Below are 69,696 nucleotides of genomic sequence, written 5' to 3' on the forward strand. Positions count from 1 at the left end.
AGAGCCCCACATTTTATGTTGTCCTGGAGAGCTTGCAGATCACTGCGGAAATGCAGGTAGAGAATTCCCTGCTAGCACCTTCTCTGTGCCTGGGAAACAGAAGTGTTCCCATTGCTTCGCAGAATCGCTTTTGTGCAGAAAACAGTAACACTTGTTTAGAACGAAAGAAAGCACAGAGTCCCAGATTTGCTGTTGTTCTGGAGAGCTTGCAGAGCACTGGGGAAAGGCAGGCAGAGATTTCCTCCTAGCACCTTCTCTGTGCCTGGGAAGCAGAAGTGTTCCCATTGCTTCGCAGAATCGGTTTTGTGCAGAAAACAGTAACACTTGTTCAGAACGAAAGAAAGCACAGAGCCCCAGATTTTATGTTGTCCTGGAGAGCTTGCAGAGTACTGGGGAAATGCAGGTAGAGAATTCCCTGCTAGCACCTTCTCTGTGCCTGGGAAGAAGAAGTGTTCACATTGCTTCGCAGAATCGGATTTGTGCAGAAAACAGTAACACTTGTTCAGAACGAAAGAAAGCACAGAGCCCCAGATTTGCTGTTGTCCTGGAGAGCTTGCAGAGTACTGGGAAAATGCAGGTAGAGAATTCCCTGCTAGCACCTTCTCTGTGCCTGGGAAGCAGAAGTGTTCCCATTGCTTCGCAGAATCGTTTTTGTGCAGAAAACAGTAACACTTGTTCAGAACGAAAGAAAGCACAGAGCCCCACATTTTATGTTGTCCTGGAGAGCTTGCAGAGCACTGGCGAAAGGCAGGTAGAGAATTCCCTGCTAGCACCTTCTCTGTGCCTGGGAAGCAGAAGTGTTCCCATTGCTTCGCAGAATCGCTTTTGTGCAGAAAACAGTAACACTTGTTCAGAACGAAAGAAAGCACAGAGCCCCAGATTTGCTGTTGTCCTGGAGAGCTTGCAGACCACTGGGGAAAGGCAGGTAGAGAATTCCCTGCTAGCACGTTCTCTGTGCCTGGGAAGCAGAAGTGTTCCCATTGCTTCGCAGAATCGCTTTTGTGCAGAAAACAGTAACACTTGTTCAGAACGAAAGAAAGCACAGAGCCCCACATTTTATGTTGTCCTGGAGAGCTTGCAGAGCACTGGGGAAAGGCAGGCAGAGAGTTGCCTGCTAGCACCTTCTCTGTGCCTGGGAAACAGAAGTGTTCCCATTGCTTCGCAGAACCGCTTTTGTGCAGAAAACTGTAACACTTGTTCAGAACGAAAGAAAGCACAGAGCCCCACATTTTATGTTGTCCTGGAGAGCTTGCAGAGCACTGGCGAAAGGTAGGCAGAGAATTCCCTGCTAGCACCTTCTCTGTGCCTGGGAAACAGAAGTGTTCCCATTGCTTCGCAGAATCGCTTTTGTGCAGAAAACAGTAACACTTGTTCAGAACGAAAGAAAGCACAGAGCCCCAGATTTTATGTTGTCCTGGAGAGCTTGCAGAGCACTGGCGAAATGCAGGTAGAGAATTCCCTGCTAGCACCTTCTCTGTGCCTGGGAAACAGAAGTGTTCTCATTGCTTCGCAAGAATCGCTTTTGTGCAGAAAACAGTAACACTTGTTCAGAACGAAAGAAAGCACAGAGCCCCAGATTTTATGTTGTCCTGGAGAGCTTGCAGAGCACTGGGGAAAGGCAGGCAGAGAATTCCCTGCTAGCACCTTCTCTGTGCCTGGGAAGCAGAAGTGTTCCCATTGCTTCGCAGAATCGCTTTTGTGCAGAAAACAGTAACACTTGTTCAGAACGAAAGAAAGCACAGAGCCCCACATTTTATGTTGTCCTGCAGAGCTTGCAGAGCACTGGGGAAATGCAGGTAGAGAATTCCCTGCTAGCACCTTCTCTGTGCCTGGGAAGCAGAAGTGTTCCCATTGCTTCGCAGAATCGCTTTTGTGCAGAAAACAGTAATATTTGTCAGAACGAAAGAAAGCACAGAGCCCCACATTTTATGTTGTCCTGGAGAGCTTGCAGAGCACTGGGGAAAGGCAGGCAGAGAGTTCCCTGCTAGCACCTTCTCTGTGCCTGGGAAGCAGAAGTGTTATCATTGCTTCGCAGAATCGCTTTTGTGCAGAAAACTGTAACACTTGTTCAGAACGAAAGAAAGCACAGAGCCCCACATTTTATGTTGTCCTGGAGAGCTTGCAGAGCACTGGGGAAAGGCAGGCAGAGAATTCCTCCTAGCACTTTCTCTGTGCCTGGGAAACAGAAGTGTTGCCATTGCTTCGCAGAATCGCTTTTGTGCAGAAAACAGTAACACTTGTTCAGAACGAAAGAAAGCACAGAGCCCCACATTTTATGTTGTCCTGGAGAGCTTGCAGATCACTGGGTAAATGCAGGTAGAGAATTCCCTGCTAGCACCTTCTCTGTGCCTGGGAAGCAGAAGTGTTCCCATTGCTTCGCAGAATCGCTTTTGTGCAGAAAACAGTAACACTTGTTCAGAACGAAAGAAAGCACAGAGCCCCACATTTTATGTTGTCCTGGAGAGCTTGCAGAGCACTGGCGAAAGGTAGGCAGAGAATTCCCTGCTAGCACCTTCTCTGTGCCTGGGAAACAGAAGTGTTCCCATTGCTTCGCAGAATCGCTTTTGTGCAGAAAACAGTAACACTTGTTCAGAACGAAAGAAAGCACAGAGCCCCACATTTTATGCTGTCCTGGAGAGCTTGCAGAGCACTGGGGAAAGGCAGGCAGAGAGTTCCCTGCTAGCACCTTCTCTGTGCCTGGGAAGCAGAAGTGTTCTCATTGCTTCGCAGAACCGCTTTTGTGCAGAAAACTGTAACACTTGTTCAGAACGAAAGAAAGCACAGAGCCCCAGATTTTATGTTGTCCTGGAGAGATTGCAGAGCACTGGGGAAATGCAGGTAGAGATTTCCCTGCTAGCACCTTCTCTGTGCCTGGGAAGCAGAAGTGTTCCCATTGCTTCGCAGAATCGCTTTTGTGCAGAAAACAGTAACACTTGTTCAGAACGAAAGAAAGCACAGAGCCCCACATTTTATGTTGTCCTGGAGAGCTTGCGGAGCACTTGGGAAAGGCAGGCAGAGAATTCCCTGCTAGCACCTTCTCTGTGCCTGGGAAACAGAAGTGTTCCCATTGCTTCGCAGAATCGCTTTTGTGCAGAAAACAGTAACACTTGTTCAGAACGAAAGAAAGCACAGAGCCCCAGATTTGCTGTTGTCCTGGAGAGCTTGCAGAGCACTGGGGAAAGGCAGGTAGAGAATTCCCTGCTAGCACCTTCTCTGTGCCTGGGAAACAGAAGTGTTCCCATTGCTTCGCAGAACCGCTTTTGTGCAGAAAACTGTAACACTTGTTCAGAACGAAAGAAAGCACAGAGCCCCAGATTTTATGTTGTCCTGGAGAGCTTGCGGAGCACTGGGGAAAGGCAGGCAGAGAATTCCCTGCTAGCACCTTCTCTGTGCCTGGGAAACAGAAGTGTTCCAATTGCTTCGCAGAATCGCTTTTGTGCAGAAAACAGTAACACTTGTTCAGAACGAAAGAAAGCACAGAGCCCCAGATTTGCTCTTGTCCTGGAGAGCTTGCAGAGCACTGGGGAAAGGCAGGTAGAGAATTCCCTGCTGGCACCTTCTCTGTGCCTGGGAAACAGAAGTGTTCCCATTGCTTCGCAGAATCGCTTTTGTGCAGAAAACAGTAACACTTGTTCAGAACGAAAGAAAGCACAGAGCCCCACATTTTATGTTGTCCTGGAGAGCTTGCAGAGCACTGGCGAAAGGCAGGCAGAGAATTCCCTGCTAGCACCTTCTCTGTGCCTGGGAAACAGAAGTGTTCTCATTGCTTCGCAGAATCGCTTTTGTGCAGAAAACAGTAACACTTGTTCAGAACGAAAGAAAGCACAGAGCCCCAGATTTGCTGTTGTCCTGGAGAGCTTGCAGAGCACTGGGGAAAGGCAGGTAGAGAATTCCCTGCTAGCACCTTCTCTGTGCCTGGGAAACAGAAGTGTTCCCATTGCTTCGCAGAACCGCTTTTGTGCAGAAAACTGTAACACTTGTTCAGAACGAAAGAAAGCACAGAGCCCCAGATTTTATGTTGTCCTGGAGAGCTTGCGGAGCACTGGGGAAAGGCAGGCAGAGAATTCCCTGCTAGCACCTTCTCTGTGCCTGGGAAACAGAAGTGTTCCAATTGCTTCGCAGAATCGCTTTTGTGCAGAAAACAGTAACACTTGTTCAGAACGAAAGAAAGCACAGAGCCCCACATTTTATGTTGTCCTGGAGAGCTTGCAGAGCACTGGGAAAAGGCAGGTAGAGAATTCCCTGCTAGCACCTTCTCTGTGCCTGGGAAACAGAAGTGTTCCCATTGCTTCGCAGAATCGCTTTTGTGCAGAAAACAGTAACACTTGTTCAGAACGAAAGAAAGCACAGAGCCCCACATTTTATGTTGTCCTGGAGAGCTTGCAGAGCACTGGCGAAAGGCAGGTAGAGAATTCCCTGCTAGCACCTTCTCTGTGCCTGGGAAACAGAAGTGTTCCCATTGCTTCGCAGAATCGCTTTTGTGCAGAAAACAGTAACACTTGTTCAGAACGAAAGAAAGCACAGAGCCCCAGATTTGCTGTTGTCCTGGAGAGCTTGCAGAGCACTGGGGAAAGGCAGGCAGAGAGTTCCCTGCTAGCACCTTCTCTGTGCCTGGGAAGCAGAAGTGTTCCCATTGCTTCGCAGAATCGCTTTTGTGCAGAAAACAGTAACACTTGTTCAGAACGAAAGAAAGCACAGAGCCCCAGATTTTATGTTGTCCTGGAGAGCTTGCAGAGCACTGGGGAAAGGCAGGCAGAGAATTCCCTGCTAGCACCTTCTCTGTGCCTGGGAAACAGAAGTGTTCCCATTGCTTCGCAGAATCGCTTTTGTGCAGAAAACAGTAACACTTGTTCAGAACGAAAGAAAGCACAGAGCCCCACATTTTATGTTGTCCTGGAGAGCTTGCAGAGCACTGGGGAAATGCAGGTAGAGAATTCCCTGCTAGCACCTTCTCTGTGCCTGGGAAACAGAAGTGTTCCCATTGCTTCGCAGAATCGCTTTTGTGCAGAAAACAGTAACACTTGTTCAGAACGAAATAAAGCACAGAGCCCCACATTTTATGTTGTCCTGGAGAGCTTGCAGAGCACTGGGGAAAGGCAGGCAGAGAGTTGCCTGCTAGCACCTTCTCTGTGCCTGGGAAGCAGAAGTGTTCCCATTGCTTCGCAGAACCGCTTTTGTGCAGAAAACTGTAACACTTGTTCAGAACGAAAGAAAGCACAGAGCCCCACATTTTATGTTGTCCTGGAGAGCTTGCAGAGCACTGGCGAAAGGTAGGCAGAGAATTCCCTGCTAGCACCTTCTCTGTGCCTGGGAAACAGAAGTGTTCCCATTGCTTCGCAGAATCGCTTTTGTGCAGAAAACAGTAACACTTGTTCAGAACGAAAGAAAGCACAGAGCCCCACATTTTATGCTGTCCTGGAGAGCTTGCAGAGCACTGGGGAAAGGCAGGCAGAGAGTTCCCTGCTAGCACCTTCTCTGTGCCTGGGAAGCAGAAGTGTTCCCATTGCTTCGCAGAACCGCTTTTGTGCAGAAAACTGTAACACTTGTTCAGAACGAAAGAAAGCACAGAGCCCCAGATTTTATGTTGTCCTGGAGAGCTTGCAGAGCACTGGGGAAAGGCAGGCAGAGAATTCCCTGCTAGCACCTTCTCTGTGCCTGGGAAACAGAAGTGTTCCCATTGCTTCGCAGAATCGCTTTTGTGCAGAAAACAGTAACACTTGTTCAGAACGAAAGAAAGCACAGAGCCCCAGATTTGCTGTTGTCCTGGAGAGCTTGCAGAGCACTGGGGAAAGGCAGGTAGAGAATTCCCTGCTAGCACCTTCTCTGTGCCTGGGAAACAGAAGTGTTCCCATTGCTTCGCAGAATCGCTTTTGTGCAGAAAACAGTAACACTTGTTCAGAACGAAAGAAAGCACAGAGCCCCACATTTTATGTTGTCCTGGAGAGCTTGCAGAGCACTGGCGAAAGGCAGGTAGAGAATTCCCTGCTAGCACCTTCTCTGTGCCTGGGAAACAGAAGTGTTCTCATTGCTTCGCAGAATCGCTTTTGTGCAGAAAACAGTAACACTTGTTCAGAACGAAATAAAGCACAGAGCCCCAGATTTGCTGTTGTCCTGGAGAGCTTGCAGAGCACTGGGGAAAGGCAGGCAGAGAGTTCCCTGCTAGCACCTTCTCTGTGCCTGGGAAACAGAAGTGTTCTCACTGCTTCGCAAGAATCGCTTTTGTGCAGAAAACAGTAACACTTGTTCAGAACGAAAGAAAGCACAGAGCCCCAGATTTTATGTTGTCCTGGAGAGCTTGCAGAGCACTGGGGAAAGGCAGGCAGAGAATTCCCTGCTAGCACCTTCTCTGTGCCTGGGAAGCAGAAGTGTTCCCATTGCTTCGCAGAATCGCTTTTGTGCAGAAAACAGTAACACTTGTTCAGAACGAAAGAAAGCACAGAGCCCCACATTTTATGTTGTCCTGGAGAGCTTGCGGAGCACTTGGGAAAGGCAGGCAGAGAATTCCCTGCTAGCACCTTCTCTGTGCCTGGGAAACAGAAGTGTTCCCATTGCTTCGCAGAATCGCTTTTGTGCAGAAAACAGTAACACTTGTTCAGAACGAAAGAAAGCACAGAGCCCCAGATTTGCTGTTGTCCTGGAGAGCTTGCAGAGCACTGGGGAAAGGCAGGTAGAGAATTCCCTGCTAGCACCTTCTCTGTGCCTGGGAAACAGAAGTGTTCCCATTGCTTCGCAGAATCGCTTTTGTGCAGAAAACAGTAACACTTGTTCAGAACGAAAGAAAGCACAGAGCCCCACATTTTATGTTGTCCTGGAGAGCTTGCAGAGCACTGGCGAAATGCAGGTAGAGAATTCCCTGCTAGCACCTTCTCTGTGCCTGGGAAACAGAAGTGTTCTCATTGCTTCGCAAGAATCGCTTTTGTGCAGAAAACAGTAACACTTGTTCAGAACGAAAGAAAGCACAGAGCCCCAGATTTTATGTTGTCCTGGAGAGCTTGCAGAGCACTGGGGAAAGGCAGGCAGAGAATTCCCTGCTAGCACCTTCTCTGTGCCTGGGAAGCAGAAGTGTTCCCATTGCTTCGCAGAATCGCTTTTGTGCAGAAAACAGTAACACTTGTTCAGAACGAAAGAAAGCACAGAGCCCCACATTTTATGTTGTCCTGCAGAGCTTGCAGAGCACTGGGGAAATGCAGGTAGAGAATTCCCTGCTAGCACCTTCTCTGTGCCTGGGAAGCAGAAGTGTTCCCATTGCTTCGCAGAATCGCTTTTGTGCAGAAAACAGTAATATTTGTCAGAACGAAAGAAAGCACAGAGCCCCACATTTTATGTTGTCCTGGAGAGCTTGCAGAGCACTGGGGAAAGGCAGGCAGAGAGTTCCCTGCTAGCACCTTCTCTGTGCCTGGGAAGCAGAAGTGTTATCATTGCTTCGCAGAATCGCTTTTGTGCAGAAAACTGTAACACTTGTTCAGAACGAAAGAAAGCACAGAGCCCCACATTTTATGTTGTCCTGGAGAGCTTGCAGAGCACTGGGGAAAGGCAGGCAGAGAATTCCTCCTAGCACTTTCTCTGTGCCTGGGAAACAGAAGTGTTGCCATTGCTTCGCAGAATCGCTTTTGTGCAGAAAACAGTAACACTTGTTCAGAACGAAAGAAAGCACAGAGCCCCACATTTTATGTTGTCCTGGAGAGCTTGCAGAGCACTGGGTAAATGCAGGTAGAGAATTCCCTGCTAGCACCTTCTCTGTGCCTGGGAAGCAGAAGTGTTCCCATTGCTTCGCAGAATCGCTTTTGTGCAGAAAACAGTAACACTTGTTCAGAACGAAAGAAAGCACAGAGCCCCACATTTTATGTTGTCCTGGAGAGCTTGCAGAGCACTGGCGAAAGGTAGGCAGAGAATTCCCTGCTAGCACCTTCTCTGTGCCTGGGAAACAGAAGTGTTCCCATTGCTTCGCAGAATCGCTTTTGTGCAGAAAACAGTAACACTTGTTCAGAACGAAAGAAAGCACAGAGCCCCACATTTTATGCTGTCCTGGAGAGCTTGCAGAGCACTGGGGAAAGGCAGGCAGAGAGTTCCCTGCTAGCACCTTCTCTGTGCCTGGGAAGCAGAAGTGTTCTCATTGCTTCGCAGAACCGCTTTTGTGCAGAAAACTGTAACACTTGTTCAGAACGAAAGAAAGCACAGAGCCCCAGATTTTATGTTGTCCTGGAGAGATTGCAGAGCACTGGGGAAATGCAGGTAGAGATTTCCCTGCTAGCACCTTCTCTGTGCCTGGGAAGCAGAAGTGTTCCCATTGCTTCGCAGAATCGCTTTTGTGCAGAAAACAGTAACACTTGTTCAGAACGAAAGAAAGCACAGAGCCCCACATTTTATGTTGTCCTGGAGAGCTTGCGGAGCACTTGGGAAAGGCAGGCAGAGAATTCCCTGCTAGCACCTTCTCTGTGCCTGGGAAACAGAAGTGTTCCCATTGCTTCGCAGAATCGCTTTTGTGCAGAAAACAGTAACACTTGTTCAGAACGAAAGAAAGCACAGAGCCCCAGATTTGCTGTTGTCCTGGAGAGCTTGCAGAGCACTGGGGAAAGGCAGGTAGAGAATTCCCTGCTAGCACCTTCTCTGTGCCTGGGAAACAGAAGTGTTCCCATTGCTTCGCAGAACCGCTTTTGTGCAGAAAACTGTAACACTTGTTCAGAACGAAAGAAAGCACAGAGCCCCAGATTTTATGTTGTCCTGGAGAGCTTGCGGAGCACTGGGGAAAGGCAGGCAGAGAATTCCCTGCTAGCACCTTCTCTGTGCCTGGGAAACAGAAGTGTTCCAATTGCTTCGCAGAATCGCTTTTGTGCAGAAAACAGTAACACTTGTTCAGAACGAAAGAAAGCACAGAGCCCCAGATTTGCTCTTGTCCTGGAGAGCTTGCAGAGCACTGGGGAAAGGCAGGTAGAGAATTCCCTGCTAGCACCTTCTCTGTGCCTGGGAAACAGAAGTGTTCCCATTGCTTCGCAGAATCGCTTTTGTGCAGAAAACAGTAACACTTGTTCAGAACGAAAGAAAGCACAGAGCCCCACATTTTATGTTGTCCTGGAGAGCTTGCAGAGCACTGGCGAAAGGCAGGCAGAGAATTCCCTGCTAGCACCTTCTCTGTGCCTGGGAAACAGAAGTGTTCTCATTGCTTCGCAGAATCGCTTTTGTGCAGAAAACAGTAACACTTGTTCAGAACGAAAGAAAGCACAGAGCCCCAGATTTTATGTTGTCCTGGAGAGCTTGCAGAGCACTGGGGAAATGCAGGTAGAGAATTCCCTGCTAGCACCTTCTCTGTGCCTGGGAAACAGAAGTGTTCCCATTGCTTCGCAGAATCGCTTTTGTACAGAAAACAGTAATATTTGTCAGAACGAAAGAAAGCACAGAGCCCCACATTTTATGTTGCCCTGGAGAGCTTGCAGAGCACTGGGGAAAGGCAGGCAGAGAGTTCCATGCTAGCACCTTCTCTGTGCCTGGGAAACAGAAGTGTTCTCATTGCTTCGCAGAATCGCTTTTGTGCAGAAAACAGTAACACTTGTTCAGAACGAAAGAAAGCACAGAGCCCCAGATTTGCTCTTGTCCTGGAGAGCTTGCAGAGCACTGGGGAAATGCAGGTAGAGAATTCCCTGCTAGCACCTTCTCTGTGCCTGGGAAACAGAAGTGTTCCCATTGCTTCGCAGAACCGCTTTTGTGCAGAAAACTGTAACACTTGTTCAGAACGAAAGAAAGCACAGAGCCCCAGATTTGCTCTTGTCCTGGAGAGCTTGCAGAGCACTGGGGAAAGGCAGGTAGAGAATTCCCTGCTAGCACCTTCTCTGTGCCTGGGAAACAGAAGTGTTCCCATTGCTTCGCAGAATCGCTTTTGTGCAGAAAACAGTAACAGTTGTTCAGAACGAAAGAAAGCACAGAGCCCCACATTTTATGTTGTCCTGGAGAGCTTGCAGAGCACTGGCGAAAGGCAGGTAGAGAATTCCCTGCTAGCACCTTCTCTGTGCCTGGGAAACAGAAGTGTTCTCATTGCTTCGCAGAATCGCTTTTGTGCAGAAAACAGTAACACTTGTTCAGAACGAAAGAAAGCACAGAGCCCCAGATTTGCTGTTGTCCTGGAGAGCTTGCAGAGCACTGGGGAAAGGCAGGTAGAGAATTCCCTGCTAGCACCTTCTCTGTGCCTGGGAAACAGAAGTGTTCCCATTGCTTCGCAGAACCGCTTTTGTGCAGAAAACTGTAACACTTGTTCAGAACGAAAGAAAGCACAGAGCCCCAGATTTTATGTTGTCCTGGAGAGCTTGCGGAGCACTGGGGAAAGGCAGGCAGAGAATTCCCTGCTAGCACCTTCTCTGTGCCTGGGAAACAGAAGTGTTCCAATTGCTTCGCAGAATCGCTTTTGTGCAGAAAACAGTAACACTTGTTCAGAACGAAAGAAAGCACAGAGCCCCAGATTTGCTCTTGTCCTGGAGAGCTTGCAGAGCACTGGGGAAAGGCAGGTAGAGAATTCCCTGCTAGCACCTTCTCTGTGCCTGGGAAACAGAAGTGTTCCCATTGCTTCGCAGAATCGCTTTTGTGCAGAAAACAGTAACACTTGTTCAGAACGAAAGAAAGCACAGAGCCCCACATTTTATGTTGTCCTGGAGAGCTTGCAGAGCACTGGCGAAAGGCAGGTAGAGAATTCCCTGCTAGCACCTTCTCTGTGCCTGGGAAACAGAAGTGTTCCCATTGCTTCGCAGAATCGCTTTTGTGCAGAAAACAGTAACACTTGTTCAGAACGAAAGAAAGCACAGAGCCCCAGATTTGCTGTTGTCCTGGAGAGCTTGCAGAGCACTGGGGAAAGGCAGGCAGAGAGTTCCCTGCTAGCACCTTCTCTGTGCCTGGGAAGCAGAAGTGTTCCCATTGCTTCGCAGAATCGCTTTTGTGCAGAAAACAGTAACACTTGTTCAGAACGAAAGAAAGCACAGAGCCCCAGATTTTATGTTGTCCTGGAGAGCTTGCAGAGCACTGGGGAAAGGCAGGCAGAGAATTCCCTGCTAGCACCTTCTCTGTGCCTGGGAAACAGAAGTGTTCCCATTGCTTCGCAGAATCGCTTTTGTGCAGAAAACAGTAACACTTGTTCAGAACGAAAGAAAGCACAGAGCCCCACATTTTATGTTGTCCTGGAGAGCTTGCAGAGCACTGGGGAAATGCAGGTAGAGAATTCCCTGCTAGCACCTTCTCTGTGCCTGGGAAACAGAAGTGTTCCCATTGCTTCGCAGAATCGCTTTTGTGCAGAAAACAGTAACACTTGTTCAGAACGAAATAAAGCACAGAGCCCCACATTTTATGTTGTCCTGGAGAGCTTGCAGAGCACTGGGGAAAGGCAGGCAGAGAGTTGCCTGCTAGCACCTTCTCTGTGCCTGGGAAGCAGAAGTGTTCCCATTGCTTCGCAGAACCGCTTTTGTGCAGAAAACTGTAACACTTGTTCAGAACGAAAGAAAGCACAGAGCCCCAGATTTTATGTTGTCCTGGAGAGCTTGCAGAGCACTGGCGAAAGGTAGGCAGAGAATTCCCTGCTAGCACCTTCTCTGTGCCTGGGAAACAGAAGTGTTCCCATTGCTTCGCAGAATCGCTTTTGTGCAGAAAACAGTAACACTTGTTCAGAACGAAAGAAAGCACAGAGCCCCACATTTTATGCTGTCCTGGAGAGCTTGCAGAGCACTGGGGAAAGGCAGGCAGAGAGTTCCCTGCTAGCACCTTCTCTGTGCCTGGGAAGCAGAAGTGTTCCCATTGCTTCGCAGAACCGCTTTTGTGCAGAAAACTGTAACACTTGTTCAGAACGAAAGAAAGCACAGAGCCCCAGATTTTATGTTGTCCTGGAGAGCTTGCAGAGCACTGGGGAAAGGCAGGCAGAGAATTCCCTGCTAGCACCTTCTCTGTGCCTGGGAAACAGAAGTGTTCCCATTGCTTCGCAGAATCGCTTTTGTGCAGAAAACAGTAACACTTGTTCAGAACGAAAGAAAGCACAGAGCCCCAGATTTACTGTTGTCCTGGAGAGCTTGCAGAGCACTGGGGAAATGCAGGTAGAGAATTCCCTGCTAGCACCTTCTCTGTGCCTGGGAAGCAGAAGTTTTCCCATTGCTTCGCAGAATCGCTTTTGTGCAGAAAACAGTAACACTTGTTCAGAACGAAAGAAAGCACAGAGCCCCACATTTTATGTTGTCCTGCAGAGCTTGCAGAGCACTGGGGAAATGCAGGTAGAGAATTCCCTGCTAGCACCTTCTCTGTGCCTGGGAAGCAGAAGTGTTCCCATTGCTTCGCAGAATCGCTTTTGTGCAGAAAACAGTAACACTTGTTCAGAACGAAAGAAAGCACAGAGCCCCACATTTTATGTTGTCCTGGAGAGCTTGCAGAGCACTGGCGAAAGGCAGGTAGAGAATTCCCTGCTAGCACCTTCTCTGTGCCTGGGAAACAGAAGTGTTCCCATTGCTTCGCAGAATCGCTTTTGTGCAGAAAACAGTAATATTTGTCAGAACGAAAGAAAGCACAGAGCCCCACATTTTATGTTGTCCTGGAGAGCTTGCAGAGCACTGGGGAAAGGCAGGCAGAGAGTTCCCTGCTAGCACCTTCTCTGTGCCTGGGAAGCAGAAGTGTTCTCATTGCTTCGCAGAATCGCTTTTGTGCAGAAAACAGTAACACTTGTTCAGAACGAAAGAAAGCACAGAGCCCCACATTTTATGTTGTCCTGGAGAGCTTGCAGAGCACTGGGAAAAGGCAGGTAGAGAATTCCCTGCTAGCACCTTCTCTGTGCCTGGGAAACAGAAGTGTTCCCATTGCTTCGCAGAATCGCTTTTGTGCAGAAAACAGTAACACTTGTTCAGAACGAAAGAAAGCACAGAGCCCCAGATTTGCTGTTTTCCTGGAGAGCTTGCAGAGCACTGGGGAAAGGCAGGCAGAGATTTCCTCCTAGCACCTTCTCTGTGCCTGGGAAGCAGAAGTGTTCCCATTGCTTCGCAGAATCGCTTTTGTGCAGAAAACAGTAACACTTGTTCAGAACGAAAGAAAGCACAGAGCCCCAGATTTGCTGTTGTCCTGGAGACCTTGCAGAGCACTGGGGAAAGGCAGGCAGAGAATTCCCTGCTAGCACCTTCTCTGTGCCTGGGAAACAGAAGTGTTCCCATTGCTTCGCAGAATCACTTTTGTGCAAAAAACACTAAAACTTGTTCAGAACGAAAGAAAGCACAGAGCCCCACATTTTATGTTGTCCTGGAGAGCTTGCAGATCACTGCGGAAATGCAGGTAGAGAATTCCCTGCTAGCACCTTCTCTGTGCCTGGGAAACAGAAGTGTTCCCATTGCTTCGCAGAATCGCTTTTGTGCAGAAAACAGTAACACTTGTTTAGAACGAAAGAAAGCACAGAGTCCCAGATTTGCTGTTGTTCTGGAGAGCTTGCAGAGCACTGGGGAAAGGCAGGCAGAGATTTCCTCCTAGCACCTTCTCTGTGCCTGGGAAGCAGAAGTGTTCCCATTGCTTCGCAGAATCGGTTTTGTGCAGAAAACAGTAACACTTGTTCAGAACGAAAGAAAGCACAGAGCCCCAGATTTTATGTTGTCCTGGAGAGCTTGCAGAGTACTGGGGAAATGCAGGTAGAGAATTCCCTGCTAGCACCTTCTCTGTGCCTGGGAAGCAGAAGTGTTCCCATTGCTTCGCAGAATCGCTTTTGTGCAGAAAACAGTAACACTTGTTCAGAACGAAAGAAAGCACAGAGCCCCAGATTTGCTGTTGTCCTGGAGAGCTTGCAGAGTACTGGGAAAATGCAGGTAGAGAATTCCCTGCTAGCACCTTCTCTGTGCCTGGGAAGCAGAAGTGTTCCCATTGCTTCGCAGAATCGCTTTTGTGCAGAAAACAGTAACACTTGTTCAGAACGAAAGAAAGCACAGAGCCCCACATTTTATGTTGTCCTGGAGAGCTTGCAGAGCACTGGCGAAAGGCAGGTAGAGAATTCCGTGCTAGCACCTTCTCTGTGCCTGGGAAGCAGAAGTGTTCCCATTGCTTCGCAGAATCGCTTTTGTGCAGAAAACAGTAACACTTGTTCAGAACGAAAGAAAGCACAGAGCCCCAGATTTTATGTTGTCCTGGAGAGCTTGCAGAGCACTGGGGAAAGGCAGGCAGAGAATTCCCTGCTAGCACCTTCTCTGTGCCTGGGAAACAGAAGTGTTCCCATTGCTTCGCAGAATCGCTTTTGTGCAGAAAACAGTAACACTTGTTCAGAACGAAAGAAAGCACAGAGCCCCACATTTTATGTTGTCCTGGAGAGCTTGCAGAGCACTGGGGAAATGCAGGTAGAGAATTCCCTGCTAGCACCTTCTCTGTGCCTGGGAAACAGAAGTGTTCCCATTGCTTCGCAGAATCGCTTTTGTGCAGAAAACAGTAACACTTGTTCAGAACGAAATAAAGCACAGAGCCCCACATTTTATGTTGTCCTGGAGAGCTTGCAGAGCACTGGGGAAAGGCAGGCAGAGAGTTGCCTGCTAGCACCTTCTCTGTGCCTGGGAAGCAGAAGTGTTCCCATTGCTTCGCAGAACCGCTTTTGTGCAGAAAACTGTAACACTTGTTCAGAACGAAAGAAAGCACAGAGCCCCAGATTTTATGTTGTCCTGGAGAGCTTGCAGAGCACTGGCGAAAGGTAGGCAGAGAATTCCCTGCTAGCACCTTCTCTGTGCCTGGGAAACAGAAGTGTTCCCATTGCTTCGCAGAATCGCTTTTGTGCAGAAAACAGTAACACTTGTTCAGAACGAAAGAAAGCACAGAGCCCCACATTTTATGCTGTCCTGGAGAGCTTGCAGAGCACTGGGGAAAGGCAGGCAGAGAGTTCCCTGCTAGCACCTTCTCTGTGCCTGGGAAGCAGAAGTGTTCCCATTGCTTCGCAGAACCGCTTTTGTGCAGAAAACTGTAACACTTGTTCAGAACGAAAGAAAGCACAGAGCCCCAGATTTTATGTTGTCCTGGAGAGCTTGCAGAGCACTGGGGAAAGGCAGGCAGAGAATTCCCTGCTAGCACCTTCTCTGTGCCTGGGAAACAGAAGTGTTCCCATTGCTTCGCAGAATCGCTTTTGTGCAGAAAACAGTAACACTTGTTCAGAACGAAAGAAAGCACAGAGCCCCAGATTTACTGTTGTCCTGGAGAGCTTGCAGAGCACTGGGGAAATGCAGGTAGAGAATTCCCTGCTAGCACCTTCTCTGTGCCTGGGAAGCAGAAGTTTTCCCATTGCTTCGCAGAATCGCTTTTGTGCAGAAAACAGTAACACTTGTTCAGAACGAAAGAAAGCACAGAGCCCCACATTTTATGTTGTCCTGCAGAGCTTGCAGAGCACTGGGGAAATGCAGGTAGAGAATTCCCTGCTAGCACCTTCTCTGTGCCTGGGAAGCAGAAGTGTTCCCATTGCTTCGCAGAATCGCTTTTGTGCAGAAAACAGTAACACTTGTTCAGAACGAAAGAAAGCACAGAGCCCCACATTTTATGTTGTCCTGGAGAGCTTGCAGAGCACTGGCGAAAGGCAGGTAGAGAATTCCCTGCTAGCACCTTCTCTGTGCCTGGGAAACAGAAGTGTTCCCATTGCTTCGCAGAATCGCTTTTGTGCAGAAAACAGTAATATTTGTCAGAACGAAAGAAAGCACAGAGCCCCACATTTTATGTTGTCCTGGAGAGCTTGCAGAGCACTGGGGAAAGGCAGGCAGAGAGTTCCCTGCTAGCACCTTCTCTGTGCCTGGGAAGCAGAAGTGTTCTCATTGCTTCGCAGAATCGCTTTTGTGCAGAAAACAGTAACACTTGTTCAGAACGAAAGAAAGCACAGAGCCCCACATTTTATGTTGTCCTGGAGAGCTTGCAGAGCACTGGGAAAAGGCAGGTAGAGAATTCCCTGCTAGCACCTTCTCTGTGCCTGGGAAACAGAAGTGTTCCCATTGCTTCGCAGAATCGCTTTTGTGCAGAAAACAGTAACACTTGTTCAGAACGAAAGAAAGCACAGAGCCCCAGATTTGCTGTTTTCCTGGAGAGCTTGCAGAGCACTGGGGAAACGCAGGCAGAGATTTCCTCCTAGCACCTTCTCTGTGCCTGGGAAGCAGAAGTGTTCCCATTGCTTCGCAGAATCGCTTTTGTGCAGAAAACAGTAACACTTGTTCAGAACGAAAGAAAGCACAGAGCCCCAGATTTGCTGTTGTCCTGGAGACCTTGCAGAGCACTGGGGAAAGGCAGGCAGAGAATTCCCTGCTAGCACCTTCTCTGTGCCTGGGAAACAGAAGTGTTCCCATTGCTTCGCAGAATCACTTTTGTGCAAAAAACACTAAAACTTGTTCAGAACGAAAGAAAGCACAGAGCCCCACATTTTATGTTGTCCTGGAGAGCTTGCAGATCACTGCGGAAATGCAGGTAGAGAATTCCCTGCTAGCACCTTCTCTGTGCCTGGGAAACAGAAGTGTTCCCATTGCTTCGCAGAATCGCTTTTGTGCAGAAAACAGTAACACTTGTTTAGAACGAAAGAAAGCACAGAGTCCCAGATTTGCTGTTGTTCTGGAGAGCTTGCAGAGCACTGGGGAAAGGCAGGCAGAGATTTCCTCCTAGCACCTTCTCTGTGCCTGGGAAGCAGAAGTGTTCCCATTGCTTCGCAGAATCGGTTTTGTGCAGAAAACAGTAACACTTGTTCAGAACGAAAGAAAGCACAGAGCCCCAGATTTTATGTTGTCCTGGAGAGCTTGCAGAGTACTGGGGAAATGCAGGTAGAGAATTCCCTGCTAGCACCTTCTCTGTGCCTGGGAAGCAGAAGTGTTCCCATTGCTTCGCAGAATCGCTTTTGTGCAGAAAACAGTAACACTTGTTCAGAACGAAAGAAAGCACAGAGCCCCAGATTTGCTGTTGTCCTGGAGAGCTTGCAGAGTACTGGGAAAATGCAGGTAGAGAATTCCCTGCTAGCACCTTCTCTGTGCCTGGGAAGCAGAAGTGTTCCCATTGCTTCGCAGAATCGCTTTTGTGCAGAAAACAGTAACACTTGTTCAGAACGAAAGAAAGCACAGAGCCCCACATTTTATGTTGTCCTGGAGAGCTTGCAGAGCACTGGCGAAAGGCAGGTAGAGAATTCCGTGCTAGCACCTTCTCTGTGCCTGGGAAGCAGAAGTGTTCCCATTGCTTCGCAGAATCGCTTTTGTGCAGAAAACAGTAACACTTGTTCAGAACGAAAGAAAGCACAGAGCCCCACATTTTATGTTGTCCTGGAGAGCTTGCAGAGCACTGGCGAAAGGCAGGCAGAGAATTCCCTGCTAGCACGTTCTCTGTGCCTGGGAAACAGAAGTGTTCCCATTGCTTCGCAGAATCGCTTTTGTGGAGAAAACAGTAACACTTGTTCAGAACGCAAGAAAGCACAGAGCCCCACATTTTATGTTGTCCTGGAGAGCTTGCAGAGCACTGGGGAAAGGCAGGCAGAGAATTCCCTGCTAGCACCTTCTCTGTGCCTGGGAAGCAGAAGTGTTCGCATTGCTTCGCAGAATTGCTTTTGTGCAGAAAACAGTAACACTTGTTCAGAACGAAAGAAAGCACAGAGCCCCAGATTTACTGTTGTCCTGGAGAGCTTGCAGAGCACTGGGGAAATGCAGGTAGAGAATTCCCTGCTAGCACCTTCTCTGTGCCTGGGAAGCAGAAGTTTTCCCATTGCTTCGCAGAATCGGTTTTGTGCAGAAAACTGTAACACTTGTTCAGAACGAAAGAAAGCACAGAGCCCCACATTTTATGTTGTCCTGCAGAGCTTGCAGAGCACTGGGGAAATGCAGGTAGAGAATTCCCTGCTAGCACCTTCTCTGTGCCTGGGAAGCAGAAGTGTTCCCATTGCTTCGCAGAATCGCTTTTGTGCAGAAAACAGTAACACTTGTTCAGAACGAAAGAAAGCACAGAGCCCCACATTTTATGTTGTCCTGGAGAGCTTGCAGAGCACTGGCGAAAGGCAGGTAGAGAATTCCCTGCTAGCACCTTCTCTGTGCCTGGGAAACAGAAGTGTTCCCATTGCTTCGCAGAATCGCTTTTGTGCAGAAAACAGTAACACTTGTTCAGAACGAAAGAAAGCACAGAGCCCCACATTTTATGTTGTCCTGGAGAGCTTGCAGAGCACTGGGGAAAGGCAGGCAGAGAGTTCCCTGCTAGCACCTTCTCTGTGCCTGGGAAGCAGAAGTGTTCTCATTGCTTCGCAGAATCGCTTTTGTGCAGAAAACAGTAACACTTGTTCAGAACGAAAGAAAGCACAGAGCCCCACATTTTATGTTGTCCTGGAGAGCTTGCAGAGCACTGGGAAAAGGCAGGCAGAGAATTCCTCCTAGCACCTTCTCTGTGCCTGGGAAACAGAAGTGTTCCCATTGCTTCGCAGAATCGCTTTTGTGCAGAAAACAGTAACACTTGTTCAGAACGAAAGAAAGCACAGAGCCCCAGATTTGCTGTTTTCCTGGAGAGCTTGCAGAGCACTGGGGAAAGGCAGGCAGAGATTTCCTCCTAGCACCTTCTCTGTGCCTGGGAAGCAGAAGTGTTCCCATTGCTTCGCAGAATCGCTTTTGTGCAGAAAACTGTAACACTTGTTCAGAACGAAAGAAAGCACAGAGCCCCAGATTTGCTGTTGTCCTGGAGAGCTTGCAGAGCACTGGGGAAAGGCAGGCAGAGAATTCCCTGCTAGCACCTTCTCTGTGCCTGGGAAACAGAAGTGTTCCCATTGCTTCGCAGAATCACTTTTGTGCAAAAAACACTAAAACTTGTTCAGAACGAAAGAAAGCACAGAGCCCCACATTTTATGTTGTCCTGGAGAGCTTGCAGATCACTGCGGAAATGCAGGTAGAGAATTCCCTGCTAGCACCTTCTCTGTGCCTGGGAAACAGAAGTGTTCCCATTGCTTCGCAGAATCGCTTTTGTGCAGAAAACAGTAATATTTGTCAGAACGAAAGAAAGCACAGAGCCGCACATTTTATGTTGTCCTGGAGAGCTTGCAGAGCACTGGGGAAAGGCAGGCAGAGAGTTCCCTGCTAGCACCTTCTCTGTGCCTGGGAAGCAGAAGTGTTCTCATTGCTTCGCAGAATCGCTTTTGTGCAGAAAACAGTAACACTTGTTCAGAACGAAAGAAAGCACAGAGCCCCACATTTTATGTTGTCCTGGAGAGCTTGCAGAGCACTGGGAAAAGGCAGGCAGAGAATTCCTCCTAGCACCTTCTCTGTGCCTGGGAAACAGAAGTGTTCCCATTGCTTCGCAGAATCGCTTTTGTGCAGAAAACAGTAACACTTGTTCAGAACGAAAGAAAGCACAGAGCCCCAGATTTGCTGTTTTCCTGGAGAGCTTGCAGAGCACTGGGGAAAGGCAGGCAGAGATTTCCTCCTAGCACCTTCTCTGTGCCTGGGAAGCAGAAGTTTTCCCATTGCTTCGCAGAATCGCTTTTGTGCAGAAAACTGTAACACTTGTTCAGAACGAAAGAAAGCACAGAGCCCCAGATTTGCTGTTGTCCTGGAGAGCTTGCAGAGCACTGGGGAAAGGCAGGCAGAGAATTCCCTGCTAGCACCTTCTCTGTGCCTGGGAAACAGAAGTGTTCCCATTGCTTCGCAGAATCACTTTTGTGCAAAAAACACTAAAACTTGTTCAGAACGAAAGAAAGCACAGAGCCCCACATTTTATGTTGTCCTGGAGAGCTTGCAGATCACTGCGGAAATGCAGGTAGAGAATTCCCTGCTAGCACCTTCTCTGTGCCTGGGAAACAGAAGTGTTCCCATTGCTTCGCAGAATCGCTTTTGTGCAGAAAACAGTAACACTTGTTTAGAACGAAAGAAAGCACAGAGTCCCAGATTTGCTGTTGTTCTGGAGAGCTTGCAGAGCACTGGGGAAAGGCAGGCAGAGAATTCCCTGCTAGCACCTTCTCTGTGCCTGGGAAACAGAAGTGTTCCCATTGCTTCGCAGAATCGCTTTTGTGCAGAAAACAGTAATATTTGTCAGAACGAAAGAAAGCACAGAGCCCCACATTTTATGTTGTCCTGGAGAGCTTGCAGAGCACTGGGGAAAGGCAGGCAGAGAGTTCCCTGCTAGCACCTTCTCTGTGCCTGGGAAGCAGAAGTGTTCTCATTGCTTCGCAGAATCGCTTTTGTGCAGAAAACAGTAACACTTGTTCAGAACGAAAGAAAGCACAGAGCCCCACATTTTATGTTGTCCTGGAGAGCTTGCAGAGCACTGGGAAAAGGCAGGTAGAGAATTCCCTGCTAGCACCTTCTCTGTGCCTGGGAAACAGAAGTGTTCCCATTGCTTCGCAGAATCGCTTTTGTGCAGAAAACAGTAACACTTGTTCAGAACGAAAGAAAGCACAGAGCCCCACATTTTATGTTGTCCTGGAGAGCTTGCAGAGCACTGGCGAAAGGCAGGCAGAGAATTCCCTGCTAGCACGTTCTCTGTGCCTGGGAAACAGAAGTGTTCCCATTGCTTCGCAGAATCGCTTTTGTGGAGAAAACAGTAACACTTGTTCAGAACGCAAGAAAGCACAGAGCCCCACATTTTATGTTGTCCTGGAGAGCTTGCAGAGCACTGGGGAAAGGCAGGCAGAGAATTCCCTGCTAGCACCTTCTCTGTGCCTGGGAAGCAGAAGTGTTCGCATTGCTTCGCAGAATTGCTTTTGTGCAGAAAACAGTAACACTTGTTCAGAACGAAAGAAAGCACAGAGCCCCAGATTTACTGTTGTCCTGGAGAGCTTGCAGAGCACTGGGGAAATGCAGGTAGAGAATTCCCTGCTAGCACCTTCTCTGTGCCTGGGAAGCAGAAGTTTTCCCATTGCTTCGCAGAATCGCTTTTGTGCAGAAAACTGTAACACTTGTTCAGAACGAAAGAAAGCACAGAGCCCCACATTTTATGTTGTCCTGCAGAGCTTGCAGAGCACTGGGGAAATGCAGGTAGAGAATTCCCTGCTAGCACCTTCTCTGTGCCTGGGAAGCAGAAGTGTTCCCATTGCTTCGCAGAATCGCTTTTGTGCAGAAAACAGTAACACTTGTTCAGAACGAAAGAAAGCACAGAGCCCCACATTTTATGTTGTCCTGGAGAGCTTGCAGAGCACTGGCGAAAGGCAGGTAGAGAATTCCCTGCTAGCACCTTCTCTGTGCCTGGGAAACAGAAGTGTTCCCATTGCTTCGCAGAATCGCTTTTGTGCAGAAAACAGTAACACTTGTTCAGAACGAAAGAAAGCACAGAGCCCCACATTTTATGTTGTCCTGGAGAGCTTGCAGAGCACTGGGGAAAGGCAGGCAGAGAGTTCCCTGCTAGCACCTTCTCTGTGCCTGGGAAGCAGAAGTGTTCTCATTGCTTCGCAGAATCGCTTTTGTGCAGAAAACAGTAACACTTGTTCAGAACGAAAGAAAGCACAGAGCCCCACATTTTATGTTGTCCTGGAGAGCTTGCAGAGCACTGGGAAAAGGCAGGCAGAGAATTCCTCCTAGCACCTTCTCTGTGCCTGGGAAACAGAAGTGTTCCCATTGCTTCGCAGAATCGCTTTTGTGCAGAAAACAGTAACACTTGTTCAGAACGAAAGAAAGCACAGAGCCCCAGATTTGCTGTTTTCCTGGAGAGCTTGCAGAGCACTGGGGAAAGGCAGGCAGAGATTTCCTCCTAGCACCTTCTCTGTGCCTGGGAAGCAGAAGTGTTCCCATTGCTTCGCAGAATCGCTTTTGTGCAGAAAACTGTAACACTTGTTCAGAACGAAAGAAAGCACAGAGCCCCAGATTTGCTGTTGTCCTGGAGAGCTTGCAGAGCACTGGGGAAAGGCAGGCAGAGAATTCCCTGCTAGCACCTTCTCTGTGCCTGGGAAACAGAAGTGTTCCCATTGCTTCGCAGAATCACTTTTGTGCAAAAAACACTAAAACTTGTTCAGAACGAAAGAAAGCACAGAGCCCCACATTTTATGTTGTCCTGGAGAGCTTGCAGATCACTGCGGAAATGCAGGTAGAGAATTCCCTGCTAGCACCTTCTCTGTGCCTGGGAAACAGAAGTGTTCCCATTGCTTCGCAGAATCGCTTTTGTGCAGAAAACAGTAATATTTGTCAGAACGAAAGAAAGCACAGAGCCGCACATTTTATGTTGTCCTGGAGAGCTTGCAGAGCACTGGGGAAAGGCAGGCAGAGAGTTCCCTGCTAGCACCTTCTCTGTGCCTGGGAAGCAGAAGTGTTCTCATTGCTTCGCAGAATCGCTTTTGTGCAGAAAACAGTAACACTTGTTCAGAACGAAAGAAAGCACAGAGCCCCACATTTTATGTTGTCCTGGAGAGCTTGCAGAGCACTGGGAAAAGGCAGGCAGAGAATTCCTCCTAGCACCTTCTCTGTGCCTGGGAAACAGAAGTGTTCCCATTGCTTCGCAGAATCGCTTTTGTGCAGAAAACAGTAACACTTGTTCAGAACGAAAGAAAGCACAGAGCCCCAGATTTGCTGTTTTCCTGGAGAGCTTGCAGAGCACTGGGGAAAGGCAGGCAGAGATTTCCTCCTAGCACCTTCTCTGTGCCTGGGAAGCAGAAGTTTTCCCATTGCTTCGCAGAATCGCTTTTGTGCAGAAAACTGTAACACTTGTTCAGAACGAAAGAAAGCACAGAGCCCCAGATTTGCTGTTGTCCTGGAGAGCTTGCAGAGCACTGGGGAAAGGCAGGCAGAGAATTCCCTGCTAGCACCTTCTCTGTGCCTGGGAAACAGAAGTGTTCCCATTGCTTCGCAGAATCACTTTTGTGCAAAAAACACTAAAACTTGTTCAGAACGAAAGAAAGCACAGAGCCCCACATTTTATGTTGTCCTGGAGAGCTTGCAGATCACTGCGGAAATGCAGGTAGAGAATTCCCTGCTAGCACCTTCTCTGTGCCTGGGAAACAGAAGTGTTCCCATTGCTTCGCAGAATCGCTTTTGTGCAGAAAACAGTAACACTTGTTTAGAACGAAAGAAAGCACAGAGTCCCAGATTTGCTGTTGTTCTGGAGAGCTTGCAGAGCACTGGGGAAAGGCAGGCAGAGAATTCCCTGCTAGCACCTTCTCTGTGCCTGGGAAACAGAAGTGTTCCCATTGCTTCGCAGAATCGCTTTTGTGCAGAAAACAGTAATATTTGTCAGAACGAAAGAAAGCACAGAGCCCCACATTTTATGTTGTCCTGGAGAGCTTGCAGAGCACTGGGGAAAGGCAGGCAGAGAGTTCCCTGCTAGCACCTTCTCTGTGCCTGGGAAGCAGAAGTGTTCTCATTGCTTCGCAGAATCGCTTTTGTGCAGAAAACAGTAACACTTGTTCAGAACGAAAGAAAGCACAGAGCCCCACATTTTATGTTGTCCTGGAGAGCTTGCAGAGCACTGGGAAAAGGCAGGTAGAGAATTCCCTGCTAGCACCTTCTCTGTGCCTGGGAAACAGAAGTGTTCCCATTGCTTCGCAGAATCGCTTTTGTGCAGAAAACAGTAACACTTGTTCAGAACGAAAGAAAGCACAGAGCCCCACATTTGCTGTTTTCCTGGAGAGCTTGCAGAGCACTGGGGAAAGGCAGGCAGAGATTTCCTCCTAGCACCTTCTCTGTGCCTGGGAAGCAGAAGTGTTCCCATTGCTTCGCAGAATCGCTTTTGTGCAGAAAACAGTAACACTTGTTCAGAACGAAAGAAAGCACAGAGCCCCAGATTTGCTGTTGTCCTGGAGAGCTTGCAGAGCACTGGGGAAAGGCAGGCAGAGAATTCCCTGCTAGCACCTTCTCTGTGCCTGGGAAACAGAAGTGTTCCCATTGCTTCGCAGAATCACTTTTGTGCAAAAAACACTAAAACTTGTTCAGAACGAAAGAAAGCACAGAGCCCCACATTTTATGTTGTCCTGGAGAGCTTGCAGATCACTGCGGAAATGCAGGTAGAGAATTCCCTGCTAGCACCTTCTCTGTGCCTGGGAAACAGAAGTGTTCCCATTGCTTCGCAGAATCGCTTTTGTGCAGAAAACAGTAACACTTGTTTAGAACGAAAGAAAGCACAGAGTCCCAGATTTGCTGTTGTTCTGGAGAGCTTGCAGAGCACTGGGGAAAGGCAGGCAGAGATTTCCTCCTAGCACCTTCTCTGTGCCTGGGAAGCAGAAGTGTTCCCATTGCTTCGCAGAATCGGTTTTGTGCAGAAAACAGTAACACTTGTTCAGAACGAAAGAAAGCACAGAGCCCCAGATTTTATGTTGTCCTGGAGAGCTTGCAGAGCACTGGCGAAAGGCAGGTAGAGAATTCCCTGCTAGCACCTTCTCTGTGCCTGGGAAACAGAAGTGTTCTCATTGCTTCGCAGAATCGCTTTTGTGCAGAAAACAGTAACACTTGTTCAGAACGAAAGAAAGCACAGAGCCCCAGATTTTATGTTGTCCTGGAGAGCTTGCAGAGCACTGGGGAAAGGCAGGCAGAGAGTTCCCTGCTAGCACCTTCTCTGTGCCTGGGAAGCAGAAGTGTTCGCATTGCTTCGCAGAATCGCTTTTGTGCAGAAAACAGTAACACTTGTTCAGAACGAAAGAAAGCACAGAGCCCCAGATTTACTGTTGTCCTGGAGAGCTTGCAGAGCACTGGGGAAATGCAGGTAGAGAATTCCCTGCTAGCACCTTCTCTGTGCCTGGGAAGCAGAAGTTTTCCCATTGCTTCGCAGAATCGCTTTTGTGCAGAAAACAGTAACACTTGTTCAGAACGAAAGAAAGCACAGAGCCCCACATTTTATGTTGTCCTGCAGAGCTTGCAGAGCACTGGGGAAATGCAGGTAGAGAATTCCCTGCTAGCACCTTCTCTGTGCCTGGGAAGCAGAAGTGTTCCCATTGCTTCGCAGAATCGCTTTTGTGCAGAAAACAGTAACACTTGTTCAGAACGAAAGAAAGCACAGAGCCCCACATTTTATGTTGTCCTGGAGAGCTTGCAGAGCACTGGCGAAAGGCAGGTAGAGAATTCCCTGCTAGCACCTTCTCTGTGCCTGGGAAACAGAAGTGTTCCCATTGCTTCGCAGAATCGCTTTTGTGCAGAAAACAGTAATATTTGTCAGAACGAAAGAAAGCACAGAGCCCCACATTTTATGTTGTCCTGGAGAGCTTGCAGAGCACTGGGGAAAGGCAGGCAGAGAGTTCCCTGCTAGCACCTTCTCTGTGCCTGGGAAGCAGAAGTGTTCTCATTGCTTCGCAGAATCGCTTTTGTGCAGAAAACAGTAACACTTGTTCAGAACGAAAGAAAGCACAGAGCCCCACATTTTATGTTGTCCTGGAGAGCTTGCAGAGCACTGGGGAAAGGCAGGTAGAGAATTCCCTGCTAGCACCTTCTCTGTGCCTGGGAAACAGAAGTGTTCCCATTGCTTCGCAGAATCGCTTTTGTGCAGAAAACAGTAACACTTGTTCAGAACGAAAGAAAGCACAGAGCCCCAGATTTGCTGTTTTCCTGGAGAGCTTGCAGAGCACTGGGGAAAGGCAGGCAGAGATTTCCTCCTAGCACCTTCTCTGTGCCTGGGAAGCAGAAGTGTTCCCATTGCTTCGCAGAATCGCTTTTGTGCAGAAAACAGTAACACTTGTTCAGAACGAAAGAAAGCACAGAGCCCCAGATTTGCTGTTGTCCTGGAGAGCTTGCAGAGCACTGGGGAAATGCAGGTAGAGAATTCCCTGCTAGCACCTTCTCTGTGCCTGGGAAGCAGAAGTGTTCCCATTGCTTCGCAGAATCGCTTTTGTGCAGAAAACAGTAACACTTGTTCAGAACGAAAGAAAGCACAGAGCCCCACATTTTATGTTGTCCTGGAGAGCTTGCAGAGCACTGGGGAAATGCAGGTAGAGAATTCCCTGCTAGCACCTTCTCTGTGCCTGGGAAACAGAAGTGTTCCCATTGCTTCGCAGAATCGCTTTTGTGCAGAAAACAGTAATATTTGTCAGAACGAAAGAAAGCACAGAGCCCCACATTTTATGTTGTCCTGGAGAGCTTGCAGAGCACTGGGGAAAGGCAGGCAGAGAGTTCCCTGCTAGCACCTTCTCTGTGCCTGGGAAGCAGAAGTGTTCTCATTGCTTCGCAGAATCGCTTTTGTGCAGAAAACTGTAACACTTGTTCAGAACGAAAGAAAGCACAGAGCCCCAGATTTTATGTTGTCCTGGAGAGCTTGCAGAGCACTGGGAAAAGGCAGGCAGAGAATTCCTCCTAGCACCTTCTCTGTGCCTGGGAAACAGAAGTGTTCCCATTGCTTCGCAGAATCGCTTTTGTGCAGAAAACAGTAACACTTGTTCAGAACGAAAGAAAGCACAGAGCCCCAGATTTTATGTTGTCCTGGAGAGCTTGCAGAGCACTGGGGAAATGCAGGTAGAGAATTCCCTGCTAGCACCTTCTCTGTGCCTGGGAAGCAGAAGTGTTCCCATTGCTTCGCAGAATCGCTTTTGTGCAGAAAACAGTAACACTTGTTCAGAACGAAAGAAAGCACAGAGCCCCAGATTTGCTGTTGTCCTGGAGAGCTTGCAGAGCACTGGGGAAAGGCAGGCAGAGAATTCCCTGCTAGCACCTTCTCTGTGCCTGGGAAACAGAAGTGTTCCCATTGCTTCGCAGAATCGCTTTTGTGCAGAAAACAGTAACACTTGTTCAGAACGAAAGAAAGCACAGAGCCCCAGATTCTATGTTGTCCTGGAGAGCTTGCAGAGCACTGGGGAAAGGCAGGCAGAGAGTTCCCTGCTAGCACCTTCTCTGTGCCTGGGAAGCAGAAGTGTTCCCATTGCTTCGCAGAACCGCTTTTGTGCAGAAAACTGTAACACTTGTTCAGAACGAAAGAAAGCACAGAGCCCCAGATTTTATGTTGTCCTGGAGAGCTTGCAGAGCACTGGGGAAATGCAGGTAGAGAATTCCCTGCTAGCACCTTCTCTGTGCCTGGGAAGCAGAAGTGTTCCCATTGCTTCGCAGAATCGCTTTTGTGCAGAAAACAGTAACACTTGTTCAGAACGAAAGAAAGCACAGAGCCCCACATTTTATGTTGTCCTGGAGAGCTTGCGGAGCACTTGGGAAAGGCAGGCAGAGAATTCCCTGCTAGCACCTTCTCTGTGCCTGGGAAACAGAAGTGTTCCCATTGCTTCGCAGAATCGCTTTTGTGCAGAAAACAGTAACACTTGTTCAGAACGAAAGAAAGCACAGAGCCCCAGATTTGCTGTTGTCCTGGAGAGCTTGCAGAGCACTGGGGAAAGGCAGGTAGAGAATTCCCTGCTAGCACCTTCTCTGTGCCTGGGAAACAGAAGTGTTCCCATTGCTTCGCAGAATCGCTTTTGTGCAGAAAACAGTAACACTTGTTCAGAACGAAAGAAAGCACAGAGCCCCAGATTTACTGTTGTCCTGGAGAGCTTGCAGAGCACTGGGGAAATGCAGGTAGAGAATTCCCTGCTAGCACCTTCTCTGTGCCTGGGAAGCAGAAGTTTTCCCATTGCTTCGCAGAATCGCTTTTGTGCAGAAAACAGTAACACTTGTTCAGAACGAAAGAAAGCACAGAGCCCCACATTTTATGTTGTCCTGCAGAGCTTGCAGAGCACTGGGGAAATGCAGGTAGAGAATTCCCTGCTAGCACCTTCTCTGTGCCTGGGAAGCAGAAGTGTTCCCATTGCTTCGCAGAATCGCTTTTGTGCAGAAAACAGTAACACTTGTTCAGAACGAAAGAAAGCACAGAGCCCCACATTTTATGTTGTCCTGGAGAGCTTGCAGAGCACTGGCGAAAGGCAGGTAGAGAATTCCCTGCTAACACCTTCTCTGTGCCTGGGAAACAGAAGTGTTCCCATTGCTTCGCAGAATCGCTTTTGTGCAGAAAACAGTAATATTTGTCAGAACGAAAGAAAGCACAGAGCCCCACATTTTATGTTGTCCTGGAGAGCTTGCAGAGCACTGGGGAAAGGCAGGCAGAGAGTTCCCTGCTAGCACCTTCTCTGTGCCTGGGAAGCAGAAGTGTTCTCATTGCTTCGCAGAATCGCTTTTGTGCAGAAAACAGTAACACTTGTTCAGAACGAAAGAAAGCACAGAGCCCCACATTTTATGTTGTCCTGGAGAGCTTGCAGAGCACTGGGAAAAGGCAGGTAGAGAATTCCCTGCTAGCACCTTCTCTGTGCCTGGGAAACAGAAGTGTTCCCATTGCTTCGCAGAATCGCTTTTGTGCAGAAAACAGTAACACTTGTTCAGAACGAAAGAAAGCACAGAGCCCCAGATTTGCTGTTGTCCTGGAGAGCTTGCAGAGCACTGGGGAAAGGCAGGCAGAGAATTCCCTGCTAGCACCTTCTCTGTGCCTGGGAAACAGAAGTGTTCCCATTGCTTCGCAGAATCACTTTTGTGCAATAAACACTAAAACTTGTTCAGAACGAAAGAAAGCACAGAGCCCCACATTTTATGTTGTCCTGGAGAGCTTGCAGATCACTGCGGAAATGCAGGTAGAGAATTCCCTGCTAGCACCTTCTCTGTGCCTGGGAAACAGAAGTGTTCCCATTGCTTCGCAGAATCGCTTTTGTGCAGAAAACAGTAACACTTGTTTAGAACGAAAGAAAGCACAGAGTCCCAGATTTGCTGTTGTTCTGGAGAGCTTGCAGAGCACTGGGGAAAGGCAGGCAGAGATTTCCTCCTAGCACCTTCTCTGTGCCTGGGAAGCAGAAGTGTTCCCATTGCTTCGCAGAATCGGTTTTGTGCAGAAAACAGTAACACTTGTTCAGAACGAAAGAAAGCACAGAGCCCCAGATTTTATATTGTCCTGGAGAGCTTGCAGAGTACTGGGGAAATGCAGGTAGAGAATTCCCTGCTAGCACCTTCTCTGTGCCTGGGAAGAAGAAGTGTTCACATTGCTTCGCAGAATCGGATTTGTGCAGAAAACAGTAACACTTGTTCAGAACGAAAGAAAGCACAGAGCCCCAGATTTGCTGTTGTCCTGGAGAGCTTGCAGAGTACTGGGAAAATGCAGGTAGAGAATTCCCTGCTAGCACCTTCTCTGTGCCTGGGAAGCAGAAGTGTTCCCATTGCTTCGCAGAATCGCTTTTGTGCAGAAAACAGTAACACTTGTTCAGAACGAAAGAAAGCACAGAGCCCCACATTTTATGTTGTCCTGGAGAGCTTGCAGAGCACTGGCGAAAGGCAGGTAGAGAATTCCGTGCTAGCACCTTCTCTGTGCCTGGGAAGCAGAAGTGTTCCCATTGCTTCGCAGAATCGCTTTTGTGCAGAAAACAGTAACACTTGTTCAGAACGAAAGAAAGCACAGAGCCCCACATTTTATGTTGTCCTGGAGAGCTTGCAGAGCACTGGCGAAAGGCAGGCAGAGAATTCCCTGCTAGCACGTTCTCTGTGCCTGGGAAACAGAAGTGTTCCCATTGCTTCGCAGAATCGCTTTTGTGGAGAAAACAGTAACACTTGTTCAGAACGAAAGAAAGCACAGAGCCCCACATTTTATGTTGTCCTGGAGAGCTTGCAGAGCACTGGGGAAAGGCAGGCAGAGAATTCCCTGCTAGCACCTTCTCTGTGCCTGGGAAGCAGAAGTGTTCGCATTGCTTCGCAGAATTGCTTTTGTGCAGAAAACAGTAACACTTGTTCAGAACGAAAGAAAGCACAGAGCCCCAGATTTACTGTTGTCCTGGAGAGCTTGCAGAGCACTGGGGAAATGCAGGTAGAGAATTCCCTGCTAGCACCTTCTCTGTGCCTGGGAAGCAGAAGTTTTCCCATTGCTTCGCAGAATCGCTTTTGTGCAGAAAACAGTAACACTTGTTCAGAACGAAAGAAAGCACAGAGCCCCACATTTTATGTTGTCCTGCAGAGCTTGCAGAGCACTGGGGAAATGCAGGTAGAGAATTCCCTGCTAGCACCTTCTCTGTGCCTGGGAAGCAGAAGTGTTCCCATTGCTTCGCAGAATCGCTTTTGTGCAGAAAACAGTAACACTTGTTCAGAACGAAAGAAAGCACAGAGCCCCACATTTTATGTTGTCCTGGAGAGCTTGCAGAGCACTGGCGAAAGGCAGGTAGAGAATTCCCTGCTAGCACCTTCTCTGTGCCTGGGAAACAGAAGTGTTCCCATTGCTTCGCAGAATCGCTTTTGTGCAGAAAACAGTAATATTTGTCAGAACGAAAGAAAGCACAGAGCCGCACATTTTATGTTGTCCTGGAGAGCTTGCAGAGCACTGGGGAAAGGCAGGCAGAGAGTTCCCTGCTAGCACCTTCTCTGTGCCTGGGAAGCAGAAGTGTTCTCATTGCTTCGCAGAATCGCTTTTGTGCAGAAAACAGTAACACTTGTTCAGAACGAAAGAAAGCACAGAGCCCCACATTTTATGTTGTCCTGGAGAGCTTGCAGAGCACTGGGAAAAGGCAGGCAGAGAATTCCTCCTAGCACCTTCTCTGTGCCTGGGAAACAGAAGTGTTCCCATTGCTTCGCAGAATCGCTTTTGTGCAGAAAACAGTAACACTTGTTCAGAACGAAAGAAAGCACAGAGCCCCAGATTTGCTGTTTTCCTGGAGAGCTTGCAGAGCACTGGGGAAAGGCAGGCAGAGATTTCCTCCTAGCACCTTCTCTGTGCCTGGGAAGCAGAAGTGTTCCCATTGCTTCGCAGAATCGCTTTTGTGCAGAAAACTGTAACACTTGTTCAGAACGAAAGAAAGCACAGAGCCCCAGATTTGCTGTTGTCCTGGAGAGCTTGCAGAGCACTGGGGAAAGGCAGGCAGAGAATTCCCTGCTAGCACCTTCTCTGTGCCTGGGAAACAGAAGTGTTCCCATTGCTTCGCAGAATCACTTTTGTGCAAAAAACACTAAAACTTGTTCAGAACGAAAGAAAGCACAGAGCCCCACATTTTATGTTGTCCTGGAGAGCTTGCAGATCACTGCGGAAATGCAGGTAGAGAATTCCCTGCTAGCACCTTCTCTGTGCCTGGGAAGCAGAAGTGTTCCCATTGCTTCGCAGAATCGCTTTTGTGCAGAAAACAGTAATATTTGTCAGAACGAAAGAAAGCACAGAGCCGCACATTTTATGTTGTCCTGGAGAGCTTGCAGAGCACTGGGGAAAGGCAGGCAGAGAGTTCCCTGCTAGCACCTTCTCTGTGCCTGGGAAGCAGAAGTGTTCTCATTGCTTCGCAGAATCGCTTTTGTGCAGAAAACAGTAACACTTGTTCAGAACGAAAGAAAGCACAGAGCCCCACATTTTATGTTGTCCTGGAGAGCTTGCAGAGCACTGGGAAAAGGCAGGCAGAGAATTCCTCCTAGCACCTTCTCTGTGCCTGGGAAACAGAAGTGTTCCCATTGCTTCGCAGAATCGCTTTTGTGCAGAAAACAGTAACACTTGTTCAGAACGAAAGAAAGCACAGAGCCCCAGATTTGCTGTTTTCCTGGAGAGCTTGCAGAGCACTGGGGAAAGGCAGGCAGAGATTTCCTCCTAGCACCTTCTCTGTGCCTGGGAAGCAGAAGTGTTCCCATTGCTTCGCAGAATCGCTTTTGTGCAGAAAACTGTAACACTTGTTCAGAACGAAAGAAAGCACAGAGCCCCAGATTTGCTGTTGTCCTGGAGAGCTTGCAGAGCACTGGGGAAAGGCAGGCAGAGAATTCCCTGCTAGCACCTTCTCTGTGCCTGGGAAACAGAAGTGTTCCCATTGCTTCGCAGAATCACTTTTGTGCAAAAAACACTAAAACTTGTTCAGAACGAAAGAAAGCACAGAGCCCCACATTTTATGTTGTCCTGGAGAGCTTGCAGATCACTGCGGAAATGCAGGTAGAGAATTCCCTGCTAGCACCTTCTCTGTGCCTGGGAAACAGAAGTGTTCCCATTGCTTCGCAGAATCGCTTTTGTGCAGAAAACAGTAACACTTGTTTAGAACGAAAGAAAGCACAGAGTCCCAGATTTGCTGTTGTTCTGGAGAGCTTGCAGAGCACTGGGGAAAGGCAGGCAGAGATTTCCTCCTAGCACCTTCTCTGTGCCTGGGAAGCAGAAGTGTTCCCATTGCTTCGCAGAATCGGTTTTGTGCAGAAAACAGTAACACTTGTTCAGAACGAAAGAAAGCACAGAGCCCCAGATTTTATGTTGTCCTGGAGAGCTTGCAGAGCACTGGCGAAAGGCAGGTAGAGAATTCCCTGCTAGCACCTTCTCTGTGCCTGGGAAACAGAAGTGTTCTCATTGCTTCGCAGAATCGCTTTTGTGCAGAAAACAGTAACACTTGTTCAGAACGAAAGAAAGCACAGAGCCCCAGATTTTATGTTGTCCTGGAGAGCTTGCAGAGCACTGGGGAAAGGCAGGCAGAGAGTTCCCTGCTAGCACCTTCTCTGTGCCTGGGAAGCAGAAGTGTTCGCATTGCTTCGCAGAATCGCTTTTGTGCAGAAAACAGTAACACTTGTTCAGAACGAAAGAAAGCACAGAGCCCCAGATTTACTGTTGTCCTGGAGAGCTTGCAGAGCACTGGGGAAATGCAGGTAGAGAATTCCCTGCTAGCACCTTCTCTGTGCCTGGGAAGCAGAAGTTTTCCCATTGCTTCGCAGAATCGCTTTTGTGCAGAAAACAGTAACACTTGTTCAGAACGAAAGAAAGCACAGAGCCCCACATTTTATGTTGTCCTGCAGAGCTTGCAGAGCACTGGGGAAATGCAGGTAGAGAATTCCCTGCTAGCACCTTCTCTGTGCCTGGGAAGCAGAAGTGTTCCCATTGCTTCGCAGAATCGCTTTTGTGCAGAAAACAGTAACACTTGTTCAGAACGAAAGAAAGCACAGAGCCCCACATTTTATGTTGTCCTGGAGAGCTTGCAGAGCACTGGCGAAAGGCAGGTAGAGAATTCCCTGCTAGCACCTTCTCTGTGCCTGGGAAACAGAAGTGTTCCCATTGCTTCGCAGAATCGCTTTTGTGCAGAAAACAGTAATATTTGTCAGAACGAAAGAAAGCACAGAGCCCCACATTTTATGTTGTCCTGGAGAGCTTGCAGAGCACTGGGGAAAGGCAGGCAGAGAGTTCCCTGCTAGCACCTTCTCTGTGCCTGGGAAGCAGAAGTGTTCTCATTGCTTCGCAGAATCGCTTTTGTGCAGAAAACAGTAACACTTGTTCAGAACGAAAGAAAGCACAGAGCCCCACATTTTATGTTGTCCTGGAGAGCTTGCAGAGCACTGGGAAAAGGCAGGTAGAGAATTCCCTGCTAGCACCTTCTCTGTGCCTGGGAAACAGAAGTGTTCCCATTGCTTCGCAGAATCGCTTTTGTGCAGAAAACAGTAACACTTGTTCAGAACGAAAGAAAGCACAGAGCCCCAGATTTGCTGTTTTCCTGGAGAGCTTGCAGAGCACTGGGGAAAGGCAGGCAGAGATTTCCTCCTAGCACCTTCTCTGTGCCTGGGAAGCAGAAGTGTTCCCATTGCTTCGCAGAATCGCTTTTGTGCAGAAAACAGTAACACTTGTTCAGAACGAAAGAAAGCACAGAGCCCCAGATTTGCTGTTGTCCTGGAGAGCTTGCAGAGCACTGGGGAAAGGCAGGCAGAGAATTCCCTGCTAGCACCTTCTCTGTGCCTGGGAAACAGAAGTGTTCCCATTGCTTCGCAGAATCACTTTTGTGCAAAAAACACTAAAACTTGTTCAGAACGAAAGAAAGCACAGAGCCCCACATTTTATGTTGTCCTGGAGAGCTTGCAGATCACTGCGGAAATGCAGGTAGAGAATTCCCTGCTAGCACCTTCTCTGTGCCTGGGAAACAGAAGTGTTCCCATTGCTTCGCAGAATCGCTTTTGTGCAGAAAACAGTAACACTTGTTTAGAACGAAAGAAAGCACAGAGTCCCAGATTTGCTGTTGTTCTGGAGAGCTTGCAGAGCACTGGGGAAAGGCAGGCAGAGATTTCCTCCTAGCACCTTCTCTGTGCCTGGGAAGCAGAAGTGTTCCCATTGCTTCGCAGAATCGGTTTTGTGCAGAAAACAGTAACACTTGTTCAGAACGAAAGAAAGCACAGAGCCCCAGATTTTATGTTGTCCTGGAGAGCTTGCAGAGTACTGGGGAAATGCAGGTAGAGAATTCCCTGCTAGCACCTTCTCTGTGCCTGGGAAGAAGAAGTGTTCACATTGCTTCGCAGAATCGGATTTGTGCAGAAAACAGTAACACTTGTTCAGAACGAAAGAAAGCACAGAGCCCCAGATTTGCTGTTGTCCTGGAGAGCTTGCAGAGTACTGGGAAAATGCAGGTAGAGAATTCCCTGCTAGCACCTTCTCTGTGCCTGGGAAGCAGAAGTGTTCGCATTGCTTCGCAGAATCGCTTTTGTGCAGAAAACAGTAACACTTGTTCAGAACGAAAGAAAGCACAGAGCCCCACATTTTATGTTGTCCTGGAGAGCTTGCAGAGCACTGGCGAAAGGCAGGTAGAGAATTCCGTGCTAGCACCTTCTCTGTGCCTGGGAAGCAGAAGTGTTCCCATTGCTTCGCAGAATCGCTTTTGTGCAGAAAACAGTAACACTTGTTCAGAACGAAAGAAAGCACAGAGCCCCACATTTTATGTTGTCCTGGAGAGCTTGCAGAGCACTGGCGAAAGGCAGGCAGAGAATTCCCTGCTAGCACGTTCTCTGTGCCTGGGAAACAGAAGTGTTCCAATTGCTTCGCAGAATCGCTTTTGTGCAGAAAACAGTAACACTTGTTCAGAACGAAAGAAAGCACAGAGCCCCAGATTTGCTCTTGTCCTGGAGAGCTTGCAGAGCACTGGGGAAAGGCAGGCAGAGAATTCCCTGCTAGCACCTTCTCTGTGCCTGGGAAACAGAAGTGTTCGCATTGCTTCGCAGAATCGCTTTTGTGCAGAAAACAGTAACACTTGTTCAGAACGAAAGAAAGCACAGAGCCCCACATTTTATGTTGTCCTGGAGAGCTTGCAGAGCACTGGGGAAATGCAGGTAGAGAATTCCCTGCTAGCACCTTCTCTGTGCCTGGGAAGCAGAAGTTTTCCCATTGCTTCGCAGAATCGCTTTTGTGCAGAAAACAGTAACACTTGTTCAGAACGAAAGAAAGCACAGAGCCCCAGATTTGCTGTTGTCCTGGAGAGCTTGCAGAGCACTGGGGAAAGGCAGGCAGAGAGTTCCCTGCTAGCACCTTCTCTGTGCCTGGGAAGCAGAAGTGTTCCCATTGCTTCGCAGAATCGCTTTTGTGCAGAAAACAGTAACACTTGTTCAGAACGAAAGAAAGCACAGAGCCCCAGATTTTATGTTGTCCTGGAGAGCTTGCAGAGCACTGGCGAAAGGCAGGTAGAGAATTCCCTGCTAGCACCTTCTCTGTGCCTGGGAAACAGAAGTGTTCCCATTGCTTCGCAGAATCGCTTTTGTGCAGAAAACAGTAATATTTGTCAGAACGAAAGAAAGCACAGAGCCGCACATTTTATGTTGTCCTGGAGAGCTTGCAGAGCACTGGGGAAAGGCAGGCAGAGAGTTCCCTGCTAGCACCTTCTCTGTGCCTGGGAAGCAGAAGTGTTCCCATTGCTTCGCAGAATCGCTTTTGTGCAGAAAACAGTAACACTTGTTCAGAACGAAAGAAAGCACAGAGCCCCAGATTTGCTGTTGTCCTGGAGAGCTTGCAGAGCACTGGGGAAAGGCAGGTAGAGAATTCCCTGCTAGCACCTTCTCTGTGCCTGGGAAAGAGAAGTGTTCCCATTGCTTCGCAGAATCGCTTTTGTGCAGAAAACAGTAACACTTGTTCAGAACGAAAGAAAGCACAGAGCCCCACATTTTATGTTGTCCTGGAGAGCTTGCAGAGCACTGGCGAAAGGCAGGTAGAGAATTCCCTGCTAGCACCTTCTCTGTGCCTGGGAAACAGAAGTGTTCTCATTGCTTCGCAGAATCGCTTTTGTGCAGAAAACAGTAACACTTGTTCAGAACGAAATAAAGCACAGAGCCCCAGATTTGCTGTTGTCCTGGAGAGCTTGCAGAGCACTGGGGAAAGGCAGGCAGAGAGTTCCCTGCTAGCACCTTCTCTGTGCCTGGGAAACAGAAGTGTTCTCACTGCTTCGCAAGAATCGCTTTTGTGCAGAAAACAGTAACACTTGTTCAGAACGAAAGAAAGCACAGAGCCCCAGATTTTATGTTGTCCTGGAGAGCTTGCAGAGCACTGGGGAAAGGCAGGCAGAGAATTCCCTGCTAGCACCTTCTCTGTGCCTGGGAAGCAGAAGTGTTCCCATTGCTTCGCAGAATCGCTTTTGTGCAGAAAACAGTAACACTTGTTCAGAACGAAAGAAAGCACAGAGCCCCACATTTTATGTTGTCCTGGAGAGCTTGCGGAGCACTTGGGAAAGGCAGGCAGAGAATTCCCTGCTAGCACCTTCTCTGTGCCTGGGAAACAGAAGTGTTCCCATTGCTTCGCAGAATCGCTTTTGTGCAGAAAACAGTAACACTTGTTCAGAACGAAAGAAAGCACAGAGCCCCAGATTTGCTGTTGTCCTGGAGAGCTTGCAGAGCACTGGGGAAAGGCAGGTAGAGAATTCCCTGCTAGCACCTTCTCTGTGCCTGGGAAACAGAAGTGTTCCCATTGCTTCGCAGAATCGCTTTTGTGCAGAAAACAGTAACACTTGTTCAGAACGAAAGAAAGCACAGAGCCCCACATTTTATGTTGTCCTGGAGAGCTTGCAGAGCACTGGCGAAATGCAGGTAGAGAATTCCCTGCTAGCACCTTCTCTGTGCCTGGGAAACAGAAGTGTTCTCATTGCTTCGCAAGAATCGCTTTTGTGCAGAAAACAGTAACACTTGTTCAGAACGAAAGAAAGCACAGAGCCCCAGATTTTATGTTGTCCTGGAGAGCTTGCAGAGCACTGGGGAAAGGCAGGCAGAGAATTCCCTGCTAGCACCTTCTCTGTGCCTGGGAAGCAGAAGTGTTCCCATTGCTTCGCAGAATCGCTTTTGTGCAGAAAACAGTAACACTTGTTCAGAACGAAAGAAAGCACAGAGCCCCACATTTTATGTTGTCCTGCAGAGCTTGCAGAGCACTGGGGAAATGCAGGTAGAGAATTCCCTGCTAGCACCTTCTCTGTGCCTGGGAAGCAGAAGTGTTCCCATTGCTTCGCAGAATCGCTTTTGTGCAGAAAACAGTAATATTTGTCAGAACGAAAGAAAGCACAGAGCCCCACATTTTATGTTGTCCTGGAGAGCTTGCAGAGCACTGGGGAAAGGCAGGCAGAGAGTTCCCTGCTAGCACCTTCTCTGTGCCTGGGAAGCAGAAGTGTTATCATTGCTTCGCAGAATCGCTTTTGTGCAGAAAACTGTAACACTTGTTCAGAACGAAAGAAAGCACAGAGCCCCACATTTTATGTTGTCCTGGAGAGCTTGCAGAGCACTGGGGAAAGGAAGGCAGAGAATTCCTCCTAGCACTTTCTCTGTGCCTGGGAAACAGAAGTGTTGCCATTGCTTCGCAGAATCGCTTTTGTGCAGAAAACAGTAACACTTGTTCAGAACGAAAGAAAGCACAGAGCCCCACATTTTATGTTGTCCTGGAGAGCTTGCAGAGCACTGGGTAAATGCAGGTAGAGAATTCCCTGCTAGCACCTTCTCTGTGCCTGGGAAGCAGAAGTGTTCCCATTGCTTCGCAGAATCGCTTTTGTGCAGAAAACAGTAACACTTGTTCAGAACGAAAGAAAGCACAGAGCCCCACATTTTATGTTGTCCTGGAGAGCTTGCAGAGCACTGGCGAAAGGTAGGCAGAGAATTCCCTGCTAGCACCTTCTCTGTGCCTGGGAAACAGAAGTGTTCCCATTGCTTCGCAGAATCGCTTTTGTGCAGAAAACAGTAACACTTGTTCAGAACGAAAGAAAGCACAGAGCCCCACATTTTATGCTGTCCTGGAGAGCTTGCAGAGCACTGGGGAAAGGCAGGCAGAGAGTTCCCTGCTAGCACCTTCTCTGTGCCTGGGAAGCAGAAGTGTTCTCATTGCTTCGCAGAACCGCTTTTGTGCAGAAAACTGTAACACTTGTTCAGAACGAAAGAAAGCACAGAGCCCCAGATTTTATGTTGTCCTGGAGAGATTGCAGAGCACTGGGGAAATGCAGGTAGAGATTTCCCTGCTAGCACCTTCTCTGTGCCTGGGAAGCAGAAGTGTTCCCATTGCTTCGCAGAATCGCTTTTGTGCAGAAAACAGTAACACTTGTTCAGAACGAAAGAAAGCACAGAGCCCCACATTTTATGTTGTCCTGGAGAGCTTGCGGAGCACTTGGGAAAGGCAGGCAGAGAATTCCCTGCTAGCACCTTCTCTGTGCCTGGGAAACAGAAGTGTTCCCATTGCTTCGCAGAATCGCTTTTGTGCAGAAAACAGTAACACTTGTTCAGAACGAAAGAAAGCACAGAGCCCCAGATTTGCTGTTGTCCTGGAGAGCTTGCAGAGCACTGGGGAAAGGCAGGTAGAGAATTCCCTGCTAGCACCTTCTCTGTGCCTGGGAAACAGAAGTGTTCCCATTGCTTCGCAGAACCGCTTTTGTGCAGAAAACTGTAACACTTGTTCAGAACGAAAGAAAGCACAGAGCCCCAGATTTTATGTTGTCCTGGAGAGCTTGCGGAGCACTGGGGAAAGGCAGGCAGAGAATTCCCTGCTAGCACCTTCTCTGTGCCTGGGAAACAGAAGTGTTCCAATTGCTTCGCAGAATCGCTTTTGTGCAGAAAACAGTAACACTTGTTCAGAACGAAAGAAAGCACAGAGCCCCAGATTTGCTCTTGTCCTGGAGAGCTTGCAGAGCACTGGGGAAAGGCAGGTAGAGAATTCCCTGCTAGCACCTTCTCTGTGCCTGGGAAACAGAAGTGTTCCCATTGCTTCGCAGAATCGCTTTTGTGCAGAAAACAGTAACACTTGTTCAGAACGAAAGAAAGCACAGAGCCCCACATTTTATGTTGTCCTGGAGAGCTTGCAGAGCACTGGCGAAAGGCAGGCAGAGAATTCCCTGCTAGCACCTTCTCTGTGCCTGGGAAACAGAAGTGTTCTCATTGCTTCGCAGAATCGCTTTTGTGCAGAAAACAGTAACACTTGTTCAGAACGAAAGAAAGCACAGAGCCCCAGATTTTATGTTGTCCTGGAGAGCTTGCAGAGCACTGGGGAAATGCAGGTAGAGAATTCCCTGCTAGCACCTTCTCTGTGCCTGGGAAACAGAAGTGTTCCCATTGCTTCGCAGAATCGCTTTTGTACAGAAAACAGTAATATTTGTCAGAACGAAAGAAAGCACAGAGCCCCACATTTTATGTTGCCCTGGAGAGCTTGCAGAGCACTGGGGAAAGGCAGGCAGAGAGTTCCCTGCTAGCACCTTCTCTGTGCCTGGGAAACAGAAGTGTTCTCATTGCTTCGCAGAATCGCTTTTGTGCAGAAAACAGTAACACTTGTTCAGAACGAAAGAAAGCACAGAGCCCCAGATTTGCTCTTGTCCTGGAGAGCTTGCAGAGCACTGGGGAAATGCAGGTAGAGAATTCCCTGCTAGCACCTTCTCTGTGCCTGGGAAACAGAAGTGTTCCCATTGCTTCGCAGAACCGCTTTTGTGCAGAAAACTGTAACACTTGTTCAGAACGAAAGAAAGCACAGAGCCCCAGATTTGCTCTTGTCCTGGAGAGCTTGCAGAGCACTGGGGAAAGGCAGGTAGAGAATTCCCTGCTAGCACCTTCTCTGTGCCTGGGAAACAGAAGTGTTCCCATTGCTTCGCAGAACCGCTTTTGTGCAGAAAACTGTAACACTTGTTCAGAACGAAAGAAAGCACAGAGCCCCAGATTTTATGTTGTCCTGGAGAGCTTGCGGAGCACTGGGGAAAGGCAGGCAGAGAATTCCCTGCTAGCACCTTCTCTGTGCCTGGGAAACAGAAGTGTTCCAATTGCTTCGCAGAATCGCTTTTGTGCAGAAAACAGTAACACTTGTTCAGAACGAAAGAAAGCACAGAGCCCCAGATTTGCTCTTGTCCTGGAGAGCTTGCAGAGCACTGGGGAAAGGCAGGTAGAGAATTCCCTGCTAGCACCTTCTCTGTGCCTGGGAAACAGAAGTGTTCCCATTGCTTCGCAGAATCGCTTTTGTGCAGAAAACAGTAACACTTGTTCAGAACGAAAGAAAGCACAGAGCCCCACATTTTATGTTGTCCTGGAGAGCTTGCAGAGCACTGGCGAAAGGCAGGTAGAGAATTCCCTGCTAGCACCTTCTCTGTGCCTGGGAAACAGAAGTGTTCCCATTGCTTCGCAGAATCGCTTTTGTGCAGAAAACAGTAACACTTGTTCAGAACGAAAGAAAGCACAGAGCCCCAGATTTGCTGTTGTCCTGGAGAGCTTGCAGAGCACTGGGGAAAGGCAGGCAGAGAGTTCCCTGCTAGCACCTTCTCTGTGCCTGGGAAGCAGAAGTGTTCCCATTGCTTCGCAGAATCGCTTTTGTGCAGAAAACAGTAACACTTGTTCAGAACGAAAGAAAGCACAGAGCCCCACATTTTATGTTGTCCTGGAGAGCTTGCAGAGCACTGGGGAAAGGCAGGCAGAGAATTCCCTGCTAGCACCTTCTCTGTGCCTGGGAAACAGAAGTGTTCCCATTGCTTCGCAGAATCGCTTTTGTGCAGAAAACAGTAACACTTGTTCAGAACGAAAGAAAGCACAGAGCCCCACATTTTATGTTGTCCTGGAGAGCTTGCAGAGCACTGGGGAAATGCAGGTAGAGAATTCCCTGCTAGCACCTTCTCTGTGCCTGGGAAACAGAAGTGTTCCCATTGCTTCGCAGAATCGCTTTTGTGCAGAAAACAGTAACACTTGTTCAGAACGAAATAAAGCACAGAGCCCCACATTTTATGTTGTCCTGGAGAGCTTGCAGAGCACTGGGGAAAGGCAGGCAGAGAGTTGCCTGCTAGCACCTTCTCTGTGCCTGGGAAGCAGAAGTGTTCCCATTGCTTCGCAGAACCGCTTTTGTGCAGAAAACTGTAACACTTGTTCAGAACGAAAGAAAGCACAGAGCCCCACATTTTATGTTGTCCTGGAGAGCTTGCAGAGCACTGGCGAAAGGTAGGCAGAGAATTCCCTGCTAGCACCTTCTCTGTGCCTGGGAAACAGAAGTGTTCCCATTGCTTCGCAGAATCGCTTTTGTGCAGAAAACAGTAACACTTGTTCAGAACGAAAGAAAGCACAGAGCCCCACATTTTATGCTGTCCTGGAGAGCTTGCAGAGCACTGGGGAAAGGCAGGCAGAGAGTTCCCTGCTAGCACCTTCTCTGTGCCTGGGAAGCAGAAGTGTTCCCATTGCTTCGCAGAACCGCTTTTGTGCAGAAAACTGTAACACTTGTTCAGAACGAAAGAAAGCACAGAGCCCCAGATTTTATGTTGTCCTGGAGAGCTTGCAGAGCACTGGGGAAAGGCAGGCAGAGAATTCCCTGCTAGCACCTTCTCTGTGCCTGGGAAACAGAAGTGTTCCCATTGCTTCGCAGAATCGCTTTTGTGCAGAAAACAGTAATATTTGTCAGAACGAAAGAAAGCACAGAGCCGCACATTTTATGTTGTCCTGGAGAGCTTGCAGAGCACTGGGGAAAGGCAGGCAGAGAGTTCCCTGCTAGCACCTTCTCTGTGCCTGGGAAGCAGAAGTGTTCTCATTGCTTCGCAGAATCGCTTTTGTGCAGAAAACAGTAACACTTGTTCAGAACGAAAGAAAGCACAGAGCCCCACATTTTATGTTGTCCTGGAGAGCTTGCAGAGCACTGGGAAAAGGCAGGCAGAGAATTCCTCCTAGCACCTTCTCTGTGCCTGGGAAACAGAAGTGTTCCCATTGCTTCGCAGAATCGCTTTTGTGCAGAAAACAGTAACACTTGTTCAGAACGAAAGAAAGCACAGAGCCCCAGATTTGCTGTTTTCCTGGAGAGCTTGCAGAGCACTGGGGAAAGGCAGGCAGAGATTTCCTCCTAGCACCTTCTCTGTGCCTGGGAAGCAGAAGTGTTCCCATTGCTTCGCAGAATCGCTTTTGTGCAGAAAACTGTAACACTTGTTCAGAACGAAAGAAAGCACAGAGCCCCAGATTTGCTGTTGTCCTGGAGAGCTTGCAGAGCACTGGGGAAAGGCAGGCAGAGAATTCCCTGCTAGCACCTTCTCTGTGCCTGGGAAACAGAAGTGTTCCCATTGCTTCGCAGAATCACTTTTGTGCAAAAAACACTAAAACTTGTTCAGAACGAAAGAAAGCACAGAGCCCCACATTTTATGTTGTCCTGGAGAGCTTGCAGATCACTGCGGAAATGCAGGTAGAGAATTCCCTGCTAGCACCTTCTCTGTGCCTGGGAAACAGAAGTGTTCCCATTGCTTCGCAGAATCGCTTTTGTGCAGAAAACAGTAATATTTGTCAGAACGAAAGAAAGCACAGAGCCGCACATTTTATGTTGTCCTGGAGAGCTTGCAGAGCACTGGGGAAAGGCAGGCAGAGAGTTCCCTGCTAGCACCTTCTCTGTGCCTGGGAAGCAGAAGTGTTCTCATTGCTTCGCAGAATCGCTTTTGTGCAGAAAACAGTAACACTTGTTCAGAACGAAAGAAAGCACAGAGCCCCACATTTTATGTTGTCCTGGAGAGCTTGCAGAGCACTGGGAAAAGGCAGGCAGAGAATTCCTCCTAGCACCTTCTCTGTGCCTGGGAAACAGAAGTGTTCCCATTGCTTCGCAGAATCGCTTTTGTGCAGAAAACAGTAACACTTGTTCAGAACGAAAGAAAGCACAGAGCCCCAGATTTGCTGTTTTCCTGGAGAGCTTGCAGAGCACTGGGGAAAGGCAGGCAGAGATTTCCTCCTAGCACCTTCTCTGTGCCTGGGAAGCAGAAGTGTTCCCATTGCTTCGCAGAATCGCTTTTGTGCAGAAAACTGTAACACTTGTTCAGAACGAAAGAAAGCACAGAGCCCCAGATTTGCTGTTGTCCTGGAGAGCTTGCAGAGCACTGGGGAAAGGCAGGCAGAGAATTCCCTGCTAGCACCTTCTCTGTGCCTGGGAAACAGAAGTGTTCCCATTGCTTCGCAGAATCACTTTTGTGCAAAAAACACTAAAACTTGTTCAGAACGAAAGAAAGCACAGAGCCCCACATTTTATGTTGTCCTGGAGAGCTTGCAGATCACTGCGGAAATGCAGGTAGAGAATTCCCTGCTAGCACCTTCTCTGTGCCTGGGAAACAGAAGTGTTCCCATTGCTTCGCAGAATCGCTTTTGTGCAGAAAACAGTAACACTTGTTTAGAACGAAAGAAAGCACAGAGTCCCAGATTTGCTGTTGTTCTGGAGAGCTTGCAGAGCACTGGGGAAAGGCAGGCAGAGATTTCCTCCTAGCACCTTCTCTGTGCCTGGGAAGCAGAAGTGTTCCCATTGCTTCGCAGAATCGGTTTTGTGCAGAAAACAGTAACACTTGTTCAGAACGAAAGAAAGCACAGAGCCCCAGATTTTATGTTGTCCTGGAGAGCTTGCAGAGCACTGGCGAAAGGCAGGTAGAGAATTCCCTGCTAGCACCTTCTCTGTGCCTGGGAAACAGAAGTGTTCTCATTGCTTCGCAGAATCGCTTTTGTGCAGAAAACAGTAACACTTGTTCAGAACGAAAGAAAGCACAGAGCCCCACATTTTATGTTGTCCTGGAGAGCTTGCAGAGCACTGGGGAAAGGCAGGCAGAGAGTTCCCTGCTAGCACCTTCTCTGTGCCTGGGAAGCAGAAGTGTTCGCATTGCTTCGCAGAATCGCTTTTGTGCAGAAAACAGTAACACTTGTTCAGAACGAAAGAAAGCACAGAGCCCCAGATTTACTGTTGTCCTGGAGAGCTTGCAGAGCACTGGGGAAATGCAGGTAGAGAATTCCCTGCTAGCACCTTCTCTGTGCCTGGGAAGCAGAAGTTTTCCCATTGCTTCGCAGAATCACTTTTGTGCAGAAAACAGTAACACTTGTTCAGAACGAAAGAAAGCACAGAGCCCCACATTTTATGTTGTCCTGCAGAGCTTGCAGAGCACTGGGGAAATGCAGGTAGAGAATTCCCTGCTAGCACCTTCTCTGTGCCTGGGAAGCAGAAGTGTTCCCATTGCTTCGCAGAATCGCTTTTGTGCAGAAAACAGTAACACTTGTTCAGAACGAAAGAAAGCACAGAGCCCCACATTTTATGTTGTCCTGGAGAGCTTGCAGAGCACTGGCGAAAGGCAGGTAGAGAATTCCCTGCTAGCACCTTCTCTGTGCCTGGGAAACAGAAGTGTTCCCATTGCTTCGCAGAATCGCTTTTGTGCAGAAAACAGTAATATTTGTCAGAACGAAAGAAAGCACAGAGCCCCACATTTTATGTTGTCCTGGAGAGCTTGCAGAGCACTGGGGAAAGGCAGGCAGAGAGTTCCCTGCTAGCACCTTCTCTGTGCCTGGGAAGCAGAAGTGTTCTCATTGCTTCGCAGAATCGCTTTTGTGCAGAAAACAGTAACACTTGTTCAGAACGAAAGAAAGCACAGAGCCCCACATTTTATGTTGTCCTGGAGAGCTTGCAGAGCACTGGGAAAAGGCAGGTAGAGAATTCCCTGCTAGCACCTTCTCTGTGCCTGGGAAACAGAAGTGTTCCCATTGCTTCGCAGAATCGCTTTTGTGCAGAAAACAGTAACACTTGTTCAGAACGAAAGAAAGCACAGAGCCCCAGATTTGCTGTTTTCCTGGAGAGCTTGCAGAGCACTGGGGAAAGGCAGGCAGAGATTTCCTCCTAGCACCTTCTCTGTGCCTGGGAAGCAGAAGTGTTCCCATTGCTTCGCAGAATCGCTTTTGTGCAGAAAACAGTAACACTTGTTCAGAACGAAAGAAAGCACAGAGCCCCAGATTTGCTGTTGTCCTGGAGAGCTTGCAGAGCACTGGGGAAAGGCAGGCAGAGAATTCCCTGCTAGCACCTTCTCTGTGCCTGGGAAACAGAAGTGTTCCCATTGCTTCGCAGAATCACTTTTGTGCAAAAAACACTAAAACTTGTTCAGAACGAAAGAAAGCACAGAGCCCCACATTTTATGTTGTCCTGGAGAGCTTGCAGATCACTGCGGAAATGCAGGTAGAGAATTCCCTGCTAGCACCTTCTCTGTGCCTGGGAAACAGAAGTGTTCCCATTGCTTCGCAGAATCGCTTTTGTGCAGAAAACAGTAACACTTGTTTAGAACGAAAGAAAGCACAGAGTCCCAGATTTGCTGTTGTTCTGGAGAGCTTGCAGAGCACTGGGGAAAGGCAGGCAGAGATTTCCTCCTAGCACCTTCTCTGTGCCTGGGAAGCAGAAGTGTTCCCATTGCTTCGCAGAATCGGTTTTGTGCAGAAAACAGTAACACTTGTTCAGAACGAAAGAAAGCACAGAGCCCCAGATTTTATGTTGTCCTGGAGAGCTTGCAGAGTACTGGGGAAATGCAGGTAGAGAATTCCCTGCTAGCACCTTCTCTGTGCCTGGGAAGAAGAAGTGTTCACATTGCTTCGCAGAATCGGATTTGTGCAGAAAACAGTAACACTTGTTCAGAACGAAAGAAAGCACAGAGCCCCAGATTTGCTGTTGTCCTGGAGAGCTTGCAGAGTACTGGGAAAATGCAGGTAGAGAATTCCCTGCTAGCACCTTCTCTGTGCCTGGGAAGCAGAAGTGTTCGCATTGCTTCGCAGAATCGCTTTTGTGCAGAAAACAGTAACACTTGTTCAGAACGAAAGAAAGCACAGAGCCCCACATTTTATGTTGTCCTGGAGAGCTTGCAGAGCACTGGCGAAAGGCAGGTAGAGAATTCCGTGCTAGCACCTTCTCTGTGCCTGGGAAGCAGAAGTGTTCCCATTGCTTCGCAGAATCGCTTTTGTGCAGAAAACAGTAACACTTGTTCAGAACGAAAGAAAGCACAGAGCCCCACATTTTATGTTGTCCTGGAGAGCTTGCAGAGCACTGGCGAAAGGCAGGCAGAGAATTCCCTGCTAGCACGTTCTCTGTGCCTGGGAAACAGAAGTGTTCCAATTGCTTCGCAGAATCGCTTTTGTGCAGAAAACAGTAACACTTGTTCAGAACGAAAGAAAGCACAGAGCCCCAGATTTGCTCTTGTCCTGGAGAGCTTGCAGAGCACTGGGGAAAGGCAGGCAGAGAATTCCCTGCTAGCACCTTCTCTGTGCCTGGGAAACAGAAGTGTTCGCATTGCTTCGCAGAATCGCTTTTGTGCAGAAAACAGTAACACTTGTTCAGAACGAAAGAAAGCACAGAGCCCCACATTTTATGTTGTCCTGGAGAGCTTGCAGAGCACTGGGGAAATGCAGGTAGAGAATTCCCTGCTAGCACCTTCTCTGTGCCTGGGAAGCAGAAGTTTTCCCATTGCTTCGCAGAATCGCTTTTGTGCAGAAAACAGTAACACTTGTTCAGAACGAAAGAAAGCACAGAGCCCCAGATTTGCTGTTGTCCTGGAGAGCTTGCAGAGCACTGGGGAAAGGCAGGCAGAGAGTTCCCTGCTAGCACCTTCTCTGTGCCTGGGAAGCAGAAGTGTTCCCATTGCTTCGCAGAATCGCTTTTGTGCAGAAAACAGTAAAACTTGTTCAGAACGAAAGAAAGCACAGAGCCCCAGATTTTATGTTGTCCTGGAGAGCTTGCAGAGCACTGGCGAAAGGCAGGTAGAGAATTCCCTGCTAGCACCTTCTCTGTGCCTGGGAAACAGAAGTGTTCCCATTGCTTCGCAGAATCGCTTTTGTGCAGAAAACAGTAATATTTGTCAGAACGAAAGAAAGCACAGAGCCGCACATTTTATGTTGTCCTGGAGAGCTTGCAGAGCACTGGGGAAAGGCAGGCAGAGAGTTCCCTGCTAGCACCTTCTCTGTGCCTGGGAAGCAGAAGTGTTCCCATTGCTTCGCAGAATCGCTTTTGTGCAGAAAACAGTAACACTTGTTCAGAACGAAAGAAAGCACAGAGCCCCAGATTTGCTGTTGTCCTGGAGAGCTTGCAGAGCACTGGGGAAAGGCAGGTAGAGAATTCCCTGCTAGCACCTTCTCTGTGCCTGGGAAACAGAAGTGTTCCCATTGCTTCGCAGAATCGCTTTTGTGCAGAAAACAGTAACACTTGTTCAGAACGAAAGAAAGCACAGAGCCCCACATTTTATGTTGTCCTGGAGAGCTTGCAGAGCACTGGCGAAAGGCAGGTAGAGAATTCCCTGCTAGCACCTTCTCTGTGCCTGGGAAACAGAAGTGTTCTCATTGCTTCGCAGAATCGCTTTTGTGCAGAAAACAGTAACACTTGTTCAGAACGAAATAAAGCACAGAGCCCCAGATTTGCTGTTGTCCTGGAGAGCTTGCAGAGCACTGGGGAAAGGCAGGCAGAGAGTTCCCTGCTAGCACCTTCTCTGTGCCTGGGAAACAGAAGTGTTCTCACTGCTTCGCAAGAATCGCTTTTGTGCAGAAAACAGTAACACTTGTTCAGAACGAAAGAAAGCACAGAGCCCCACATTTTATGTTGTCCTGGAGAGCTTGCGGAGCACTTGGGAAAGGCAGGCAGAGAATTCCCTGCTAGCACCTTCTCTGTGCCTGGGAAACAGAAGTGTTCCCATTGCTTCGCAGAATCGCTTTTGTGCAGAAAACAGTAACACTTGTTCAGAACGAAAGAAAGCACAGAGCCCCAGATTTGCTGTTGTCCTGGAGAGCTTGCAGAGCACTGGGGAAAGGCAGGTAGAGAATTCCCTGCTAGCACCTTCTCTGTGCCTGGGAAACAGAAGTGTTCCCATTGCTTCGCAGAATCGCTTTTGTGCAGAAAACAGTAACACTTGTTCAGAACGAAAGAAAGCACAGAGCCCCACATTTTATGTTGTCCTGGAGAGCTTGCAGAGCACTGGCGAAATGCAGGTAGAGAATTCCCTGCTAGCACCTTCTCTGTGCCTGGGAAACAGAAGTGTTCTCATTGCTTCGCAAGAATCGCTTTTGTGCAGAAAACAGTAACACTTGTTCAGAACGAAAGAAAGCACAGAGCCCCAGATTTTATGTTGTCCTGGAGAGCTTGCAGAGCACTGGGGAAAGGCAGGCAGAGAATTCCCTGCTAGCACCTTCTCTGTGCCTGGGAAGCAGAAGTGTTCCCATTGCTTCGCAGAATCGCTTTTGTGCAGAAAACAGTAACACTTGTTCAGAACGAAAGAAAGCACAGAGCCCCACATTTTATGTTGTCCTGCAGAGCTTGCAGAGCACTGGGGAAATGCAGGTAGAGAATTCCCTGCTAGCACCTTCTCTGTGCCTGGGAAGCAGAAGTGTTCCCATTGCTTCGCAGAATCGCTTTTGTGCAGAAAACAGTAATATTTGTCAGAACGAAAGAAAGCACAGAGCCCCACATTTTATGTTGTCCTGGAGAGCTTGCAGAGCACTGGGGAAAGGCAGGCAGAGAGTTCCCTGCTAGCACCTTCTCTGTGCCTGGGAAGCAGAAGTGTTATCATTGCTTCGCAGAATCGCTTTTGTGCAGAAAACTGTAACACTTGTTCAGAACGAAAGAAAGCACAGAGCCCCACATTTTATGTTGTCCTGGAGAGCTTGCAGAGCACTGGGGAAAGGCAGGCAGAGAATTCCTCCTAGCACGTTCTCTGTGCCTGGGAAACAGAAGTGTTGCCATTGCTTCGCAGAATCGCTTTTGTGCAGAAAACAGTAACACTTGTTCAGAACGAAAGAAAGCACAGAGCCCCACATTTTATGTTGTCCTGGAGAGCTTGCAGAGCACTGGGTAAATGCAGGTAGAGAATTCCCTGCTAGCACCTTCTCTGTGCCTGGGAAGCAGAAGTGTTCCCATTGCTTCGCAGAATCGCTTTTGTGCAGAAAACAGTAACACTTGTTCAGAACGAAAGAAAGCACAGAGCCCCACATTTTATGTTGTCCTGGAGAGCTTGCAGAGCACTGGCGAAAGGTAGGCAGAGAATTCCCTGCTAGCACCTTCTCTGTGCCTGGGAAACAGAAGTGTTCCCATTGCTTCGCAGAATCGCTTTTGTGCAGAAAACAGTAACACTTGTTCAGAACGAAAGAAAGCACAGAGCCCCACATTTTATGCTGTCCTGGAGAGCTTGCAGAGCACTGGGGAAAGGCAGGCAGAGAGTTCCCTGCTAGCACCTTCTCTGTGCCTGGGAAGCAGAAGTGTTCTCATTGCTTCGCAGAACCGCTTTTGTGCAGAAAACTGTAACACTTGTTCAGAACGAAAGAAAGCACAGAGCCCCAGATTTTATGTTGTCCTGGAGAGATTGCAGAGCACTGGGGAAATGCAGGTAGAGATTTCCCTGCTAGCACCTTCTCTGTGCCTGGGAAGCAGAAGTGTTCCCATTGCTTCGCAGAATCGCTTTTGTGCAGAAAACAGTAACACTTGTTCAGAACGAAAGAAAGCACAGAGCCCCACATTTTATGTTGTCCTGGAGAGCTTGCGGAGCACTTGGGAAAGGCAGGCAGAGAATTCCCTGCTAGCACCTTCTCTGTGCCTGGGAAACAGAAGTGTTCCCATTGCTTCGCAGAATCGCTTTTGTGCAGAAAACAGTAACACTTGTTCAGAACGAAAGAAAGCACAGAGCCCCAGATTTGCTGTTGTCCTGGAGAGCTTGCAGAGCACTGGGGAAAGGCAGGTAGAGAATTCCCTGCTAGCACCTTCTCTGTGCCTGGGAAACAGAAGTGTTCCCATTGCTTCGCAGAACCGCTTTTGTGCAGAAAACTGTAACACTTGTTCAGAACGAAAGAAAGCACAGAGCCCCAGATTTTATGTTGTCCTGGAGAGCTTGCGGAGCACTGGGGAAAGGCAGGCAGAGAATTCCCTGCTAGCACCTTCTCTGTGCCTGGGAAACAGAAGTGTTCCAATTGCTTCGCAGAATCGCTTTTGTGCAGAAAACAGTAACACTTGTTCAGAACGAAAGAAAGCACAGAGCCCCAGATTTGCTCTTGTCCTGGAGAGCTTGCAGAGCACTGGGGAAAGGCAGGTAGAGAATTCCCTGCTAGCACCTTCTCTGTGCCTGGGAAACAGAAGTGTTCCCATTGCTTCGCAGAATCGCTTTTGTGCAGAAAACAGTAACACTTGTTCAGAACGAAAGAAAGCACAGAGCCCCACATTTTATGTTGTCCTGGAGAGCTTGCAGAGCACTGGCGAAAGGCAGGCAGAGAATTCCCTGCTAGCACCTTCTCTGTGCCTGGGAAACAGAAGTGTTCTCATTGCTTCGCAGAATCGCTTTTGTGCAGAAAACAGTAACACTTGTTCAGAAAGAAAGAAAGCACAGAGCCCCAGATTTTATGTTGTCCTGGAGAGCTTGCAGAGCACTGGGGAAATGCAGGTAGAGAATTCCCTGCTAGCACCTTCTCTGTGCCTGGGAAACAGAAGTGTTCCCATTGCTTCGCAGAATCGCTTTTGTACAGAAAACAGTAATATTTGTCAGAACGAAAGAAAGCACAGAGCCCCACATTTTATGTTGCCCTGGAGAGCTTGCAGAGCACTGGGGAAAGGCAGGCAGAGAGTTCCCTGCTAGCACCTTCTCTGTGCCTGGGAAACAGAAGTGTTCTCATTGCTTCGCAGAATCGCTTTTGTGCAGAAAACAGTAACACTTGTTCAGAACGAAAGAAAGCACAGAGCCCCAGATTTGCTCTTGTCCTGGAGAGCTTGCAGAGCACTGGGGAAATGCAGGTAGAGAATTCCCTGCTAGCACCTTCTCTGTGCCTGGGAAACAGAAGTGTTCCCATTGCTTCGCAGAACCGCTTTTGTGCAGAAAACTGTAACACTTGTTCAGAACGAAAGAAAGCACAGAGCCCCAGATTTGCTCTTGTCCTGGAGAGCTTGCAGAGCACTGGGGAAAGGCAGGTAGAGAATTCCCTGCTAGCACCTTCTCTGTGCCTGGGAAACAGAAGTGTTCCCATTGCTTCGCAGAATCGCTTTTGTGCAGAAAACAGTAACAGTTGTTCAGAACGAAAGAAAGCACAGAGCCCCACATTTTATGTTGTCCTGGAGAGCTTGCAGAGCACTGGCGAAAGGCAGGTAGAGAATTCCCTGCTAGCACCTTCTCTGTGCCTGGGAAACAGAAGTGTTCCCATTGCTTCGCAGAATCGCTTTTGTGCAGAAAACAGTAACACTTGTTCAGAACGAAAGAAAGCACAGAGCCCCAGATTTGCTGTTGTCCTGGAGAGCTTGCAGAGCACTGGGGAAAGGCAGGTAGAGAATTCCCTGCTAGCACCTTCTCTGTGCCTGGGAAACAGAAGTGTTCCCATTGCTTCGCAGAACCGCTTTTGTGCAGAAAACTGTAACACTTGTTCAGAACGAAAGAAAGCACAGAGCCCCAGATTTTATGTTGTCCTGGAGAGCTTGCGGAGCACTGGGGAAAGGCAGGCAGAGAATTCCCTGCTAGCACCTTCTCTGTGCCTGGGAAACAGAAGTGTTCCAATTGCTTCGCAGAATCGCTTTTGTGCAGAAAACAGTAACACTTGTTCAGAACGAAAGAAAGCACAGAGCCCCAGATTTGCTCTTGTCCTGGAGAGCTTGCAGAGCACTGGGGAAAGGCAGGTAGAGAATTCCCTGCTAGCACCTTCTCTGTGCCTGGGAAACAGAAGTGTTCCCATTGCTTCGCAGAATCGCTTTTGTGCAGAAAACAGTAACACTTGTTCAGAACGAAAGAAAGCACAGAGCCCCACATTTTATGTTGTCCTGGAGAGCTTGCAGAGCACTGGCGAAAGGCAGGTAGAGAATTCCCTGCTAGCACCTTCTCTGTGCCTGGGAAACAGAAGTGTTCCCATTGCTTCGCAGAATCGCTTTTGTGCAGAAAACAGTAACACTTGTTCAGAACGAAAGAAAGCACAGAGCCCCAGATTTGCTGTTGTCCTGGAGAGCTTGCAGAGCACTGGGGAAAGGCAGGCAGAGAGTTCCCTGCTAGCACCTTCTCTGTGCCTGGGAAGCAGAAGTGTTCCCATTGCTTCGCAGAATCGCTTTTGTGCAGAAAACAGTAACACTTGTTCAGAACGAAAGAAAGCACAGAGCCCCAGATTTTATGTTGTCCTGGAGAGCTTGCAGAGCACTGGGGAAAGGCAGGCAGAGAATTCCCTGCTAGCACCTTCTCTGTGCCTGGGAAACAGAAGTGTTCCCATTGCTTCGCAGAATCGCTTTTGTGCAGAAAACAGTAACACTTGTTCAGAACGAAAGAAAGCACAGAGCCCCACATTTTATGTTGTCCTGGAGAGCTTGCAGAGCACTGGGGAAATGCAGGTAGAGAATTCCCTGCTAGCACCTTCTCTGTGCCTGGGAAACAGAAGTGTTCCCATTGCTTCGCAGAATCGCTTTTGTGCAGAAAACAGTAACACTTGTTCAGAACGAAATAAAGCACAGAGCCCCACATTTTATGTTGTCCTGGAGAGCTTGCAGAGCACTGGGGAAAGGCAGGCAGAGAGTTGCCTGCTAGCACCTTCTCTGTGCCTGGGAAGCAGAAGTGTTCCCATTGCTTCGCAGAACCGCTTTTGTGCAGAAAACTGTAACACTTGTTCAGAACGAAAGAAAGCACAGAGCCCCACATTTTATGTTGTCCTGGAGAGCTTGCAGAGCACTGGCGAAAGGTAGGCAGAGAATTCCCTGCTAGCACCTTCTCTGTGCCTGGGAAACAGAAGTGTTCCCATTGCTTCGCAGAATCGCTTTTGTGCAGAAAACAGTAACACTTGTTCAGAACGAAAGAAAGCACAGAGCCCCACATTTTATGCTGTCCTGGAGAGCTTGCAGAGCACTGGGGAAAGGCAGGCAGAGAGTTCCCTGCTAGCACCTTCTCTGTGCCTGGGAAGCAGAAGTGTTCCCATTGCTTCGCAGAACCGCTTTTGTGCAGAAAACTGTAACACTTGTTCAGAACGAAAGAAAGCACAGAGCCCCAGATTTTATGTTGTCCTGGAGAGCTTGCAGAGCACTGGGGAAAGGCAGGCAGAGAATTCCCTGCTAGCACCTTCTCTGTGCCTGGGAAACAGAAGTGTTCCCATTGCTTCGCAGAATCGCTTTTGTGCAGAAAACAGTAACACTTGTTCAGAACGAAAGAAAGCACAGAGCCCCAGATTTTATGTTGTCCTGGAGAGCTTGCAGAGCACTGGGGAAAGGCAGGTAGAGAATTCCCTGCTAGCACCTTCTCTGTGCCTGGGAAACAGAAGTGTTCCCATTGCTTCGCAGAACCGCTTTTGTGCACAAAACTGTAACACTTGTTCAGAACGAATGAAAGCACAGAGCCCCAGATTTTATGTTGTCCTGGAGAGCTTGCGGAGCACTGGGGAAAGGCAGGCAGAGAATTCCCTGCTAGCACCTTCTCTGTGCCTGGGAAACAGAAGTGTTCCAATTGCTTCGCAGAATCGCTTTTGTGCAGAAAACAGTAACACTTGTTCAGAACGAAAGAAAGCACAGAGCCCCAGATTTGCTCTTGTCCTGGAGAGCTTGCAGAGCACTGGGGAAAGGCAGGTAGAGAATTCCCTGCTAGCACCTTCTCTGTGCCTGGGAAACAGAAGTGTTCCCATTGCTTCGCAGAATCGCTTTTGTGCAGAAAACAGTAACACTTGTTCAGAACGAAAGAAAGCACAGAGCCCCACATTTTATGTTGTCCTGGAGAGCTTGCAGAGCACTGGCGAAAGGCAGGTAGAGAATTCCCTGCTAGCACCTTCTCTGTGCCTGGGAAACAGAAGTGTTCTCATTGCTTCGCAGAATCGCTTTTGTGCAGAAAACAGTAACACTTGTTCAGAACGAAAGAAAGCACAGAGCCCCAGATTTTATGTTGTCCTGGAGAGCTTGCAGAGCACTGGGGAAATGCAGGTAGAGAATTCCCTGCTAGCACCTTCTCTGTGCCTGGGAAACAGAAGTGTTCCCATTGCTTCGCAGAATCGCTTTTGTACAGAAAACAGTAATATTTGTCAGAACGAAAGAAAGCACAGAGCCCCACATTTTATGTTGCCCTGGAGAGCTTGCAGAGCACTGGGGAAAGGCAGGCAGAGAGTTCCCTGCTAGCACCTTCTCTGTGCCTGGGAAGCAGAAGTGTTCTCATTGCTTCGCAGAATCGCTTTTGTGCAGAAAACAGTAACAGTTGTTCAGAACGAAAGAAAGCACAGAGCCCCACATTTTATGTTGTCCTGGAGAGCTTGCAGAGCACTGGGGAAATGCAGGCAGAGAATTCCTCCTAGCACCTTCTCTGTGCCTGGGAAACAGAAGTGTTCCCATTGCTTCGCAGAATCGCTTTTGTGCAGAAAACAGTAACACTTGTTCAGAACGAAAGAAAGCACAGAGCCCCAGATTTGCTGTTGTCCTGGAGAGCTTGCAGAGCACTGGGGAAATGCAGGTAGAGAATTCCCTGCTAGCACCTTCTCTGTGCCTGGGAAGCAGAAGTGTTCCCATTGCTTCGCAGAATCGCTTTTGTGCAGAAAACAGTAACACTTGTTCAGAACGAAAGAAAGCACAGAGCCCCACATTTTATGTTGTCCTGGAGAGCTTGCAGAGCACTGGGGAAAGGCAGGCAGAGAATTCCCTGCTAGCACCTTCTCTGTGCCTGGGAAACAGAAGTGTTCCCATTGCTTCGCAGAATCGCTTTTGTGCAGAAAACAGTAACACTTGTTCAGAACGAAAGAAAGCACAGAGCCCCACATTTTATGTTGTCCTGGAGAGCTTGCAGAGCAGTGGCGAAAGGCAGGTAGAGAATTCCCTGCTAGCACCTTCTCTGTGCCTGGGAAACAGAAGTGTTCCCATTGCTTCGCAGAATCGCTTTTGTGCAGAAAACAGTAACACTTGTTCAGAACGAAATAAAGCACAGAGCCCCACATTTTATGTTGTCCTGGAGAGCTTGCAGAGCACTGGGGAAAGGCAGGCAGAGAGTTCCCAGCTAGCACCTTCTCTGTGCCTGGGAAGCAGAAGTGTTCCCATTGCTTCGCAGAACCGCTTTTGTGCAGAAAACTGTAACACTTGTTCAGAACGAAAGAAAGCACAGAGCCCCACATTTTATGTTGTCCTGGAGAGCTTGCGGAGCACTTGGGAAAGGCAGGCAGAGAATTCCCTGCTAGCACCTTCTCTGTGCCTGGGAAACAGAAGTGTTCCCATTGCTTCGCAGAATCGCTTTTGTGCAGAAAACAGTAACACTTGTTCAGAACGAAAGAAAGCACAGAGCCCCAGATTTTATGTTGTCCTGGAGAGCTTGCAGAGCACTGGGGAAAGGCAGGCAGAGAGTTCCCTGCTAGCACCTTCTCTGTGCCTGGGAAGCAGAAGTGTTATCATTGCTTCGCAGAATCGCTTATGTGCAGAAAACTGTAACACTTGTTCAGAACGAAAGAAAGCACAGAGCCCCACATTTTATGTTGTCCTGGAGAGCTTGCAGAGCACTGTGAAAAGGCAGGCAGAGAATTCCTCCTAGCACTTTCTCTGTGCCTGGGAAACAGAAGTGTTGCCATTGCTTCGCAGAATCGCTTTTGTGCAGAAAACAGTAACACTTGTTCAGAACGAAAGAAAGCACAGAGCCCCACATTTTATGTTGTCCTGGAGAGCTTGCAGAGCACTGGGGAAATGCAGGCAGAGAATTCCTCCTAGCACCTTCTCTGTGCCTGGGAAACAGAAGTGTTCCCATTGCTTCGCAGAATCGCTTTTGTGCAGAAAACAGTAACACTTGTTCAGAACGAAAGAAAGCACAGAGCCCCAGATTTGCTGTTTTCCTGGAGAGCTTGCAGAGCACTGGGGAAAGGCAGGCAGAGATTTCCTCCTAGCACCTTCTCTGTGCCTGGGAAGCAGAAGTGTTCCCATTCCTTCGCAGAATCGCTTTTGTGCAGAAAACTGTAACACTTGTTCAGAACGAAAGAAAGCACAGAGCCCCACATTTTATGTTGTCCTGGAGAGCTTGCAGAGCACTGGGGAAAGGCAGGCAGAGAATTCCTCCTAGCACCTTCTCTGTGCCTGGGAAACAGAAGTGTTCCCATTGCTTCGCAGAATCGCTTTTGTGCAGAAAACAGTAACACTTGTTCAGAACGAAAGAAAGCACAGAGCCCCAGATTTGCTGTTGTCCTGGAGAGCTTGCAGAGCACTGGGGAAAGGCAGGCAGAGAGTTCCCTGCTAGCACCTTCTCTGTGCCTGGGAAGCAGAAGTGTTATCATTGCTTCGCAGAATCGCTTATGTGCAGAAAACTGTAACACTTGTTCAGAACGAAAGAAAGCACAGAGCCCCACATTTTATGTTGTCCTGGAGAGCTTGCAGAGCACTGTGAAAAGGCAGGCAGAGAATTCCTCCTAGCACTTTCTCTGTGCCTGGGAAACAGAAGTGTTGCCATTGCTTCGCAGAATCGCTTTTGTGCAGAAAACAGTAACACTTGTTCAGAACGAAAGAAAGCACAGAGCCCCACATTTTATGTTGTCCTGGAGAGCTTGCAGAGCACTGGGTAAATGCAGGTAGAGAATTCCCTGCTAGCACCTTCTCTGTGCCTGGGAAGCAGAAGTGTTCCCATTGCTTCGCAGAATCGCTTTTGTGCAGAAAACAGTAACACTTGTTCAGAACGAAAGAAAGCACAGAGCCCCACATTTTATGTTGTCCTGGAGAGCTTGCAGAGCACTGGCGAAAGGTAGGCAGAGAATTCCCTGCTAGCACCTTCTCTGTGCCTGGGAAACAGAAGTGTTCCCATTGCTTCGCAGAATCGCTTTTGTGCAGAAAACAGTAACACTTGTTCAGAACGAAAGAAAGCACAGAGCCCCACATTTTATGCTGTCCTGGAGAGCTTGCAGAGCACTGGGGAAAGGCAGGCAGAGAGTTCCCTGCTAGCACCTTCTCTGTGCCTGGGAAGCAGAAGTGTTCCCATTGCTTCGCAGAACCGCTTTTGTGCAGAAAACTGTAACACTTGTTCAGAACGAAAGAAAGCACAGAGCCCCAGATTTTATGTTGTCCTGGAGAGCTTGCAGAGCACTGGGGAAATGCAGGTAGAGATTTCCCTGCTAGCACCTTCTCTGTGCCTGGGAAGCAGAAGTGTTCCCATTGCTTCGCAGAATCGCTTTTGTGCAGAAAACAGTAACACTTGTTCAGAACGAAAGAAAGCACAGAGCCCCACATTTTATGTTGTCCTGGAGAGCTTGCAGAGCACTGGCGAAAGGCAGGTAGAGAATTCCCTGCTAGCACCTTCTCTGTGCCTGGGAAACAGAAGTGTTCTCATTGCTTCGCAGAATCGCTTTTGTGCAGAAAACAGTAACACTTGTTCAGAACGAAAGAAAGCACAGAGCCCCAGATTTTATGTTGTCCTGGAGAGCTTGCAGAGCACTGGGGAAATGCAGGTAGAGAATTCCCTGCTAGCACCTTCTCTGTGCCTGGGAAACAGAAGTGTTCCCATTGCTTCGCAGAATCGCTTTTGTGCAGAAAACAGTTATATTTGTCAGAACGAAAGAAAGCACAGAGCCCCAGATTTGCTGTTGTCCTGGAGAGCTTGCAGAGCACTGGGGAAAGGCAGGCAGAGAGTTCCCTGCTAGCACCTTCTCTGTGCCTGGGAAGCAGAAGTGTTCTCATTGCTTCGCAGAATCGCTTTTGTGCAGAAAACAGTAACACTTGTTCAGAACGAAAGAAAGCACAGAGCCCCAGATTTGCTGTTGTCCTGGAGAGCTTGCAGAGCACTGGGGCAAGGCAGGCAGAGAATTCCTCCTAGCACCTTCTCTGTGCCTGGGAAGCAGGAGTGTTCCCATTGCTTCGCAGAATCGCTTTTGTGCAGAAAACAGTAACACTTGTTCAGAACGAAAGAAAGGACAGAGCCCCACATTTTATGTTGTCCTGGAGAGCTTGCAGAGCACTGGGGAAAGGCAGGCAGAGAATTCCCTGCTAGCACCTTCTCTGTGCCTGGGAAACAGAAGTGTTCCCATTGCTTCGCAGAATCGCTTTTGTGCAGAAAACAGTAACACTTGTTCAGAACGAAATAAAGCACAGAGCCCCAGATTTGCTGTTGTCCTGGAGAGCTTGCAGAGCACTGGGGAAAGGCAGGCAGAGAGTTCCCTGCTAGCACCTTCTCTGTGCCTGGGAAACAGAAGTGTTCTCACTGCTTCGCAAGAATCGCTTTTGTGCAGAAAACAGTAACACTTGTTCAGAACGAAAGAAAGCACAGAGCCCCAGATTTTATGTTGTCCTGGAGAGCTTGCAGAGCACTGGGGAAAGGCAGGCAGAGAATTCCCTGCTAGCACCTTCTCTGTGCCTGGGAAGCAGAAGTGTTCCCATTGCTTCGCAGAATCGCTTTTGTGCAGAAAACAGTAACACTTGTTCAGAACGAAAGAAAGCACAGAGCCCCACATTTTATGTTGTCCTGGAGAGCTTGCGGAGCACTTGGGAAAGGCAGGCAGAGAATTCCCTGCTAGCACCTTCTCTGTGCCTGGGAAACAGAAGTGTTCCCATTGCTTCGCAGAATCGCTTTTGTGCAGAAAACAGTAACACTTGTTCAGAACGAAAGAAAGCACAGAGCCCCAGATTTGCTGTTGTCCTGGAGAGCTTGCAGAGCACTGGGGAAAGGCAGGTAGAGAATTCCCTGCTAGCACCTTCTCTGTGCCTGGGAAACAGAAGTGTTCCCATTGCTTCGCAGAATCGCTTTTGTGCAGAAAACAGTAACACTTGTTCAGAACGAAAGAAAGCACAGAGCCCCACATTTTATGTTGTCCTGGAGAGCTTGCAGAGCACTGGCGAAATGCAGGTAGAGAATTCCCTGCTAGCACCTTCTCTGTGCCTGGGAAACAGAAGTGTTCTCATTGCTTCGCAAGAATCGCTTTTGTGCAGAAAACAGTAACACTTGTTCAGAACGAAAGAAAGCACAGAGCCCCAGATTTGCTGTTGTCCTGGAGAGCTTGCAGAGCACTGGGGAAAGGCAGGCAGAGAATTCCCTGCTAGCACCTTCTCTGTGCCTGGGAAGCAGAAGTGTTCCCATTGCTTCGCAGAATCGCTTTTGTGCAGAAAACAGTAACACTTGTTCAGAACGAAAGAAAGCACAGAGCCCCACATTTTATGTTGTCCTGCAGAGCTTGCAGAGCACTGGGGAAATGCAGGTAGAGAATTCCCTGCTAGCACCTTCTCTGTGCCTGGGAAGCAGAAGTGTTCCCATTGCTTCGCAGAATCGCTTTTGTGCAGAAAACAGTAATATTTGTCAGAACGAAAGAAAGCACAGAGCCCCACATTTTATGTTGTCCTGGAGAGCTTGCAGAGCACTGGGGAAAGGCAGGCAGAGAGTTCCCTGCTAGCACCTTCTCTGTGCCTGGGAAGCAGAAGTGTTATCATTGCTTCGCAGAATCGCTTTTGTGCAGAAAACTGTAACACTTGTTCAGAACGAAAGAAAGCACAGAGCCCCACATTTTATGTTGTCCTGGAGAGCTTGCAGAGCACTGGGGAAAGGCAGGCAGAGAATTCCTCCTAGCACTTTCTCTGTGCCTGGGAAACAGAAGTGTTGCCATTGCTTCGCAGAATCGCTTTTGTGCAGAAAACAGTAACACTTGTTCAGAACGAAAGAAAGCACAGAGCCCCACATTTTATGTTGTCCTGGAGAGCTTGCAGAGCACTGGGTAAATGCAGGTAGAGAATTCCCTGCTAGCACCTTCTCTGTGCCTGGGAAGCAGAAGTGTTCCCATTGCTTCGCAGAATCGCTTTTGTGCAGAAAACAGTAACACTTGTTCAGAACGAAAGAAAGCACAGAGCCCCACATTTTATGTTGTCCTGGAGAGCTTGCAGAGCACTGGCGAAAGGTAGGCAGAGAATTCCCTGCTAGCACCTTCTCTGTGCCTGGGAAACAGAAGTGTTCCCATTGCTTCGCAGAATCGCTTTTGTGCAGAAAACAGTAACACTTGTTCAGAACGAAAGAAAGCACAGAGCCCCACATTTTATGCTGTCCTGGAGAGCTTGCAGAGCACTGGGGAAAGGCAGGCAGAGAGTTCCCTGCTAGCACCTTCTCTGTGCCTGGGAAGCAGAAGTGTTCTCATTGCTTCGCAGAACCGCTTTTGTGCAGAAAACTGTAACACTTGTTCAGAACGAAAGAAAGCACAGAGCCCCAGATTTTATGTTGTCCTGGAGAGATTGCAGAGCACTGGGGAAATGCAGGTAGAGATTTCCCTGCTAGCACCTTCTCTGTGCCTGGGAAGCAGAAGTGTTCCCATTGCTTCGCAGAATCGCTTTTGTGCAGAAAACAGTAACACTTGTTCAGAACGAAAGAAAGCACAGAGCCCCACATTTTATGTTGTCCTGGAGAGCTTGCGGAGCACTTGGGAAAGGCAGGCAGAGAATTCCCTGCTAGCACCTTCTCTGTGCCTGGGAAGCAGAAGTGTTCCCATTGCTTCGCAGAATCGCTTTTGTGCAGAAAACAGTAACACTTGTTCAGAACGAAAGAAAGCACAGAGCCCCAGATTTGCTGTTGTCCTGGAGAGCTTGCAGAGCACTGGGGAAAGGCAGGTAGAGAATTCCCTGCTAGCACCTTCTCTGTGCCTGGGAAACAGAAGTGTTCCCATTGCTTCGCAGAACCGCTTTTGTGCAGAAAACTGTAACACTTGTTCAGAACGAAAGAAAGCACAGAGCCCCAGATTTTATGTTGTCCTGGAGAGCTTGCGGAGCACTGGGGAAAGGCAGGCAGAGAATTCCCTGCTAGCACCTTCTCTGTGCCTGGGAAACAGAAGTGTTCCAATTGCTTCGCAGAATCGCTTTTGTGCAGAAAACAGTAACACTTGTTCAGAACGAAAGAAAGCACAGAGCCCCAGATTTGCTCTTGTCCTGGAGAGCTTGCAGAGCACTGGGGAAAGGCAGGTAGAGAATTCCCTGCTAGCACCTTCTCTGTGCCTGGGAAACAGAAGTGTTCCCATTGCTTCGCAGAATCGCTTTTGTGCAGAAAACAGTAACACTTGTTCAGAACGAAAGAAAGCACAGAGCCCCACATTTTATGTTGTCCTGGAGAGCTTGCAGAGCACTGGCGAAAGGCAGGCAGAGAATTCCCTGCTAGCACCTTCTCTGTGCCTGGGAAACAGAAGTGTTCTCATTGCTTCGCAGAATCGCTTTTGTGCAGAAAACAGTAACACTTGTTCAGAACGAAAGAAAGCACAGAGCCCCAGATTTTATGTTGTCCTGGAGAGCTTGCAGAGCACTGGGGAAATGCAGGTAGAGAATTCCCTGCTAGCACCTTCTCTGTGCCTGGGAAACAGAAGTGTTCCCATTGCTTCGCAGAATCGCTTTTGTACAGAAAACAGTAATATTTGTCAGAACGAAAGAAAGCACAGAGCCCCACATTTTATGTTGCCCTGGAGAGCTTGCAGAGCACTGGGGAAAGGCAGGCAGAGAGTTCCCTGCTAGCACCTTCTCTGTGCCTGGGAAACAGAAGTGTTCTCATTGCTTCGCAGAATCGCTTTTGTGCAGAAAACAGTAACACTTGTTCAGAACGAAAGAAAGCACAGAGCCCCAGATTTGCTCTTGTCCTGGAGAGCTTGCAGAGCACTGGGGAAATGCAGGTAGAGAATTCCCTGCTAGCACCTTCTCTGTGCCTGGGAAACAGAAGTGTTCCCATTGCTTCGCAGAACCGCTTTTGTGCAGAAAACTGTAACACTTGTTCAGAACGAAAGAAAGCACAGAGCCCCAGATTTGCTCTTGTCCTGGAGAGCTTGCAGAGCACTGGGGAAAGGCAGGTAGAGAATTCCCTGCTAGCACCTTCTCTGTGCCTGGGAAACAGAAGTGTTCCCATTGCTTCGCAGAATCGCTTTTGTGCAGAAAACAGTAACAGTTGTTCAGAACGAAAGAAAGCACAGAGCCCCACATTTTATGTTGTCCTGGAGAGCTTGCAGAGCACTGGCGAAAGGCAGGTAGAGAATTCCCTGCTAGCACCTTCTCTGTGCCTGGGAAACAGAAGTGTTCTCATTGCTTCGCAGAATCGCTTTTGTGCAGAAAACAGTAACACTTGTTCAGAACGAAAGAAAGCACAGAGCCCCAGATTTGCTGTTGTCCTGGAGAGCTTGCAGAGCACTGGGGAAAGGCAGGTAGAGAATTCCCTGCTAGCACCTTCTCTGTGCCTGGGAAACAGAAGTGTTCCCATTGCTTCGCAGAACCGCTTTTGTGCAGAAAACTGTAACACTTGTTCAGAACGAAAGAAAGCACAGAGCCCCAGATTTTATGTTGTCCTGGAGAGCTTGCGGAGCACTGGGGAAAGGCAGGCAGAGAATTCCCTGCTAGCACCTTCTCTGTGCCTGGGAAACAGAAGTGTTCCAATTGCTTCGCAGAATCGCTTTTGTGCAGAAAACAGTAACACTTGTTCAGAACGAAAGAAAGCACAGAGCCCCAGATTTGCTCTTGTCCTGGAGAGCTTGCAGAGCACTGGGGAAAGGCAGGTAGAGAATTCCCTGCTAGCACCTTCTCTGTGCCTGGGAAACAGAAGTGTTCCCATTGCTTCGCAGAATCGCTTTTGTGCAGAAAACAGTAACACTTGTTCAGAACGAAAGAAAGCACAGAGCCCCACATTTTATGTTGTCCTGGAGAGCTTGCAGAGCACTGGCGAAAGGCAGGTAGAGAATTCCCTGCTAGCACCTTCTCTGTGCCTGGGAAACAGAAGTGTTCCCATTGCTTCGCAGAATCGCTTTTGTGCAGAAAACAGTAACACTTGTTCAGAACGAAAGAAAGCACAGAGCCCCAGATTTGCTGTTGTCCTGGAGAGCTTGCAGAGCACTGGGGAAAGGCAGGCAGAGAGTTCCCTGCTAGCACCTTCTCTGTGCCTGGGAAGCAGAAGTGTTCCCATTGCTTCGCAGAATCGCTTTTGTGCAGAAAACAGTAACACTTGTTCAGAACGAAAGAAAGCACAGAGCCCCAGATTTTATGTTGTCCTGGAGAGCTTGCAGAGCACTGGGGAAAGGCAGGCAGAGAATTCCCTGCTAGCACCTTCTCTGTGCCTGGGAAACAGAAGTGTTCCCATTGCTTCGCAGAATCGCTTTTGTGCAGAAAACAGTAACACTTGTTCAGAACGAAAGAAAGCACAGAGCCCCACATTTTATGTTGTCCTGGAGAGCTTGCAGAGCACTGGGGAAATGCAGGTAGAGAATTCCCTGCTAGCACCTTCTCTGTGCCTGGGAAACAGAAGTGTTCCCATTGCTTCGCAGAATCGCTTTTGTGCAGAAAACAGTAACACTTGTTCAGAACGAAATAAAGCACAGAGCCCCACATTTTATGTTGTCCTGGAGAGCTTGCAGAGCACTGGGGAAAGGCAGGCAGAGAGTTGCCTGCTAGCACCTTCTCTGTGCCTGGGAAGCAGAAGTGTTCCCATTGCTTCGCAGAACCGCTTTTGTGCAGAAAACTGTAACACTTGTTCAGAACGAAAGAAAGCACAGAGCCCCACATTTTATGTTGTCCTGGAGAGCTTGCGGAGCACTTGGGAAAGGCAGGCAGAGAATTCCCTGCTAGCACCTTCTCTGTGCCTGGGAAACAGAAGTGTTCCCATTGCTTCGCAGAATCGCTTTTGTGCAGAAAACAGTAACACTTGTTCAGAATGAAAGAAAGCACAGAGCCCCAGATTTGCTGTTGTCCTGGAGAGCTTGCAGAGCACTGGCGAAAGGCAGGCAGAGAATTCCCTGCTAGCACCTTCTCTGTGCCTGGGAAACAGAAGTGTTCCAATTGCTTCGCAGAATCGCTTTTGTGCAGAAAACAGTAACACTAGTTCAGAACGAAAGAAAGCACAGAGCCCCAGATTTGCTCTTGTCCTGGAGAGCTTGCACAGCACTGGCGAAAGGCAGGTAGAGAATTCCCTGCTAGCACCTTCTCTGTGCCTGGGAAACAGAAGTGTTCCCATTGCTTCGCAGAATCGCTTTTGTGCAGAAAACAGTAACACTTGTTCAGAACGAAAGAAAGCACAGAGCCCCACATTTTATGTTGTCCTGGAGAGCTTGCAGAGCACTGGGGAAAGGCAGGTAGAGAATTCCCTGCTAGCACCTTCTCTGTGCCTGGGAAACAGAAGTGTTCCCATTGCTTCGCAGAATCGCTTTTGTGCAGAAAACAGTAACACTTGTTCAGAACGAAAGAAAGCACAGAGCCCCAGATTTTATGTTGTCCTGGAGAGCTTGCAGAGCACTGGGGAAATGCAGGTAGAGAATTCCCTGCTAGCACCTTCTCTGTGCCTGGGAAACAGAAGTGTTCCCATTGCTTCGCAGAACCGCTTTTGTGCAGAAAACAGTAACACTTGTTCAGAACGAAAGAAAGCACAGAGCCCCAGATTTGCTCTTGTCCTGGAGAGCTTGCAGAGCACTGGGGAAAGGCAGGTAGAGAATTCCCTGCTAGCACCTTCTCTGTGCCTGGGAAACAGAAGTGTTCCCATTGCTTCGCAGAATCGCTTTTGTGCAGAAAACAGTAACAGTTGTTCAGAACGAAAGAAAGCACAGAGCCCCACATTTTATGTTGTCCTGGAGAGCTTGCAGAGCACTGGCGAAAGGCAGGTAGAGAATTCCCTGCTAGCACCTTCTCTGTGCCTGGGAAACAGAAGTGTTCTCATTGCTTCGCAGAATCGCTTTTGTGCAGAAAACAGTAACACTTGTTCAGAACGAAAGAAAGCACAGAGCCCCAGATTTGCTGTTGTCCTGGAGAGCTTGCAGAGCACTGGGGAAAGGCAGGTAGAGAATTCCCTGCTAGCACCTTCTCTGTGCCTGGGAAACAGAAGTGTTCCCATTGCTTCGCAGAACCGCTTTTGTGCAGAAAACTGTAACACTTGTTCAGAACGAAAGAAAGCACAGAGCCCCAGATTTTATGTTGTCCTGGAGAGCTTGCGGAGCACTGGGGAAAGGCAGGCAGAGAATTCCCTGCTAGCACCTTCTCTGTGCCTGGGAAACAGAAGTGTTCCAATTGCTTCGCAGAATCGCTTTTGTGCAGAAAACAGTAACACTTGTTCAGAACGAAAGAAAGCACAGAGCCCCAGATTTGCTCTTGTCCTGGAGAGCTTGCAGAGCACTGGCGAAAGGCAGGTAGAGAATTCCCTGCTAGCACCTTCTCTGTGCCTGGGAAACAGAAGTGTTCCCATTGCTTCGCAGAATCGCTTTTGTGCAGAAAACAGTAACACTTGTTCAGAACGAAAGAAAGCACAGAGCCCCACATTTTATGTTGCCCTGGAGAGCTTGCAGAGCACTGGCGAAAGGCAGGTAGAGAATTCCCTGCTAGCACCTTCTCTGTGCCTGGGAAACAGAAGTGTTCTCATTGCTTCGCAGAATCGCTTTTGTGCAGAAAACAGTAACACTTGTTCAGAACGAAAGAAAGCACAGAGCCCCAGATTTTATGTTGTCCTGGAGAGCTTGCAGAGCACTGGGGAAATGCAGGTAGAGAATTCCCTGCTAGCACCTTCTCTGTGCCTGGGAAACAGAAGTGTTCCCATTGCTTCGCAGAATCGCTTTTGTACAGAAAACAGTAATATTTGTCAGAACGAAAGAAAGCACAGAGCCCCACATTTTATGTTGCCCTGGAGAGCTTGCAGAGCACTGGGGAAAGGCAGGCAGAGAGTTCCCTGCTAGCACCTTCTCTGTGCCTGGGAAGCAGAAGTGTTCTCATTGCTTCGCAGAATCGCTTTTGTGCAGAAAACAGTAACACTTGTTCAGAACGAAAGAAAGCACAGAGCCCCACATTTTATGTTGTCCTGGAGAGCTTGCAGAGCACTGGGAAAAGGCAGGCAGAGAATTCCTCCTAGCACCTTCTCTGTGCCTGGGAAACAGAAGTGTTCCCATTGCTTCGCAGAATCGCTTTTGTGCAGAAAACAGTAACACTTGTTCAGAACGAAAGAAAGCACAGAGCCCCAGATTTTATGTTGTCCTGGAGAGCTTGCAGAGCACTGGGGAAAGGCAGGCAGAGAGTTCCCTGCTAGCACCTTCTCTGTGCCTGGGAAGCAGAAGTGTTCCCATTGCTTCGCAGAATCGCTTTTGTGCAGAAAACAGTAACACTTGTTCAGAACGAAAGAAAGCACAGAGCCCCACATTTTATGTTGTCCTGGAGAGCTTGCAGAGCACTGGGGAAAGGCAGGCAGAGAATTCCCTGCTAGCACCTTCTCTGTGCCTGGGAAACAGAAGTGTTCCCATTGCTTCGCAGAATCGCTTTTGTGCAGAAAACAGTAACACTTGTTCAGAACGAAAGAAAGCACAGAGCCCCACATTTTATGTTGTCCTGGAGAGCTTGCAGAGCACTGGGGAAAGGCAGGCAGAGAATTCCCTGCTAGCACCTTCTCTGTGCCTGGGAAACAGAAGTGTTCCCATTGCTTCGCAGAATCGCTTTTGTGCAGAAAACAGTAACACTTGTTCAGAACGAAATAAAGCACAGAGCCCCACATTTTATGTTGTCCTGGAGAGCTTGCAGAGCACTGGGGAAAGGCAGGCAGAGAGTTCCCTGCTAGCACCTTCTCTGTGCCTGGGAAACAGAAGTGTTCCCATTGCTTCGCAGAACCGCTTTTGTGCAGAAAACTGTAACACTTGTTCAGAACGAAAGAAAGCACAGAGCCCCACATTTTATGTTGTCCTGGAGAGCTTGCGGAGCACTTGGGAAAGGCAGGCAGAGAATTCCCTGCTAGCACCTTCTCTGTGCCTGGGAAACAGAAGTGTTCCCATTGCTTCGCAGAATCGCTTTTGTGCAGAAAACAGTAACACTTGTTCAGAACGAAAGAAAGCACAGAGCCCCAGATTTGCTGTTGTCCTGGAGAGCTTGCAGAGCACTGGCGAAAGGCAGGTAGAGAATTCCCTGCTAGCACCTTCTCTGTGCCTGGGAAACAGAAGTGTTCCAATTGCTTCGCAGAATCGCTTTTGTGCAGAAAACAGTAACACTTGTTCAGAACGAAAGAAAGCACAGAGCCCCAGATTTGCTCTTGTCCTGGAGAGCTTGCAGAGCACTGGGGAAAGGCAGGCAGAGAGTTCCCTGCTAGCACCTTCTCTGTGCCTGGGAAGCAGAAGTGTTCTCATTGCTTCGCAGAATCGCTTTTGTGCAGAAAACAGTAACACTTGTTCAGAACGAAAGAAAGCACAGAGCCCCAGATTTGCTGTTGTCCTGGAGAGCTTGCAGAGCACTGGGGCAAGGCAGGCAGAGAATTCCTCCTAGCACCTTCTCTGTGCCTGGGAAGCAGGAGTGTTCCCATTGCTTCGCAGAATCGCTTTTGTGCAGAAAACAGTAACACTTGTTCAGAACGAAAGAAAGCACAGAGCCCCAGATTCTATGTTGTCCTGGAGAGCTTGCAGAGCACTGGGGAAATGCAGGTAGAGAATTCCCTGCTAGCACCTTCTCTGTGCCTGGGAAGCAGAAGTGTTCCCATTGCTTCGCAGAATCGCTTTTGTGCAGAAAACAGTAACACTTGTTCAGAACGAAAGAAAGCACAGAGCCCCACATTTTATGTTGTCCTGGAGAGCTTGCGGAGCACTTGGGAAAGGCAGGCAGAGAATTCCCTGCTAGCACCTTCTCTGTGCCTGGGAAGCAGAAGTGTTCCCATTGCTTCGCAGAATCGCTTTTGTGCAGAAAACAGTAACACTTGTTCAGAACGAAAGAAAGCACAGAGCCCCACATTTTATGTTGTCCTGGAGAGCTTGCAGAGCACTGGCGAAATGCAGGTAGAGAATTCCCTGCTAGCACCTTCTCTGTGCCTGGGAAACAGAAGTGTTCTCATTGCTTCGCAAGAATCGCTTTTGTGCAGAAAACAGTAACACTTGTTCAGAACGAAAGAAAGCACAGAGCCCCACATTTTATGTTGTCCTGGAGAGCTTGCAGAGCACTGGGGAAAGGCAGGCAGAGAATTCCCTGCTAGCACCTTCTCTGTGCCTGGGAAGCAGAAGTGTTCCCATTGCTTCGCAGAATCGCTTTTGTGCAGAAAACAGTAACACTTGTTCAGAACGAAAGAAAGCACAGAGCCCCACATTTTATGTTGTCCTGCAGAGCTTGCAGAGCACTGGGAAAAGGCAGGCAGAGAATTCCTCCTAGCACCTTCTCTGTGCCTGGGAAACAGAAGTGTTCCCATTGCTTCGCAGAATCGCTTTTGTGCAGAAAACAGTAACACTTGTTCAGAACGAAAGAAAGCACAGAGCCCCAGATTTGCTGTTTTCCTGGAGAGCTTGCAGAGCACTGGGGAAAGGCAGGCAGAGATTTCCTCCTAGCACCTTCTCTGTGCCTGGGAAGCAGAAGTGTTCCCATTGCTTCGCAGAATCGCTTTTGTGCAGAAAACTGTAACACTTGTTCAGAACGAAAGAAAGCACAGAGCCCCACATTTTATGTTGTCCTGGAGAGCTTGCAGAGCACTGGGGAAAGGCAGGCAGAGAATTCCTCCTAGCACCTTCTCTGTGCCTGGGAAACAGAAGTGTTCCCATTGCTTCGCAGAATCGCTTTTGTGCAGAAAACAGTAACACTTGTTCAGAACGAAAGAAAGCACAGAGCCCCAGATTTGCTGTTGTCCTGGAGAGCTTGCAGAGCACTGGGGAAAGGCAGGCAGAGAATTCCCTGCTATCACCTTCTCTGTGCCTGGGAAGCAGAAGTGTTCACACTGCTTCGCAGAATCGCTTTTGTGCAGAAAACAGTAATATTTGTCAGAACGAAAGAAAGCACAGAGCCCCACATTTTATGTTGTCCTGGAGAGCTTGCAGAGCACTGGGGAAAGGCAGGCAGAGAGTTCCCTGCTAGCACCTTCTCTGTGCCTGGGAAGCAGAAGTGTTATCATTGCTTCGCAGAATCGCTTTTGTGCAGAAAACTGTAACACTTGTTCAGAACGAAAGAAAGCACAGAGCCCCACATTTTATGTTGTCCTGGAGAGCTTGCAGAGCACTGTGAAAAGGCAGGCAGAGAATTCCTCCTAGCACCTTCTCTGTGCCTGGGAAACAGAAGTGTTCCCATTGCTTCGCAGAATCGCTTTTGTGCAGAAAACAGTAACACTTGTTCAGAACGAAAGAAAGCACAGAGCCCCAGATTTGCTGTTGTCCTGGAGAGCTTGCAGAGCACTGGGGAAAGGCAGGTAGAGAATTCCCTGCTAGCACCTTCTCTGTGCCTGGGAAACAGAAGTGTTCCCATTGCTTCGCAGAACCGCTTTTGTGCAGAAAACTGTAACACTTGTTCAGAACGAAAGAAAGCACAGAGCCCCAGATTTTATGTTGTCCTGGAGAGCTTGCGGAGCACTGGGGAAAGGCAGGCAGAGAATTCCCTGCTAGCACCTTCTCTGTGCCTGGGAAACAGAAGTGTTCCAATTGCTTCGCAGAATCGCTTTTGTGCAGAAAACAGTAACACTTGTTCAGAACGAAAGAAAGCACAGAGCCCCAGATTTGCTCTTGTCCTGGAGAGCTTGCAGAGCACTGGGGAAAGGCAGGTAGAGAATTCCCTGCTAGCACCTTCTCTGTGCCTGGGAAACAGAAGTGTTCCCATTGCTTCGCAGAATCGCTTTTGTGCAGAAAACAGTAACACTTGTTCAGAACGAAAGAAAGCACAGAGCCCCACATTTTATGTTGTCCTGGAGAGCTTGCAGAGCACTGGCGAAAGGCAGGCAGAGAATTCCCTGCTAGCACCTTCTCTGTGCCTGGGAAACAGAAGTGTTCTCATTGCTTCGCAGAATCGCTTTTGTGCAGAAAACAGTAACACTTGTTCAGAACGAAAGAAAGCACAGAGCCCCAGATTTTATGTTGTCCTGGAGAGCTTGCAGAGCACTGGGGAAATGCAGGTAGAGAATTCCCTGCTAGCACCTTCTCTGTGCCTGGGAAACAGAAGTGTTCCCATTGCTTCGCAGAATCGCTTTTGTACAGAAAACAGTAATATTTGTCAGAACGAAAGAAAGCACAGAGCCCCACATTTTATGTTGCCCTGGAGAGCTTGCAGAGCACTGGGGAAAGGCAGGCAGAGAGTTCCCTGCTAGCACCTTCTCTGTGCCTGGGAAACAGAAGTGTTCTCATTGCTTCGCAGAATCGCTTTTGTGCAGAAAACAGTAACACTTGTTCAGAACGAAAG

Source organism: Strix aluco, chromosome 3 (genome assembly GCF_031877795.1).
Source record: "Strix aluco isolate bStrAlu1 chromosome 3, bStrAlu1.hap1, whole genome shotgun sequence".
NCBI classification, from domain to species: Eukaryota; Metazoa; Chordata; class Aves; order Strigiformes; family Strigidae; genus Strix; species Strix aluco.